At 35.2% G+C, this 66,852-nt stretch overlaps 3 protein-coding genes across 4 annotated transcripts; 2 read left to right on the plus strand and 1 right to left on the minus strand.

Moving 5' to 3' along the window:
• Positions 1–9,664: 9,664 nt before the first annotated feature.
• On the minus strand, positions 9,665–21,467 carry LOC111503764 (cytokine-like nuclear factor N-PAC). Its single transcript, XM_023158161.2, has 2 exons — positions 20,451–21,467; positions 9,665–10,125 (listed from the first exon to the last, which is right to left on the minus strand). The coding sequence occupies exons 1-2, from the start codon at positions 21,434–21,436 to the stop codon at positions 9,750–9,752; spliced, it is 1,362 nt and encodes a 453-aa protein (XP_023013929.1). The 5' UTR covers positions 21,437–21,467; the 3' UTR covers positions 9,665–9,749.
• A 3,037-nt stretch (positions 21,468–24,504) lies between these two features.
• On the plus strand, positions 24,505–28,420 carry Mettl3 (Methyltransferase like 3). The gene is made up of 4 exons (XM_023158154.2): positions 24,505–24,873; positions 24,927–25,417; positions 25,532–26,372; positions 28,130–28,420. The coding sequence occupies exons 1-4, from the start codon at positions 24,759–24,761 to the stop codon at positions 28,327–28,329; spliced, it is 1,647 nt and encodes a 548-aa protein (XP_023013922.2). The 5' UTR covers positions 24,505–24,758; the 3' UTR covers positions 28,330–28,420.
• A 4,390-nt stretch (positions 28,421–32,810) lies between these two features.
• LOC111503757 (protein disulfide-isomerase TMX3) lies at positions 32,811–56,743 on the plus strand. 2 transcript variants are annotated; one of them, XM_023158153.2, is made up of 7 exons: positions 32,811–32,856; positions 32,927–33,010; positions 46,871–47,135; positions 47,185–47,513; positions 47,578–48,020; positions 56,083–56,278; positions 56,456–56,743. In XM_023158153.2, the coding sequence occupies exons 2-7, from the start codon at positions 32,974–32,976 to the stop codon at positions 56,476–56,478; spliced, it is 1,293 nt and encodes a 430-aa protein (XP_023013921.2). In that variant the 5' UTR covers positions 32,811–32,856; positions 32,927–32,973; the 3' UTR covers positions 56,479–56,743. The 2 variants fall into 2 exon arrangements, with proteins under 2 accessions (XP_023013921.2, XP_074036813.1); XM_074180712.1 differs by having other exon boundaries at positions 32,811–33,010.
• Positions 56,744–66,852: the final 10,109 nt, after the last annotated feature.

Below are 66,852 nucleotides of genomic sequence, written 5' to 3' on the forward strand. Positions count from 1 at the left end.
TGGCACCAGCAATTTGGCAACGTTACATTACAAGAACCTTATCCGATATACCGGGGGTATGCGTATTTCTGGATGATATCAAAATACAAGGATCAAGTTTCCATGACCATCTTCAGACATTAAAAAAAGTTCTGAAACGTTTGCAAGATGTTGGCCTAAGAGTTAGAGAAGATAAATGTAAATTTTTCGAGTCCAAAATTACTTATCTGGGACATACTGTATCTGACAAAGGTCTAGAAAAGACTCCAGAGAAGGTCAAGGCAGTAGTCAATGCAAGAATTCCAACAAACACATCTGAGCTGAAGAGTTGGCTGGGACTAGTAAATTACTATAGTAGATTTCTCAAGAATCTAGCGACGAAACTATCTCCATTGTATAATTTACTCCAGAAAAACGTTACTTTTCAATGGACAGAACAATGTCAAAATGCTTTTGATCTTATGAAACGGGAAATTACATCAAGTGAAATTCTCTGTCCATATGATTCTAAGTTACCATTAGTACTGGCTACAGATGCAAGTCCCTATGCGCTTGGAGCAGTCCTCTCCCATATAATGCCGGATGGCACTGAAAGACCGATTGCTTACGCTTCCAGGTCTCTCAGTAAATCAGAGAAAAACTATAGCCAAATAGACAAGGAAGCTACTTCGATATTTTGGGCTTGCAATAAATTTTTCCGTTACTGTTATGGGAGAAAATTCCGACTGATCACAGACCACAAACCATTAGTGTCCATTTTTCATCCAGAGAAGCATCTTCCTAGTATGGTGGCTACTAGAATGCTTCATTATGCTCAATTCTTACAAGGCTTTGATTACGAAATTTCATACAGATCAACAGAAAAGCATGCGAATGCAGACGCCTTATCTAGATTACCAGAAACCGCAAACACAACACATACTTCCATTGATACAGTAGCACATTACCAATTACAACAGTTGTTAGTTCTACCAGTAACGCATACTGAAATTGCCAAAGAAACGCAAGCGGATTCTATTCTAATGAATGTCTACAAAAGTTTACTTGAAGGAAAGAGAATCACAGAAATTGGATACGTTGGTAATGATTTGGAATTTTCTCTTACACATGGAGTTATTTTAAAAGGTTCAAGGGTGGTTATTCCGACCACACTACGGAGAAAAATCCTGGAAGAACTACATGAAGCTCATACAGGTATAGTGAAAATGAAAGCGCTAGCCAGATCTTACGTCTGGTGGCCAAAAATTGACTCCGATATTGAGCAATTAGTCAAAAGTTGCATACCATGTCAAAGTGCTCAAAATAAACCGATGAAGGTACCACCTCACTGTTGGGAATACCCAAGCTCTCCCTGGCAACGAATACACATTGACTTCGCTGGTCCTTTCATGGGTAAATATTTCCTACTAGTAATAGATGCATTTTCTAAATGGCCAGAGATCATTTCCATGACTTCTATGGTAGCTTCAAGAACAATTTCCATTTTACGTAATTTTTTTGCCCGTTATGGTCTACCAGTCACTTTAGTTAGCGACAATGGTCCAACATTCAGATCTCAAGAGTTTGAACTGTTTTTGAAAAGTAATGGTATCTTGCACAAGTACTCAGCACCATATCATCCGGAAACAAATGGCCAGGTTGAAAGATACGTCCAAACAATGAAAAATGCACTGAGGAAATTGACATCTAACCGAGACAATTTGGATTGTAAATTGGCCAACTTTCTAATGCAATATAGAAAAATACCAAATTCAACTACGGGAATGTCACCTGCCATGCTTTTTTTACAAAGAGAAATTCGTACAAAAATTGATTTACTCAGATACATTGAAAATGAAGACAACAAAAATTTAATTCGACCTCAAATGAAGTATTTCATCCCTGGTCAACGAGTTCGAGTTCTGAATTATGATAAAAGCTCGAAATGGAAATTCGGAAAAATTGTTAAAAGAGAAGGTTCACTGCATTATTACATCGAGGTTGATGGTAAGTTGTGGCGACGACATTTGGATCAAATAGCGCCAACGGAGGTAGATTGGTCGGATAATTACAGAAATATCCGATGTTGCTCTAACGGAAATATATCACCCAATGAAGGCATTAACATATCTACCACTCAAAGCTCCAATCAGGAAACAATGGAAATGGACAATGAACAACAGGAAGGGATTTCTATTTCACTACCGGAGAATGAAGCATCAATTTCTGACTATTCATCTATAGAAAATTCGGATGGCAATAAAGATCAACAAACGAACACATCAAATACTGAGAAGAGCAATCAAGCAGTAAGGCGAGGTACGCGAGTGAGAAAACCTGTGCAAAGATTAAACCTCTAAATAAAGGGGAAGATATATGTTGTATATGTTCATTTATATTTCACACTGTATAGGTCATATTTTACCGATGTTTGTAGACAGTGAAGTCTGTCATTCTGTTATCACTTTTGTCATATGCATTTTTGTAATAAAGTATTACGTATTTCTTAACAAGAATTTACATATACAATATATGGATTTATCAAACGCATCGCAATTATTGAAAAACTGTTCTGAATTTGTGAAGCAGTACCGGACGTATTCGACTGCACAAATAACAGCTAAGGAAATAGCATCTGAGGCTGGGATAGATCCTACATTTAAACCAGTCCGACCCCGAAGAAAAAAGCGATTATTTGGGTATGAAGCTACAGATGAAATACCAACAAATCCCGAAGAACTATTTAAAATTAACGTCTTTTACCCTATGATAGATACTATCGAAAATGCACTGGTGACTCGGTTTGGACAATTATCCAAATTTAATGATACATGGTCTTTTTTGTACAATATCAAATTAATTTCTGATAAGTCATTATTAGAAAAAGCTTGTGCAGATTTGCAAATCATTTTAACCGATGGGGAAAAATGTGACATCACTAGTCGCGAATTGGTTGAAGAACTTTTGAGCCTAAACCCATTATTAAAAAACCTTGAAGCAGCAGAGCCACTAAAAGTTCTTCAACTTATTAAACAAAATGATTGGCAGGATATTTTTCCGAATGTGTGAACAGCGCTTCGGATTTTGCTGACCATCCCTGTAACTGTCGCTAAAGGAGAACGCAGCTTCAGTAAGTTAAAACTAATTAAAACGTACTTACGTTCCACTATGTCCCAGGAAAGACTATCAGATCTTGCAATATTATCAATTGAAAATGATATTGCTCAGGAGTTAAATTATTCTGATCTAATAAAAATATTCGCAAGCGCAAAAGCAAGAAAAGTATTAATCTAGTATTTTTATTAAATCAGAATAATTTAAATTTAACCCCGCCGCCGCCATTTTAATTAAATAAAACATTAACAAAAATACTTTTTTCTTTTATTATTTATTTCCCATCCAACAAAATAGACACTTAAAAAATTTAAATAAGTTATCAGAGGAGGGGCGCTACCATAAAATCTCGCACCACCTAAAAGTTATGCTAAGGCCGCCCCTGAGTAAAATACATTTGAAGTATCATAAAAACTATAATTAAAATACATCAAACAAACTAATAGTACAGACTTTAAAAACATTCCATTCAGTAACAACCCAGATCAATATTAAAAATGTAATCCATTGAGGAATAGCTTTCATGTATAAGTACATGTTTGATTTTACTTTTCAATTTATTCTAGGATACCTCTTCAGATGTAAAGGGAGCTTATTATAAAACCTGGGTGCATAATAATTTTTTGTATCATAATGGTGAATGTCACTATGCATTTCAAGTATGTATTGTCTATCATGGATCCATAATGAGCATCGAGAAATATATAAAGAGTGTGTGTCACTATTTTGTTTATCTTGAAGTAGACCTTGACATCTATTGAAAACTAAGGTCATTTTTGTTCTAATGGTCTTTCTTTGAGGGCCAAATAGTTTGGCACAGTATGGTAGATGTCTAGAAACAAAGATTCCATTAGTTAAATGGAATCTTTGTTTCTGTTGACCTGTTAAGGAACTTAAACGTTTTCATACACCGTTGTAAAGAGGCTTCCAATACCTTTCAAACAAAGTATCACTTAAATCATCTCCCCTATACAAGTTTGAGGGGTTGAAGAGCCCCCTATTAGGGGGTTGCTCGTTCAAGCCTAAAATATACGTCAAAAGACGTGTTTCAGGAAATTTTTCCACTCACTATGGGATAAGAAATATACGGGGTGGCTCGTCTGAGATGGAACACCTTGTATAGCCTCCTGTGCATGCTGGTTGTGCTTATATATCCCGATGGAAGTCTTCGGAAGCCGATAGGAAAATTCTCGAAGCGGCGCAACACCTAGAGGGATCAAGAATGCAAGTAAGGTTGAGCGCAACCTTGGCTAAGTCACAGTCCACCGGTAAAGACCAGCGGCGGCCGGCGCGTTATTTTTTTGGGGAACAATTTACAACAATAGTATTAAAAAAACGCTTGCCGAGGGCTCTAAATGTAGGAAATCACAATATTTTGAAACTTATATTGACGAAAATAAAGTTAATGCATAAAAAATGTTAAAGACCATAAAAATATTGTCAAAAGAAGAAATTATAAAATGAAATAAAAACGATACAATAAAAAGATAACACGATTCAAAGTATAAAATACTTTGCCAAGCCTTGAAAAAGTATTAGAATATTTCGAAGAGAATCAACTATTATTTTCAATATCTCAGTAATGGCTCATGCGAGACGTAACGTAGAGTATATTCAAATGAATTTAATAATGATATTTTGCCTCATGGCAGTGTTTTAGCACCTTTTTTATCTATTTTCTTTTTTTCTCAAAAGATATAATATTTAGCAGGGTTATGATTTTATTAATCTTCTGACGATAATACTAGTTATGTTATGGCAATGATTTTAAGGAAACTATAAATAAAATATAACCCTTTCAATTAAATAATGAAATCATTTGAGAAATTTTAAAGTAAAATCCTGAATTGCAACCAAAGAAAACAAAAGCAACAATTCTAGTTTACTTTTCATCCTTCGGTAATTAAAAAAACACACGTAGTCTGTATGATTCATATTAGTCGATGGTACAAATTTTAAAGCAAAAACTTATCTTTCTCACTACCTTATTTTCACAATCCATCGAATCACTTCTGAGTTTTATACCGGTCGGTGAAACAGCGTGCTGCCCACATTGATTTCAAGACAAAATTGTGAAAAATGCCAAAAAGACACCAGGAAGGAAAAAGAGGATCCGAGAAGGAATTGAAACAAATTACGGATAATATTAATCATAGGTCTTGGTCGGACACTGATACTGATTCGGAATCGTTCCATTCCACGGAATTCTCAAATTCAGAAGGTAAGTCTAATCAATTGAAAACAAGACTCAACCTCTAACGGAAGCAAGAAACTCTTTGGAAGGTTCGAAATAGATGAACATTTCAACCTAGCAGACCACTGTTATAATATTCATGCAGTCATTGTTCACTGTGGTTCTGGCGTTGAATGTGGTCATTATTACGCCTTGGTCAAAGAAGAAACGGACTGGTTTAAGTTTGACGATAGTCGTGTCACGAAGTGTTCTGGCGATGCATTGAATTTATTGGAGCCTCTGGAGACACCCTACATTTTGTTTTATGAGAGAGAGGACATTGTTGGATTAAGATCTTCAGATGATGTGGTGCTGCAGGTTTTTCCGGGTTTTCCTGCAGCTGAAAAAGCAAATGCGCCACTGGAATCGATGAAGTCGCCCCGGAGCGCCAATTAATTTTTATTGTTGTATTTATTTTATTTTTATCGTTGTCTTTCAGTTGAATATATGTAATTTACACAAACTCAATAATGAATATAATTGAAAACATAATGGAAAAATTGTAATGGTAATAGTTACATTACATTGAATTATAAAATTTACAAAACATTATGGTAGTCGTTTCACTAGCATCATTCAAATACTCTGGTTAATGTTATTTTGAATTCATCCATCATTATCTGGACATAGAAGAAGTGAACATAATCAGAATGTAGCAAAACCAATGAAAGAACAACAAAACTGGTAGAATTGAAAGATCCTCCGATTCAAGCTTGTGATGAATTTGAAATTTTGGGACAAAACCCAAGATCTCCAATATTGCTGAGAACCCTTTTCATACTGAGATGTAATTCTGGTGGCAGGCATATTTTAAGAGTAGGTTAACTGCATAAAAAATGGAAACTATTATGAAAAAATATCCGCTATATGAAAATTGTCCACTACTGAAAACATATATTTTTGGCCGCGAAGTGAAGACATGTCTGGACAAAAAATAATAACATCATGGCAATTTCATGAAAAAACTACAAGATCAGGCGAGGCATTCTAGTAGCACTGGGTTTTCAAATGAACACATTACAAGAAATGAATGATGATAAAAACTTAATTTTAGCAGTTTTGGTAGATGCTTCTCAACTCATTTGTAATATTATAATACATCATGCAATAAGTACAATTGAAATTACAGCATTATGCACTTTTTTAAACATTCGTTAATAAAGTTGATTGAAAAATGTAAGACAAACGAATTTCTTTCGGGAAAGAACTTGGTAAATGAATCAAAAACATTAGGTAATGCTATTAAAACTAACCTCGAATTGAAAACCCCTTTAAAAATGTGCCAACTTCAAGATGTCTACAATATCAACGTTTACCAATATAAAAAACAACCTTGTTCGTCTGGTTACCAACATGATCAATGTAATTTAAACTGCCGCCAGACTCACAAATATAAGAAGAAAGAACCACCAACTTTTTGATACAACAAGAAACAGCAGTCACCTTAGAAACATTGGTACTAACTGAGGTAAATAAAATAAAATTCACTCTAGTAGAATAAGTCACTTTATGTAGTGTCCGACCGAAAGTTCAGTTTCGGTTGAGTTTTGGGTTTCAGTTTAGTTTCGGTTTCGGCAGCAAACCTGCCGAAACTATGACCGAAACTGCATTCGGGAATTCTCGCGCTGTGATCGATCATGTTCGGCGCGTTGAATTTCATACAAGCGAAGAAGATATTTTGCCGCGTCAAACGTGCCTAATCATGTCGTGACTTACTTTGTTTATCACATAAATATTAAATACCTAGAGTGATATTAGGTAACAACTTAAATAAGTAATAAACACCTCACCTATTTTAAGTATTTTCAAGTGCAATTAATATTTTTTCTTAAATAAGGGTTTGTTATGTTGATTATCAATAAATAAAAATGTCGAAGACTGCATAACGTGGTGATTTGAAGATAAAAATTAAAGACTTACTGACTATAATAACGTTTTTTTGTTTTCCTCAAAACATAATCCTTCAAATCAAATCAAAATATGCTTTATTGTCCAAGAATAAATCTTATTGACAAAGCATGTTATACAGAATGGATAGTAAATATAAACATAAAACCTAAATATATTCCTTCCTTGTAAGGAAGTTTCGGTTTTGGCCGAAACTGAGACCGTTGTTGAAATTCGGCAACGGTCCACCCTAGGTATATTCATAGATATTGAGGGAGCGTTTGATAAAAACAACCTTTCCAACAATTACCCAGCAACTACACTCCAGGAATGTACCCCTGGTAGTAGGAGAATGGATACTCCAGATGCTCTCTAGCAGAGCAATAAGTATTAATGTAGAAGACATCACAGTAAAAGGACTGGTCATGAGGGGATGTCCACAGGGAGGGGTCTTATCACCTCTTCTCTGGAACATAGTTCTGGATACCCTAATTAATCACCTTAACAAAAATGGATTCTACACAATTGCATACGCAGATGACATAGTTATCTTGCAGACCGGCAAATTTGTAAACACACTGTGCGATAGAGCGCAAGATGGGCTCAAATTGATAGAAACATGGTGTAAGGAACACTCACTGTCGATCAATCCCAAGAAGACTGAGATGGTCCTTTTCACCAGGAAAAGAAGTTTAACGAGCCTAAAACCTCCCGAAATCTTCAAAAGCCAACTGAACTTCTCTGAAGAGGTGAAATACCTTGGTATTATCCTCGACAAGAAGCTAACATGGAACTCTCATCTACAGAGTAGAGCAAAAAGAGCATACGTGGCTTATGAGCAATGTCGAATGACAGTGGGACGCGCATGGGGTCTTTCACCCCGTGTAGTCGCCTGGATCTACACTGCAATAATAAGACCTATGTTAACGTATGGAGCCATTGCATGGGGACCGAAAGTTCTACAAGCAACGGCCATCCAAAAATTATACCAAATACAGCGACTGGCTTGTTTAAACATCACAGGAGCCATGAGAACAACACCAACCGCGGCAATGGAATTAATCACGGGTCTGACCCCTCTGGACCTGTACGTTAAGGAGGTTGCGTTAATGGTCATGGTACGATTGCACACGGCTGGTGTAAACCTAGAAGTAGGAATGGGTCGATTGAGGTTGGGCCTATGGCGGAAAGTGCTTACTGCGCAACCTCTGCTGCAGGCAACAAGTGATGCAATTGAACCCAGGTTTGTGTTTAATAAACCCTACAAAATACAAATCAAGCAGAACACAGAGTCAGATGTTACAAATGCAATACGGATTTATACAGATGGCTCAAAAACCAAAGAAGGTTCAGGATGTGGAGTGTACTCCAGATCACTAAGCCTAAGAATTAAGTGGGGAATGGGAAGAAATACCAGCGTGGTCCAAACAGAACTGGCTGGTATCTCAATCGCCACAAAAGAAATAACCAAGAAAAAAATTTCTGGCAAAAACATTACAATCTGCACTGATAGCAGACAAGCACTATTAGCCTTGAACAGACAGCGTGTTACTTCAGGGCTAGCACTAGAGTGCCACCAAGATTTAGCCAAAGCCTCGATAGATAATAACATTATCCTGAGGTGGGTTAAAGGGCACAACAGGAGTAAAGGTAATCGCATTGCCGACTCTTTAGCCAAGGAAGCGGCTGGACTAAGAATTTTAGGACCAAGTGGCACCCACGGCCTGATGACTTCGACAATTGCGGAACTAGTCAAAAGTTACACCCATGCTCAATCTCTAAAGAGATGGGATGAAATCAAAGGATGTAATCTTGCCAGGATCATCTTGGGCGACCCTGGGAAGCTGGCGCCGAAGAAATATCAGGCGATGACCAGGAAAAATCTACGCCTTACAGTAGGATTTCTGACTGGCCACTGTCAGCTAAGGAAACACCTACATAATATGGGGCTAGTGGACACACCTCTATGCAGGATGTGTGAACAGGAAGATGAGACTGTCAGGCATGTCCTGTGCGAGTGCCCGGAGTTATCGTCAATAAGAGAGTGTATGTTCGGCGAGTCTTGGCCTACACCTGCCGATATAAAGGAGATGTCTCCCAGCGACCTGTCCACCTTCCTGGAAAGGACAGGATGGACGACGACCTAGGAGGACAACTCCTCGGGAGGATGTACAATGGGTCACATGTGGCCTAAGTGCGTGGGCTTACACTCACCCTCCCTACTCTACAGATACAGATACAGAACCCAATCCGTTTCTAAAATGAATACTTTTCACCTTTGCTATTATTCGCCTATCATATATTTTAAACTTGAAATGCAGCTTTTCCTAGCTCTCTTGCCAACAACTCACTAAAACCACTAGACTTGTGTGTTATATGTTTAAAGACTTCAGAAAATCATTGTCGAATTTAGAAGTTGTTGAGTTAATTAAAGTGGGATCAGTACAAAGGAATTTTATTAACACATACAGGAAAGTTCTAAAAAATATATTTCTAAATGAACTGGCAAACAAACTTAAACAATAATTATTTAAAATAAACCAACCAAATAAAAAAATCAGTGCTTATTCCTCAAGTAAATTGCAGCAGCATCATGACTCCCATAATCCAGTTTACAACAGTGTTTGAAAATCTGATTTGCTATAGATGTCAGCAACATGGGGTGTTGAACTTTATTTGAGAGTTCAAGACCCATTTTCAGGTCTTTCTGCATATGCTTCAGTGATTGATCCCCATTGCAACAAAAATCTTTACTCACAATAATGTTTCCTTTTCCTTTTAGATAGGTGCTTGAGAGTCCGGTGAGATTGAAAATATCCAAAAATTTATCTTGAGGTAAGCCACACCTTTCGGCCAATGCTAAACCCTCTGTTAAGGCTCCAAGACATATACCCTTCATAATTTGAATAATAATGTTGATCCTGGCGGCATTCCTGAAACAAAAAATGAATTGAAAATGGACTATTCAAGGAAACAAAAAGAAAATTTAGGCTTTGAAGTTGAGAATCATTTGACAATGGTGGTAGCTCTGACTCTGAATTGAGAATTGGGTATGACACCCTTTACCTATCAACATCATTAACAAATGAATCAAACAATATTGGATTACGATGAGATTCGTGTGGTATACCATATGAAATCTACCTGATAAAAACTCCTTCAACCATTTCAGCTTTGTTCCATGAAAATACAAAAGCAATGAGCAAATCATGGTTGACTCTATCAAAGGATTTAGAAAAGTCAGTGTAGACAGAATCAACCAGTAATATATTTGAAGCAAATCCATGCTGTTGTGGTTTTATAAGTTATTTGCTTTCCCATGTCATTACTTTAGTCACAAAAAATCAAATAGTTTTGGTATTTCTGACTGATAACAAATAGCTCTATACTCGTAATTTTTGGTATTATATTTATCCCCAGCTTTAAAAATTGGCTCCAGAAAGCTTTGCTTCCAATATTCAGGAAATATTTCAGAATTTAATGACAAATTGAAAGTAGTGGTTATTGGATTCACCAATGTATTTATTAATTCTTCATAAAAATGAGTGGAACACCATCAGGTTCGAAAGAAAACTTATCTGGTAAGTTTATTATTTCAAATGACTGACGTTAACTGATCTTTCAGTTATATTATGGGATTTCTGTGTTACCATAACAAGTGAACAATGAAAAAAAATACATAGCAAAATCATCAATGATTCCCTCGTGTTGGTTATGAAAGTTCAAGCTTGGTAAATCGTAGTTTCTCTTATTACACAAATTAAAAACAAAATGTAAATCCCAAAGATTTGGGATTTACATTTATTCTACATTACATTCTATATCTCGAATGTATTGAGTATAACAGGAACTAATGGTTCTCTACATTCACAGTATAAATTTGAAAACATTTTGTAATCTCCAGATTGGTGCTGGAGAGGCAATAAAGCAAGTGTCTTATTCCGAAACATCGATGTCCGCCATTGAGGATAACAGTGTTCCATATAAGTGAAATTTTACCTCTTTCATGTACTATGTTGTGTAACAATCCTTTGAATGATATCTGATTCAGTTTCATAACGAATTTTTCGAGTACAAACTGAATAGCGAAAAGGGTTCATATAAAAGTAGTATTTGGAAAGTAATTTTTCTTTCATGTAACTCAATATTTATATAAGAGTAGTTGTTTCAAGAGGCACTTCCATTATAAAGTAGTAGCAACTTTTCAAATGGAACACCCTGTATATAATATTATTTTTGGAATCTACAACAATTAACCGAAAACTTTTCCACTATACCTATCTGTTACCTTTTCGAAACATGACTTATTTTCAATTTTTTCTTCGGAAATATTGACCTCTATAAATGCTGATATTTTCAAGAAATACTATGATACCGAAATTTGGTTTGGAGTTAGGTGATACTTGGAAGGTTTCCACATTTCAGCATAATCTACGTTAATTCAATACTGGGTGGTTAAAAAATACAGTTTTTTCGTTTGCTTGAAAAAGTGACTGAAAGTTGATTATTCCAAATGGAACACCCTGTGTAGTATTACACATGCAGAAATCTCCGTCTAGTTGGTACCAACATTTTCGATATTCTTCGAATGGCAGATTATCGAGAATTTGGAGATTTTGGATATTCAGATAACTGGTGGATGTTAATTATTCCCCATACATTGCGTACCTCAACTTGTTGTCCATTAACATGAAGAAGCCATTAAAGCTAATTTTTTTTGGAAATCCGGCTTCCTTTGTGACGTGAGGATTTTCACTGGACCATTTATGAACATTTTTTCTATTGAAAATGGCTTCTCTCGAAAATTTCGATTCATCTGTCTAAATAATTTTATTTAAAAAAAAATGGAGTTTCCTGAATGCATATCAACAACATTTCACAAAATTCAACTCACTGTTGAGGGTCTTGAGGCATCATTGCTTGAATTTTGGTGAATTTATAATCATGCATTTTATGTCATCGCAAGATTCTTTGAACCGATGAATATTTTATATCCAAATCTTCTTCAGCACTTCTTATCGATGACTCGGGAAATGCGTGAAAATATGCTAAGACATTAATCTGGTTGTCTTCAGAAGTTACGGGTCGAAGCAAGTTTCTTGATTCTTTTAAAGTTGGCCCAAATGCATTGAAATTGTTCTGAATTCGGATACATTTCTCGAGGTTCGACAGGTACCTATTTAATAGGTTGGCTACCTACTGAGGTTAACAATTTTGTTTTATATATATATATATATATATATATATATATATATATATATATTGATACATGTCTCCCACACAGGAGTGTGCAGAGTTCATTGTTCATTTAATATTCAAATTATATTAATCATATTCAAGAGTGAGTTCATAAATCTTTTTATAAATGATACTAGGCTGTCAGCAAGTGATCTCAGTTTATCCAATGGGATCAAAATAATCAATCACACATGGCAAAATATTTGAATTTCATTATGTAAAATTCGGGGAGTCATCCAAAGTTATATATACCAAGTACTTCTTCGATTGACGACTTGTTTATTTTGTGGAAATTCATGTTCACTGAGGATACACTACAAAAACACACTTTTGTCTATTTTCCACTATATTTCTTTATTGTTGACCGGTTTCGGCTATTACACCATTTTCAAAGTAGTACCAAGTACTTGGGCAGTATTGGAAGAGAATATGAGCCTCTGAACTTTTCCCATGTTAATTTTAGGAAGATTGGTGTTGAACCATTTTTTAGCTTGGCTTTCGGCAAGTTTTGAGATTTCCACTGAATTTTTGCAATTTTTGTCTGAACAACTTGGAAGAAAAGGTCGTTAATAAAAATTATGAATAGTAGAGATTCTAGCACAGATCCTTGCAGAACACCGTTAACTATAGGCTCCAAATTTGACATTCTGTGGCCTCCTTTCGATTTTGTAAATACCATGTGAGAATTGAGAGAACTAGCTACACCTCTAACCCCATATTCATTAATTTTATCAAGTAGTAAGTGGTGAGAAACACAGCGTTACAGCGCTATGCAGACAATTCTCAAAGCCGTCAACAATGTTTCTCATCATACGAACAACTGCGTCTACAGTAAAGACTTACGGAAACCATACTGATCAGGATTCAAAATTTTGTTTTTTAGAAATAGAAATATAACCTGTTTTTAATCATCATTTAGAAAAGTTAACCAAACATAGGGACAATAAAAATGGTTCAATGATTTTCAATTGTATTCCTATCAACTTGTTCAAAAACTGGAATGACCTTACCGATTTTAAATTTATCTGGAAATGATCCTTTACTTATGCAAGCATTGAACAAATAGGTGAGTGGTTCCACAATTAAATCACAAGTTGCCTTAATTGTTTTACTGCTGAGATGATAGACACCAACACAATTAAAATTTTTCAACAACAGATGTATACATAAACAAACCAGGTGAACAGAGCGAACAGGGTTTCAGTGTGTCAAGTGATATTAAGAAGATGTTGTCTTTATCAATGCAGAACTCTGCAATGATAGTATTAGCAATTGTAGTAAAATATATGTCAAACTCATCGCGAGTTATTTAGTCTGTAATTATGTGCCGGTTATACTTGGAGTTTTCATTATTAATGAACTTCCAACAGTCCCCCAGTTTGTTTTTAGAGTTTTAAATAGAGTTATCGAAGCCATCTTTTTTGGCTACACTGATAGCTTTGAGATATTCACTGTTGGCATTCCTGAAAACCTGTTTGTAAATGGGATCCTCAGTTGCATCAGATACAGCCTTCCAAGGCCGTAGCCAGGGGGGATCAAGGGGGATAGATCCCCGCCACCGAACAATGTGAGGATTTTGTGAGGAATACTAAAAAAGGGCGCGAAAATGTGAGTATTACGGCAGCTCAAAGTAAGTAATTTTGGCATCTTACATTGGCAACACTGCTTATGACGTTTCTGCGGAATATATAAGAGCCCTGTCGAGCACGCAGGCGCAGTTCTGTCTTACGCGATCCAATGCGAGTACGGAGATATAAGCGAAGTAATAGTGCAGTGTGTGGAGTTATAGTGTTGCGAATTAGTGAAGTGAAAGTGAGTAATGATATGATTTTTTAATTTGAATTAAAAGGATTTGATGCCTGATAGTTGACTACTCACTGGTATTAATTCTCTTTAAAATCTTTATTGAAGTGAATATTTTTGTACAAATGGAATTAATACTTGGCTCCTTTTTATAATTTTTAATTTGTTACAGGTCGATTAACAATTGAAATGGCAAAAAGGACGCAAGAAAATACATTATTCAAATATTTATTTAAAAAATCTAAACTTGATGCTGATAGTGAAGCCAGTGACGGTTCTACTGAAAATCAGTGTTCAAGTGATTTCGACATCGATATTGCTACAAGTAGTTCTAGTACTTGTGGTGCCGTTCCTGGGACTGTGGATAATGTTTCTTGGCATTTTTTAGATGTGGGATACTATATGGGATCAAACATAAAAATTGATGATGATTTGAAGATTGTTGAAATATCCTTGGATGCCAGAAAAGACATTCAAGTTTCCAGTAAGTGACGATAAAAGAAAGCTAAAATTTCAAATTCAATGGATTGAACGCTTCTCGTCGTTGGTTTACACTAGTACAGGGCAACAAGGTGCTTTATGCAAATACTGTGTATTATTTGCCAAAGATTGCGCAGGAAAAGGCTCTCATCAGCAATTGAAATCCTTAGTTACTAAGCCACTCACTAAATGGAAAGATGCTATACATGATTTCTAACATCACAATGAAAGCCAGTATCACAAATCTTCTGTATCATTGGCTGATAATTTTATGACGGTGTATAATAAATCTCAGGCAAATATAATGAGTCAGATGGATAGTGGATACTTAGCGCAAATAGACGAAAACCGGAAACGGCTCATTCCGATTATTGAAACAATTGAATTATGTGGACGTCAGGAATTGGCTTTGAGAGGTACGTGCGACTCAGGTCCTATAAAAATCAATGATCCTGAGCCAGAAACAAATGATGGAATTTTTCGTGCTATCGTACGGATGAGAAGCAGATGTGGAGACTCATATCTAATGAAGCACATGGAAAATACGACGTTGAACGCTACCTAACTAATCCCGAAAATACAAAATGAACTTATTGCAATTTGTAGTGAAATAGTCCAAAAAAAAATTGTGCAAGAATTGAATACTGCGAAATTTTTTTCAATCCTTGTTGACGAAACTACTGATGTTTCACAACAAGAACAAATGTCCATTTGTGTGAGATATGCCGAGCCAAAAGATAATGTGTTTATCTTGCGTGAAGATTTTTTAACTTTTGTAATAGTTGAAAATACAAAAGGAAAGTATTTAGCTGATGCAATTTTATCTGAATTGAAATCTTTGGGAGTAGATTGTGAATACTTAATCGGACAAGGATATGATGGAGCTTCTTCGATGAAAGGAAGTTTTAAAGGTGTGCAGGCAGTAATTCGTGAGTCACATCCAGAAGCTTTATACGTAAGATCTTGGCGACACTGCCTGTTTCCACATGTACCTCTGAGAGGACTTTCTCTTCCCTGAAACGATTCAAAACTTATTTAAGAAACTCCACAAGCCAGGAACGACTGAATTGTTTGGCGTTATTGTCAATCCATCGTAGAATTGACATTGACACCGAGGAGGTAATTGATTTGTTTGCTGCAAAGAAAGCTAGAAAACTAAATTTGATTTTGTAAAAAATGTTAATATTTCTGTAATGGTTTTCTAATAAATATATATGATCAGGTAACACCATTTTCTTTCTTTCATTTATTTTTATATTTAATGTTTTTCCACTGTTCCACCAAACCAAACCCCCGAAATTATTTTCTGGCTACAGCCTTGCAGCCTTCACTGCATGCATTTTGGATTTTTATCAAACTATTTGGGTGAGATTTTTTTACTACATTCGATACTTTTTTCAGAGAAAAATGTTTATGAACTAATTGATGAAAAACCTCTAGAAGGAATTGTGAATAGATTAGGAATTGTGATAGATTCGGTCGAGATGCAGTCCTAGAAATGCTGCCAATCAACATCCTGTAATGATGACTTTAATTCAAGTATGCTGTTGGAGTTTATGATCCTCCTGAAAATAGGAATGGTGTCAGTATCTACATTGTTTTTGTTTTTAATGAATTGGGCATAGTTATCTGAAAGGCACAAATCCATTACACCCTTTGTGTATTATTCTTCCCCAACACTGGTAAAATGATTATCGATACAGCTAAATGAACCATTTTCAACTCTAGTAACTTGTGTAATTCTGGCATGGAATCCAAATGAGTTTGTAAGAAAAACTAAATTCAAGAGATTCATAGAGGGTTTTTGAAAGGTAAAGTTAAAGTCATCCAACAGTATAAAATCCAAAAAATCACTTTCTTTCAGATACAAGAAAAGTTTGTCTGGCTTGTTAGAAAGTTCATGAATATTCTAATTCAAATAAAAATTGAATATATGGTAATAAATTTCTACTTCAAAAAATATTTTTCCATTAAAAGAATATTACTGGAGTTTCATTTCAATTCTTCTAGAACTACCTTGTCTCCACATTTTTCTGAAGAGAGAGGCTAGATGGACTGCATATAGACGCGTGCACTATATTGCTTTGTGCGATTTGCGATGTGCACAATTGCAGAGTGCACTAGACTGCTGGCTGACACTGGAAGTCACAGCATTCTGAAAATGATCTCTGACAATATGCCTCCAACTGTCAATTAAGAACTGCCTTATACAGTACTTTTCCCGAGTAGATAGGATTGAATCCTGCGGGAAAAGGAAATTTTAAGAACAGATAGTTGTTGGTTCACAGATGAATTAAAAACAACTTCGGGGCCTAGTACAGGTGTTTTTAGTTGCAGACCCACGACAGAGTTATCAACCTGCCTAGGGACCTATGCGACTGTATTTCAAGCGGAAATATATGCTACTGAATTGTGTGCGGAGAGATTGGTAAAATCCAACCTCACACACAAGTCAATAAAAGTTTTCTCGGAGAGTCAAGCAGCGTTGGAAGCTGCTTGACAGCAATGTCTAAGTTGCTAGCAAATGCCATAAACGACTCTCCTCAATAGTAAGACTTAACAAATTGTCTCTGGTCTGGGTTCCTGGCCACACTGGCCTGGAAGGCAGTGAGGCTGCTGACTCCCTGTCTTTGGCATTGCTTTAGGTTTTGCCAAACAAACATTGAACACCTGGATGGCAAGAAGATTTGAAGACTTCTGGCAAAATCTTCCAGGATTGGCTCACTCCAAGGCATTCATTCAACCTTCGTAGCTTGAAACCAAACAGTTGTTGGACTACAGTAGGGATGAACTATGATTTCTAACAGGCCTCCTTACAGGTCACTGTCGTCTGATTCATCATATGCAGAGACTCGGACTGTCGGAAGACAGTGTGTGTCGTCTCTGTTTGGAAAATGATGAAACAGCAGAGCATATACTATGTGCCTGCCCTGCTGCAGGCCGAATCAGGTTTTCGGAGTAGAACCACACTTCTACCATCTGACCTGAAATATCACTCACCATATAAACTAATCGGCTTCGTCAAGAAGCTGGGTTTATTTGGTCGAGTTTGAATAGGTGTGAGCCACAATGAACCCTTGCGGGTTGCAGTGGAGGTCGAATAGACCCACTCACTTTTGACCTAACCTAATATTTTACTATATGACTTGTTGTAATAAGTATTTTTAGTTATCAGATTTACCTGACTAGTAAATAAGGCAACATTGTTAAATTAATTTCAAGACAATTAAGACGCAGGTACTTAACAGTGGTGTCTATGGTATAAATAAGAACAACATTGTATGTAGATTTAGTTTAACCCTCCTCTTGAAGATGATCACTTGGTGATTGAAACATGTGTCGAGGTGTTGAAAATAACGGTTTGGTGTTGGGAAAAAACTCCAGTAATATTCATTACTACACCAAAGGTTCCAAACAGTGCATTACAAGTATCTTTCCATTATTTGAAAACTGTTACAAATATTATCATAAACTCTAAGTTGTATCAAAAAGCCAAAGAATTACTGAACAAAGAAAAATTAAAATTACTTACTGAAGTTATGAAATATTAAATTACAAAAAAGTCATACTCATTTTCCAAATGTACAGAGTTTAACTGAATAAGTGTAAAACATTTAAGGAGGTGATTCCTCATCGAAAAAAAGATAGGATCTTTCATATAAAGAAACTTCATTGGAGCATCCCTTGTTAAGATTCAGCCTCTTAAAAGGGGTACATAAAATTTGTATAACAATTTTTTTCACAAGCACTGAAAAAGTTACAATATTGAAATTAACCTGACGTTTTGTAGTACCAAAAAGACACTTAGCCAGTAATTTATTTGGTTTACCCCATGGTTGTGAGGGGTGGAAAACGCAACCCCTAAAATTTATTTCCAATGTAACTTTTTGTCTAATTATTTGTTAACCATTTGAAAATTTATTTCCGATAGCATGTTTCATTCTAAATAAAAAATGTCTTTTGGGTTTTTTGCCCAAAATAAACCAGTTCGCAGCAAAAAATTATTTTACGAACAACTACAGCGATACATCATCATAAATGCGAACTGGATTTATTGTTATTTTGTAGTTAGTACCTGCATTAAACGATTAAGGGGTAATAAACAAAACTAATTTATTAATAACAAAACACACAACATGTAGAAATCATAGTAAATGTTCAATATGTCTACCTTCAGACATTTCGCATCGCATCGCATTTCGCAGACGCATCGATGATGCGGTTTCTTAAGTCCTGTACATCGCGAACAGGAGTACGATAAATCAAATGCTGTAAATGGCCCCAAATAGAAAAATCGAGAGGATTGAGATCCTAGGATCGAGCGGGCCAGTTCTGTGGTCCTCCTCGACCTATCCACTGATTTGCATATGTTTCAGTTATATGCTGACGTGCTACTTGACTAAAATAGGCGGGAGACCCATCATGCATAAAAAACATATCCCTTCTGACTCCCAAAGGAACTTCCTCCAGCAGTACTGGATGCACTTCTCTTAAAAATTGAACGTATGCCTCACCATTTAATTGAGGAGGTAGAAAATGAGGCTCAATTAAATCATCCCCAATAACTCCGAGCCATTTTATTTCTCAACATTGTTAGGTTACAGTCATATGTATGACTCTAGTTATTAGTTATTATTATTGTTGTTTAAAGACATATTATTATTGTTTACTGATTTATTATTATTATTGTATATTATTATTATTATTGTATATTATTATTATTATTGTATATTATTATTATTATTGTATATTATTATTATTATTGTATATTATTATTATTATTGTATGTATATTAGGATTTCCTAAATAAACGTATTCATTCATTCATTCATTCATACGTTAAGAGAAAACTGTTCTTAATGGTTAGTTTCGACAATAGCGTGAGGTTTTTATCAGCCCATATGTGGTAATTATGAAAATTAATAATCTTGTCCCTGAGAAAAACTACATTCGTCTGTGAATTCTATCGTCGTCAGAAAGTCACAATTTCTTCTAATCATTTCCAGCATCCAATTGCAAAATTCAAAATGGTTCGGAAAGTATCGCGGTAACAGTGCCTGTACTCGTTGCAGATGGTAAGGGTATAAGAATTGTTCCTTTAAAATTCAAAATATCGTCATATGATCAACATTTAGTTGGAAAGCAATCTTTTTAGTACTGGTAGTAAGTTGTTCTTCAATCAAATTAAGTACTGCTTCCTCAAGCTGTGGTGTTCGTACTTCTCGATGGTGACCACAATCCTGCGTTCTTTTGTCGAATGAACCATATTCTCGTAATCATTGATGAAGCCGAGCAAATATTCTATGTGAAGGATGCTGCCGTTGAGGATACATTTCAGCATATCTTCTAGAAGCTTCTAACCCATTCCCCTGCGACAGACCGTAAACGTAATGCATATCAGCCATTTCCTCATTTGTGTATGCCATTTTAATAACAAGTGAATTATTAAAGTAACAAATTAAGAACAGAACAACAACACATAATTAATATTAATTCAATTTCGAAAATTTACAAACTGACAGCATCATACCAACTTTTTTAGTGCTTGTGAAAAAAATTGTTATACAAATTTTATGTACCCCCTTTAAGGGGCTGTATCTTAACAAGGGATGCTCCAATGAAATTTCTTTATATGAAAGATCCTATCTTTTTTTCGATGAGGAATCACCTCCTTAAATGTTTTACACTTATTTAGTTACACCCTGTATAGGGGTGGCATAAAAACTTATGAACTCACCCAACATCTCCGAAGAAGGAACTATTGGCGCCTCCTAGTGCATAAAAACAAGGGTGGCAAGCATCAAACAGATCTCGGCATCCAGCTGCTATAACGAAAAAGCTTTTTTCCACTGATTCCAATGTACTACGTTGAAGTTGAGCTTCAAGATAGCTGCCTCCTTTGTTTTCAACCATTTCACCAATGTTTCTAGATGACTCTGGATCGATATTAGTCATCACTACTACACCTTTATCTTTCGCTATATTATCAGAGGGGCTATTAATTCCAAAATTATTTTCTACAATTCTCTTAGCGTCCAGGTGATTTGAAACGCAAATGAATACTATATCAGAGTTTTTAAGGATGGCACGTGGGCTGAGATGGCTTTTCAGTTTTTTAAAATGCCCTAACTCTGAGAGTAATTCATCACTTTTTTTTGTACTTCTGTTCCATATATTTACAGTATGACCCGAGTTCACAAGGTGCCTTGTTAGTGCACTACCTATGATGCCTGTGCCTATTACACCAAAAATTTTGTCAGACGGTGATCTCATGATGTTTTCTTCAGATTTATATAGGGATTCATTGTTTATGTCGACAGTTTTGAATTTTGGCCTTTTTTTATTTCTAGCTAGATTTCTACCATCCCTCTTGACACCTCTTTGTTGAACTTTGAATTTTTTTTTTCTCTCAACTACATAGTTTGGATCGTTTTTCACCTTCTCAAGTTGTTCTTCCAATTCCTGAACAGCTCCCACAAACAAACTTTGCTTATACAGTGGTATATATTTATCTTTATATTGTTCATATGGTTTGATATGGCGCTCTTCTATCCAGGAATAGTCATGTGATCCAAAAAAATATACCCAACAGTATTCTTTCCCAGGGTCATTAAGTGGCTTTTCCGGTACTTCAAATTCAGGTTCAAGAACAATTGATGGCCAAGGAGGATAACCTATTAATTTAGCCCACACAAAACGATCTACACTTATTTTTCTATCCATGGTTAATTTATTTTGAAATTTGAGTTGATTAATGTTGAACTTTTGCGAAATATTCACGCTTTATTTTTTCCCTCTCTTCTAAAGGTGGCAGAAGGGGTCGTATTCCATTACGTATCCTGTCTTTTTTAACGGCGTACTAAAATAGAACAAAAAAAAGAATAAGTTACTAAAAACTACACAAAGATACCAATGACTTATATTTTGGTACAACCATTGAAAAATTTTACATACAATGCATTTAAAGAAACACACCATCTTTATCATATTTAAAAAAAGTTAATTTCTTGATGAATATTGAGTTATAAAAAATATAAAAAACAATTCATTTGTTACTCTCTGAATTGAGTTTTTTGCCATTTTTGTAATACTCATTTCGAAGCTTTTCTTACAACATTTTAAATGCTATTATAGGTTAATTAAGGTGGAATAACAATTAGAAATCCCAGAAAGTAAAATGATTCTTTACTATTTTACCAATAATGACATATTTCATATTTTTGGGAAGGCATATCCTACAAAAACTTGAAAATGTAAACATTACCATTTTCCATCCTTGCTATACTTGTTAGTGTCAATACTTATAGAAGACAAAATTTTCATAAAAGCCCTTATTCAGGTTGTAAAAATACAATGAAATTAAATAAATATCCCATGCTATCAATGGATTATGCATATCTGTGGGCAGTTAACTGAAACATTTCCATTGTTTACAGGGTTGCAAAAAATTAAATGAATTGGTTTCAATTAGTAATAACAGACAAAGTGTTTTCTCATCATGATAGAGAATCATAATATCAGTGCTAAATAAATCTCTAGAATAACAACTCTAATATTGGGAAAGAATCGTTTTGAATTCCTAAATTCGAACTTCAAACAAAAAATGCAGGAAACTTCTGAAGAAAGGAATTAACTTCAAAATAAACTCTTTCCTAAAATGTGTAGACTATACACAGTTTCTTTCAGATACAAACTTGAAGAAAAAGCCATTATGAAACATTTTTACATGAACCTTGAATTACACGTAAATCACTTTTTCCTATTCAGTTTATACTCCCACATTTTTTGTTTGGAGATGCAAAGGTAAAAAGCAAATATACACTTTTCTCAAAAACTGATATCTGATGAAATATGTTCCCTTTTCAATCAGAACTCTGATATATTGTAGCATATATAATATCTCATTAAATCAAACAGAATACTTTTGAGGGTAATTGCATACTAATAAGACAAAATATATGAGTTTTTTTATAGCTGCTCAAGTTATAACACAACTGGCAATAACTTTAATCCGAAACAAAATATAGTATGGAGAAATTATAACAGCACAGTCTGGCACTCATGTGGCTGTATTACCAAACTTGCATATTATAAAATAACTCTAATGTGACTTATATTGCAACTATTTAGGAACTAATTTTTTTCAACTTATTGCAGTACACAATGAAATTGTGTATGTAATAGTTCTTAATAAAGTAGTAATATTTTAATGGAGCAAATAATTTTACTTACCCAAAAACTTTTGCAGGCAGTATAATTCTGGATTTCTAATTGGCATGCCTCTTTATCGAAATTATTATCATTGAAGCATTTGAAAGTCAATTCATGTTCTTTGAGACAAGGATTTTTTTCCTCAGCATCTTTATTTTTCATTACAAGTCAAAAATGGTTGGCGGGCCTGTAAAATGAAAGTTTTTAAAAAAATTAATGAGACATATTCAACTATGACAAAATATTAAAAAAAAACTATGGTAATCTGAAACTTACCAAAATTTCTATAAAAAATTGTCTACCTTACTGTCACTACTCTACCACAGAACTACAAAGCTAAGAACCCTGACACAGAACCAATTATTCTGTGATTATGAGCGATGTGTTCTACCGTTCATGCAAACGGTTAGCAGAATGGCGGGTTCCTATATAGGATATACGAACCCTGATTCAGATATATATTCTAAGACCCATGAATTTTTCTCCTATGGAAAAAGAGAACATTGAAACCTTGAACAACATCAACAAATTTAAAACAAATGTTAAACCCTCTCATTGAAGTAGAACCATATAATGTAGAAGACTTTCTAAATTATTCTTATTAGATATTAGATTTAAGAATTATGAAAATTGACACAGTTTCATTTTTTTGTTTTTCGCTGATTTGTGTGAAACACTCTTTGAAATAAAGATTATTATTATTATTATTAATAGCACAGCGAACGTGTCACGAGAGGCAGCACAAGTAGTAGGGACAAACATAAACCTTTGTATATATTATTAGTTTATATACAATGCATAAACTATTCACATGTAAAACAGTGTTATTTACGTATTATTAATTTATTATTTAAAAATATATATCTGATATCAAAAATTATTTTGTGCTAGTATAATGCCAACAAAGAATTGCTGTTTTGCGAATTGTACGTCAGATAATCGATATCCAGAAGAAAACGTGTTTTTATTGCCATTTATTAAACCTCATATCAATGAGGTTAGATGTAAGAAATGCATACATACTTCGAGGAGAGTGGATTTAACAGTGCAAAAAATAAATAAATATTCATATGTATGCTCTAAATATGAAATGAATAGTAAATTTTTCATAGTTAATTACCATTGATTAGAATGAGATATAACCTCAATCGTTTACTAAATTATATTCACTTATTATATTTAATTAAATTCATTTCACTACCATCTATATTTGATTCATATTTCACTGGGAAATAAATCTGAAATTCATAATTATTTTAAATTTCTTTCATTACAGTTTGAATCAACCGCTACTCTTTTCCTAGAGTCTATATACTAACCTGTCTATTAATTCACTTTGTTTCCAGTTACTTTTAAATTACGGCATGCAAGCCAACGTTTTAATGTAATAACATTGTTATCCTTTACAGTTGCAAATTTTAGTTTTGCTCCAGGAACATCTTCTGTTAAAAACATTCTTTTTTAATTGTACTTTACCATATGTTTATACGACGATTAGGCAGTGTTTGTCCCTACCGAACTACTAGCGCTGCTAGTGAGTGATTTTTCGTACTTCAGGAACATGGTTCATTACGTTGGATTTCAAAGTAGTGGCAAGTGGCAACACCCGAGAATACCATTCTCGGGCAACAAAGGCTTATATATGTTAGTTTACTAAAATTACGTCACTGAAGTAAACACTATGTTCGGTGCCACTGTATTCTTCATACTGGAGACAATATCTGTGGCACAGTACTAAAAGGTTTTACATTATTACTCTGAGGGTTTTTCGAAATATTAATGAATGTTTGCTCACTGTTATTTTATTATGAAATTTGAGTTTTCATGAAACAAAATGCCCCAAGATGCCTGGGAAGAAATTCAAGCTATCAAAAGTAAACGTAAAAGTTTTCGGGAGAGATTGGAAAAGAGAAAAAAGGAAAGACAGGAGTTACTGGGCTCAAGTTTGGGTAATATATTGTTCTTCATTTATTATATTGTCATTCACTGATAAAATCCGTAGGTCCCGCATCTTCAGTAAACACATCAGATGTAACAACTTATACACCTCTCAGCTCTACAGTCAGCAAAGAACCAAAAAGCGAGAATCCTGATGATCTAATAAAGATCGATCCTGAATTGGAACAGTCATTACTGAGGGAATTAAGTGAAGTGACTCTCCAGTTACCGGTGTCCTCTTGTGATCTTTTAACTGCCCTTAAGCTGTTAGCAGATCATGACAGTTCTCATAGAAAGATATGTAACTTGCTTGAGAAATTTGCTTTGCAAAAACTTATAACAGTTAAGACTTCTTCAAAAGATGGAGTGAATTTATTAGAAGTGTCTCATATTGAGGTCTCTAAAGTGAATGCGATGATACTGGGTAGTACACTAGAAAAGCCAGAAATATCCAATGATGACCTAAAAAGAAGGCGAGAAGATACACCAGAAAAAAATGAATTAGATGAGGAAAGGAGAAAAAAAGACAAGAAAGAACCCAAAGCTGACATATTGGTAAGTATTTTCAATTAAATACTTGTTCTTTTCAAATCAGCAACAACTGACCTATAAGCAAAGTTTAGATGGTTTAAATTAAAGGATAAAATTGTAAGTATTTTTAATTTTCAGTCTCTACTATCTATGCCCTCAACAAAGGAAAAAGAGAGCAAAAAACTAGGTGAAGAAATTCTTGATTTGTTGAGCAAACCAACTGCCAAAGAGCGCTCTTTAACAGAACGTTTCAAGTCACAAGGTGGTAAACAGCTGATGGAATTTTGTCCTCACGGGACTAAATTAGATTGTGAAAGAAACGGCATATCTGAATGTAAGAAATTACATTTTAAAAAAATTTTGCAGAAGCATACTGATGAGTCTCTAGGGGACTGTTCATTTCTGAATACCTGTTTCCACATGGATAGTTGCAAATATGTGCACTATGAAGTAGATAAGAGTTCAAGCTCAGAAGATAAACCTACTATACCTAGCGAACCATTAGTCAGAATGGAAAGTACAACTTTATACCCTCCGCAGTGGGTTCAATGTGATTTGAGATATTTGGACATGACAGTGTTGGGCAAGTTTGCTGTGATTATGGCAGATCCACCATGGGATATACATATGGAGCTGCCGTATGGAACAATGTCTGATGATGAGATGAGGCAGTTGGGCATTCCCCAATTGCAAGATGATGGTCTTATATTTCTCTGGGTAACAGGCAGGGCAATGGAACTTGGTAGAGAATGCTTAAAGCTTTGGGGATATGAAAGAGTAGATGAGATAATATGGGTAAAAACTAATCAGTTGCAAAGAATTATCAGAACGGGTAGGACCGGACATTGGTTGAATCATGGAAAAGAGCATTGTCTTGTAGGTATGAAAGGAGATCCCCAAGATTTGAATAGAGGACTGGATTCCGATGTGATTGTGGCAGAGGTTCGCGCAACCAGTCATAAACCTGACGAAATATATGGTAAATAAAATTTATGAAACTGAAAATGTAATGAAATCACTTTTTAGTCAACTCTTGTTTTTCAAATGTCTCATGAAAATGAGTGAATATTGTTACTACATTTTTCACAAATTCTTTTGTAATACTCTAGGAATACTGCAATATTGTATGTCAATATAATTTGTTTTAAATGACAGTAACTACCTAAAATACAGATCAATTCAATTGTCACTCAATTCAAACAATAGTTTTAATGAATTATTTTCATCTTCCTATGAAGATGGTATAAAAGGTCAATATAATTTCTAGAAAGAAATGTTTGTTCTAACATTGCTTACTTTCCTGTTTTATGGCTCTATTTTTGGAACAATTCTGCCATCTTTGTTAATCTTGGTTGTCATTCAGGTACGTTTTCGTTTCTTCTAATAATAAGTTGTAGGTTACATAGAGCTAAATGTTTGAGGAATTTTCTGGAAAATAAAATATTTTACATGAGTAAATTGCAATATTAACAATTATACCAATAAATACATTGGCGGCATGGAGCTAAGTGTTTGATCCTACAATGTAGGATCTGCTAGATTCCTGACAGAAAACAACTATTTTCTCGGCTAATATCACTATGGACATTGAATTATATCCGACAGATATTTATGTAAGTTTACACACTGAGAAAATGTTTACAGATGCTTCCCATTTGTCTAGCAGCAGAACCTCACTGGTATCACTGGAGTAGATCACCTACAAACTGGTTTCAGGGTATTATCTCTCGTCAGTGGAGGAGAGATTCAACCCAACCAGCAGTGTGTCTGGGAATTGTGTCTGATTTCAACGCGGCCCGGTTGCTATACAAAGACTTCTTCCAAGAGAAAGATTCATTAAGTATTAACAACTCCATCTCGCGAACGAGCGGAAAGAAGCATCCCATGTAACAACACATCATCAGACTTATTTTTATTTCCGCTGGAGTGTTGACACATGGGGTGCTTCTTCCCACTTAGGGTTTTGTTATTAGATGAGAAATCTATTTCTCAGACGAAGGTCTCATATAACAGCCGGGCCGTGTAGAAGTCAGGTGAGTCCCGGGTACACTGCTGTTTAGGTCGGATCTTTACTGCACTGACGAAGGGTAGTACTCCGAAATCAGTCTTTTGGTGATCTCTTTCATTTATTTTAGCAAGGTTCTGTTGCTAGACGAACGAGAAGAACCTCAGTGAGAAAACTTGCAGATATTATTCAATGTATATTGTGATATTAGCCACAGAAGTAGTTATGTTCCGGTAGACATTTACCAGATACTACAGTACACGAATTTTGGGTGAGGTGAATGTTGTAAAATTCCATAATGTATTCATGTTAGGAATCACACGTTAAAAAGGTAAGACCTCGTTAATCCTTGGCTCGCACAAGTTTTGACTTCTGAGGGTTGTCGTTCGTAGGGGTGCGACAGCTGGTTAATGGAAAAACAGATTTTAAAACAGAAAAACAGACAGATTCAAGTCATACTTTATTGTGAGATATTCACTAAACAGTTTACAAAACCACAATACATGTTTCACTATACAGTAGCTTCCTCGGATGTGTCCATACTGTTTGAACAGGCCACAAAATGAATTTTCATGTAAAACTTTATATTTTCATGGAAAAGTTTACAAAACTGCAACACGTGTTTCACTATACAATAGCTTCCTTAAGCCAAGGAATTGTTCTGCAGTATAACACAAAATGATTTTATATTTTTGTTATATAAATGAAAATAACCCTTGTGGTTTTTTCAGGTATGATTGAACGCTTATCTCCAGGTACAAGAAAAATTGAATTGTTTGGTAGACCTCATAATATTCAACCAAACTGGATAACACTTGGAAATCAAGTAGATGGCATAAGGTTAATTGATCCCACTTTGATTGAAAATTTTAGAAACCGATATCCAACTGGAAATTGTATGGCTCCTCCACCTGAGAATACACATAATTAAAAATGAACATTGACGAATTCAGGAATATTTCTCATGATGGTTTTTATATTGTGACTAGAATTAGATTGTTAATAAATTGAATTTTTTCTAATTTGTTTATATTTTCAAAGAGTGCAACTTTTTTTGGTCGGAGATAACTTGTGTCTGGCGATCAAAGGCGATAAGGCAATAGATAAAGTGTTCGGGTTGTTCTCACAGCAGATACGTTGTTGGATTTTTTCTTCAAAAGTATTTGGTTATCGTGGCTTCTATTACTTGGATTAATCGACCTAATTCATGTGCAGTCCAAATCAGGTACCCAGTATTTATTTATGTTGATTCTTCTTTTCTTTTGAAAAATTTATATATGAATTTTTATTATATCACTATGGATAGTAATTCTGAATTTTGTCAAACATGTGTATTTCTTCAAATGTGATATAACCAGTGAGATGTTTTTTTTTTAACAAACGGGTGATACCGCAATGGATAGAACAACGGACCTTAGAGCAAGCGGCTATGCAATCATATTTTTGACTGTGTTACTTTTAATATGATATCGCAAGATGGTGAAAAGAAACTAAGTGAATTTCTATCTAAACTGTTACGTTTGATGAAAATAACTAGAATTGCAAAAAACTTATGACAAAAACCTACCATGTTTTGAAAAGTTTCAACAATCTGTATTTCGAAAACGAATTTGTTAAATATTTTATAGGAAAAAGTTGTTTATTTTGACGAGATCCACCACATACCTAGTTTTTGTAATGTTCTCAGCAACTTCACTTAGCGCCCCTAGGAGCTAAGTAATATGCATCGATATAGAAAATTGTAAATATCTCGAAAACGATCACCTCCAGCGTTGTTGAGAAGGTATACCTTTTTTACTTGAAATAGGTGTGGAAATTAGGTTTTTTTCATGAAAAGTACCAAAAGTTTACTGTCAATAAAGTTAGGGCAATTTGAAATAAATAATGACAGCGTACGCACCGCTCTCTAGATGTTACATGAAAATTGATACGAAATTATGATTTCCCACGTCAAAAAAACCCCGGGTACCGAATTTCGTACAAAAAACTTATTTTTTTCAAGAGTTATTTTCAAAAAGTGAATAAAAAAATTCAATTTCAACACCCCGTATCTCCGAAACAAAGCATTTTCGGACACAAGTTCATATAGACTTTTTTTCTTAAAATTGTCTCAGGAATACGTCACTTGAATATTTTGACGTATTTATGTTACACCCTGTATAGTCTATATACAAATGTTGTAGTTTCAATCACAAGAAATACTGAGAGGTGACATCTGGGAAATAAATGTGAAAGTTTGTAAGGATGGACGTATGTCGTGTGTAAGTTTGTGGCTCTTTCACGACTGAACGGATTTAGATGAAACTTCACATAAATACAGCTTATACATCAGAATAAAATTTAGGCTACAATTTACAACGGTTTTGTGTAATTTTGGTCATAATATAACGAAAAGTATTAAGTAAGCCGGAAAAATTCTTGCTCCCTGAGAACTATTTTGGCGTGCGCTACCTATACCGTTGGTATTATATGCAGATAATGTACCGTAAAACTGTTGATCTTGAATAGTTCTAAATAAAAGTAAGAGGTAGCCACTATGCAAAATACTGAGTCATAAATACAATTAAATTGGATGCTTTTTTAAAATGCACATTTTAGAATATCTGTCAAATTATTATAAAAATTGTCGTTTTAAGTAGTTAATATAGATAAGCTTTGGCTTTTACACTAAGTAATTTGGACGAATCATTTAACAGTTATCACGATACGATCAGCTTGACGCAACGCAGTGAGCCATTACGCGTCGCGTCTACTGTAAGACGACGGGGACCGATGCGCGGGGGTACAGAATGGTCTAAGCATTTAACCGTCATCGCCGAGAACGCGGGCGGATGCGTGAAGACAGACGTCGTTGACGGTTGTGTTAGTTTTGCCAATTTCTTTATAGGTAACATAATTCGATTCTAAAATATATTCATATTTAGTGCAGTTGGCATATTTTTTTAGTTACTGTATTTTTGAAGATATAGAAAAATATAAATTACTAGCTGTTGCCCGCTTTTATATTAACGTACAGCCGAAGCTACTGAATTTAGAAACTTGAAATATGTAGGTAGGTTTTTTGTATAGCGTAAATAAGAATCAAGAACGGGAATCAGGAATTTCCACCCCCAAGGAGGAAAAATAGGGGCTCAAAGTTTGTATTGAATTTTGTGAGTTTTGAAATTGGAAACCTGAAGTTTTGGGTTGATAAAGAAAATATTGTAGAGGTATGAAAAATAGACAAACCTATGTTTGAAGATGATTGACAATGTTTCATGATGAATTTCACTAGTTCGGACTTCCATTGTCTAATATATATAAAATGATTTGAAATCCCTGAAACAACTAAAAAAGAAGAATTAAAAATAAATAGCTGTAAATAACAATTATATTAAGCAAAAAACCTGAAATGAAATAATAGTGAAATAAAATACAAGTAAAAATGAAACAATTGAACAAAAATTAAAAATAAAGAAAAAATACAAACTGAAATTTTACATAACAGTACAAGGGAATATTTTGCAATATATTGTACCTATGTGATAGAATGTAAAATTTAATGATCTTTTGTTTGTTCACCTTTATTTCCTATTTCAGAGTAGATATTGAATAGATAAACTATGGGCATATAACAGATATATAAGTTGAAGCAGATATGACTTGAAATTTCATAATTTATTGAAATATAATGAAAATCAACACGTGTTTCGCCATACAATGGCTTCTTCGGGCGTGTCTTTACACGCCACAATAAAGTGTTTCTTTGAATACGTTTGTTATGGATTTTCATCAAGTATCGGCCAATTCCATCATATAAAATCAACAGAAATCTAGTAGGTAACTTTTAGGAAATCTAATGACAAATATGACGCTCTGTAGAAATCTAATAACAAAATCAACAGAAATATAGTAACTTTTCAATGAATCCAGTGACAAATCCGGTGGGAAAGCCTTGGAATCTAGTGATTTTTTGAGAAAATCTAGTGACAAATATCCCGATCTGTGGAAATCTAGTTACTAGATCAACCCAATTTTAACTAGAGAAATTCTCGCGAGAAAAATACCTGGTTAAAGTTTCAACCTATTTTGTCACAAAATTTATTTTTTAGTTTTTGATCTGGTAGAGAGGGAACCTAATATACGTTACCACGTCTTATTTTCCTCATGTTACTATTCAGAATCACACCAAGATGTTCTTCATTACTCTCCCTCCAAAGATGTAGGTACTTATCACCTATAAAAATATATTGGATACAATGTGCTACAGCTGCTCACTAGTTCTGAATACTATTTTAACTTGCATTCGGATGGGCCAGTTTGAAGTTTTATAGAAAAAAGCTTCACTTTTTTGAAAACTATATGATTCGACTGATTTTCTGCAGATAAAGCCGCTCAGGCGTGAAACCATCTAGGTACTGGGATTTTACAAGTATAAGTAGAAAATGATATAGAACTCCTAAAGTAACTAGTTGTGAATAATTAAATAACTCGTTGATTAAAGATTTTGTTTGTCCATAATGTTCAATTTTTTCATTTTTTTAAATCGAAAATTTCAACATGGTTTCAGTCAGAACAGTAGCTCCTAAAATCTGATTGATAACGATAGGTAGGTACTTGGCACAATTTTCTTCTAAAATATATAGGCAAAACAAACCAATATGTGCTCCTTCAACAGTAATATGTGGGAAAAAACTTTGGTAGGTATATTAGTAATACCATATCGATTCTGACTATTCTGAGTACAGGAATAGCAATACTATGAGTCTGGGGTTGTTTGTTTGTTTATTATTACTGGAATAATGCTCAGTAAGATACTTTTTAAGTAGAAATACCTACTTCTACGAGTGTGACAAATGTTGTTATAATTGATAAATTCACTTCATAGGTAAACTATTAGAAATAATAAAAATCCATCTGGCCATCTTTAATGGTAGTGCGTGAGGAAATTCGGTGTTTCTGTAGATATTCTGTGGCATTGGGGATTCGAAATATGGAACAATTTCAAAAGGATTTCATTGATTCGAAAACTGCGAAAACCGCGAGTGCAATGCATTGATTTCTATTAAACTGGAGATGAAAGAATTTCACATTAGGAATTATATTCGTCAATTTCATCAGAAGCATATGCCACTGGATATTTTTTTTACAATTAAGTATTTTAAATGTTTGAATTAAATAAAAAAAATACAAAGATCATGATAATGAAAAAAGTAGGTATATCAAATTCATTCAATTTTAATTTGCAATGTATCGTTCAATGAATAGGTACACCATAGAATCTCAAGTTTTTGATCACAAATTTAAAATAATCAAATCATATCCTTTGTTGGGATTAGGTAGGTTAATATTTCGAGAATGTTTTTAATAAACATTGGGGATTTTGTAGAACCTGGATTGGCAACCCTGGACACAAACACAAATCAGCCCCTTCCGACGGGAATGTGAAGAAAACACGGTTAGAAGGGATTCCGACGGGGTGGGTTAGTATAATCAAAAAAATCAATATTTGATGTTATTATGTACTCGAAGGATTGTTAATTTTTTAGATATCTGTTATCCGTAAAGTTGAAATCTTTCGTGGTTGTGGTGTATAATGCGTTTGCTGAATGTAATATTTATATTACAAGTAGGTGAGTTTAAAGTGCAGTAGGTAAAGTTCATGTCGCGTATGCTATGAAGTCCACATAATAAAAATTTGTGTAAAAGTGTATTTTAGAAATCCGGAATGATGAAGGAAATATTCAGTTTAATCCAAAATTGCAAATATACATGGCAAAATCAAACAATTTAAAAACCTTTTACTTCTGCCTGACTTGACATAACCACAAACCATATCGAAGAGGACTTCACATATATTTTCGAATTTATATAGGTATTATTTATTCATCATTTAAAAAACGCGTTTATATTTAATGACAGAAAATTTCAAATTGCAGATACCTATTCAATCATAAACCATCAAAAGCCTGCTATCTATCTATATCTATTAGGAAATATAAAACAGGTGAACACTGGTTACCTGGTTAATTCATCAACAAATAGCCCTTTATCTATTGGCAATAATTTCAATTTTGTCGAAAGAAATTTTTTAATAAATTAGTTCTTGTGACTTATTTCCCTTTCAAAATTTACCATATTTTTGTATAACTTTGTAAACATCCATGTTTATTCAAAATCTATTTCTCCGTTAACCAGCTGTCACCCCCTTAAAAAAACAAGCCTCGGAAGTCGAATCTTGTGCGAGATAAGGACTAACGAGCTCTTACTGTTTAACGTGCGATCTCTAGTACGTTCAAAATTCCAAAAGGAGTTTATTTACTTCGAAATAACTCAAATAGTTTTCAAAACATTACCATCAAGAAAATTATCTATTCTTATCATATAGTTAAAAAAAATCTGTTTTTCCATTAACCAACTGTCGTTCCCCTACGAACGACAACCCTCAAAAAGAGTCGAATCATGCGCGGGTAAAGGATTAACGAGGTCTTATCTTTTATCTTGCGATTCTTAGCACGGTGATGTTAGGCCTTTTATGATGAGTATTAATTGTCAGAAAGGTAGTTGTTTTTTTTTTTCGGCAAGAATTTACCAAACCTTCTATATAGGTACGTTGGGAGAAATGAATGTTTCCAGATTCCATTTTGATATATTTATTTTTCTATACTCCAAACATTTGTTAATAAATTGAAATGGATATCATTCATAGGAACGCTACACAACATTTCATATAAAAGAGTAATGATATACAGTGTGGTCCACTAAGTCTGCAACAAATGGGAAACTTTTTTATTATCGATTTCTCAGAAAATTTTATTCTTGACAAAAGTTGGTGCATGTTCCAAAACTATACCAAGTGTACCTGAAATGACTTTATGACAAACACCATATAGGATAGGCCAAAAAATATAAATTTCGTTCAAGAGTAAAGTACGCTTATTTCAAAAAATATAGAAATATGTTGAAGAGATAGGCTGCTTAGAATTAAAAGTTATGTTCAGATACGAAGTCATGGCCTGCTATTCGAATTTTTTTCTTTTGGAAAGTTTTGAATTACCCCCATATGATACATATTTTTACTATTTTGATATAATATGTATTTGAAGTAGCCACAATCAAATCAGTTTGGAGTATTTTTTATCAAATTGAAGTGTATTTGTAAAATTTACTTTGATTTGTATTTTTTTACGTGACCGTCAACTGCATGTTTGTTGCAACGATATTTAACAGAACTCTAGAACAAAACAAATATTCTTTTTAACGAGGCAAATACTTTACTAACTAAATGTTCATATGAATAAACTGTCAATAAAAGTATAACATTTCTTTTATTCTGACAGCAATGCCTCAACTAGAACAGATATTAAAAAACAATCCAAAATCTATCGCGGATAGCCATGAACAAAAAACACATACACCCAAAAACAATACTGTAGTTTGATAGTGTGGCTTCTTAAAACTTGCCTGTAAAACGTTTCCATATTTGTCCTTGATTAAAAATGCCTCGCCCAGTAATATGAACGTTAACTGAAAAGGCAGAATTAGTTTTAATCTGTGGTGATGGTTATAAAACAATGCGCGAAACTGCAAATATTTTCAACTAGCGGCATCCAGACAAACAAATTTGCTATTCAAGTGTAAGTAGAATTTTAAAGAATTTCAAACAGACCGGCTCACTAGAATATAAACATACTACGGAGCGTACAAAACCTGTATGCACAGAAGAAAACCAGCTTGACGTACTTCAAGCAGTAGTAGAAAATCCTAGAAGTTCCACCCAAGAAATTAGTGATTATACCGGCATAAAAAAAACCTCTGTGAAGTGTATTCTCAAGAAACATAAGTACCATGCTTACAAACCTACATTCGTTTGTACATTTCAAGAAAGAGACTTTGATTTGAGATATGATTTTTCCATTTGGATTCAGAGTGAAATAGAAGAACAACGAGATTTTCATCGATGTATTCTGTTCGGAGATGAATCTACTTTTACAACAAATGGGGTTCTATCATCCATATTTGCACTGTGAAGTTCGATGGAAGTAACACTCCACAGTCTTTATGCTCGGTCGTGGAAGATGGTTACCACACACCAAAATCTGGATGCCGCTGGATCTGAAGATCGTTTCCAACATGCTTCTCACAATTCTCCAGTCCAGCCTGTCGAGCCCAGAGGCTAATTTCGGGATCGCCAACTCCACGAGATTCTGGTCGAGCATCGTCTCCTTCAGTCTAGTAAGACTCCTCCAGACATCTTCATAGGACGGTTTGTCTCGAGAATGCCTTTTGGTCACCAAGTAGAAGATGTTTCTCTGACCCTTCCTCAACTGTAGCACTCCTCCGACTTCTGGTTTCTGTTCTCGTGATGTTTGAAGCTGGCCGAATTTCTTGTTGAATACCACAGCGATGCCCTTGGACATTTGGAGATCCTCTGCTACGCAGTGAGCTAGGGCGTAATCAACTGGAACCTTGAAAAGGTCTCGTGGCTCTTCTCGAGTTACCCCATGTACGACCTTCTGTCCGTTCGAGTATAAGGACATGAATTGCTGGAACGTCCTTTCATCCTCTGGTGGTCTGAGGGCGCGAACTTGGTCGTGATTTCCAGCATAAGGAGCCAGTCTATTAAAATGGACGACCCTGGGCTTTCCTCGAGGTGGCTTGTGGATTCGGTAGACGAGGTCATTAATCTTTTTCATGATTTTGTACGGACTTTCCCACGAGTTCCGCAACTTCGGTGATAAACCACGGCGGCGCTTAGGGTTGTACAGCCAAACTAGGTCGCCGATTTCGAATCCTCCAGCATTCGCCTTGATGTCATAGGCCTTTTTCATCCTATCGCTGGCACTCCGGATGTTCAGACGGACTCGTTCATGAATGTCGTCCATTCTCTGCCGAAGCTTGCTGACATAGTCTTCCCCCGCAGTGTCTTGTTCTGGAGGCATCCCAAATTTTAGGTCGCAAGGAAGCCGCAGCTCTCGTCCCATTATAATACTGGCAGGGGTTTGGCCGGTTGACTCGTGCACTGCCGAACGATAAGCCAGCAGGAACAGGTGGAGGTATTGGTCCCAGTCTCTTTGATGGTCAGAGACTACCTTGGACAAGTGGCGGTTTATAGTCCTATTCATTCATTCCACCATTCCATCGGACTGTGGATGTAAGGCTGTGGTTCTGGTCTTTCGAATGTCCAACAGTTTGCATATTTCTTGGAACAGGTTGGACTCAAAATTTCTGCCCTGGTCCGAATGCAGCTACAATGGGACACCGAATCGACATATCCATTCCTTTACCAGGACGTCAGCGACGGTAAAGGCTTCCTGGTTGGGCAGGGCATAGGCTTCTGCCCACTTGCTGAAGTAGTCCATGGCTACCAGGATGTATTTGTTCCCATGGTGGGACTCTGGGAACGGGCCGGCGATATTGATGGCGATTCTCTCGAAAGGACTACCCACGTTATACTGGCGCATTGGAGCTTTCGGTCGTATCCTAGGTCCGTTACTGGCAGCGCATACAGCACACTTTCTGCACCAGTCCTTGACGTCGGCTTGACAATTAACCCAGTAAAACCGTTGTCTTACTTTCTGGAGGGTCTTCGTTACTCCCAGATGTCCTCCAGTGACTCCATCATGGATTTCTTTGAGCACCTCCCGTCGTCTGCTCCTGGGTACCAATGTCTGGTGCCTTTCTTCTGCACCGTCTTCAGACTCCAACACCCGCTTCAGAACTCCGTTTTCCAAAGTAAGGGAGTTCCATTGTGCCCAGTAGGACTTAACCGCTGGCGAATAACCTGCTACCTCCTGCCACGTTGGTCTTTGATTACTTTTCTTCCATCCGATGACTAAACGAAGATCTGGGTCTTTCTCTTGGTCTTCCTTGATCTTATCATCCTTCCAGTCGTCGTCTAGAGCTGTGGTTCTACAAATAGCTGCCTCCTTCTCCTCTGCTCGTCGACAATGTGAGCAGTCATCGGGGCAAGGTCTCCGTGATAGGGCATCTGCGTTTTTATGGCTAGTCCCAGCTCGATGTTCTATTTCGAAGTCAAATTCTTGTAATCTCTCAATCCAGCGCGCTACTTGGCCCTCGGGATTTTTGAACTGCAAAAGCCATTTGAGAGCTGCATGGTCCGTTCTCAACATAAATCGTCTTCCATACACGTATTTGTAGAAATGCTCTACACCTTTGACTACGGCCAACAGCTCTCGCCTGTAGTAGCTGAAGTAGCCAATAACTTTCTCCTGTCCATCCTGGATTTGAGAAAGGACTGCTCCAAGTCCCACGTTGCTGGCGTCCGTATCCAAAATGAACTTTCCGTCAGGTAAGGGATAGCTCAAAACGGGAGCGTTGATCAAAGCTCTTTTCAGCTTCTTGAATGAGTCTTGGCATTCCTCAGACCACTGGAACTGGATCTGCCCTTCTGTGAGGCGAGTCAATGGTTTGGCGATGTTGGCAAACCCCAGCACATATCGGCGGTAGTAGGTGCATAAACCAAGGAAGCTCCGAAGCTGATGTATGTCTTTTGGAATGGGCCAATCCTTAACTGCTTTGATCTTTTGTTCGTCTACCGCCACTCCTTCCCCAGAGATAACGTGGCCAAGGTAACGGACTTCTTTCTGGAACAGATGGCATTTCTTGGGACTCAGTTTTAATCCAGAACTCCTCAGACGCATGAACACCTCCTCCAGGTTTTTCAAATGATCGTCGAACGATTTTCCGACCACGATTATATCGTCGAGATACACTAGACACGTCTTCCATGAGAGCCCTTTGAGAACCGTCTCCATCAATCTCTCGAAGGTCGCTGGAGCATTACAAAGCCCGAATGGCATAACCGTGAACTGCCACAATCCTGAGCCGATGATGAAAGCTGTCTTTTCTCGATCTTCTGGGGCCAATTCAACTTGCCAATATCCACTCTTCAAATCCAAGGTCGAGAAAATTGTGGAGCCGGCTAGCGTGTCTAGAGTGTCGTCGATTCTTGGTAGAGGGTAGCTGTCTTTCTTTGTCACGTGATTTAGTTGGCGATAATCCACGCAGAACCTTGTCGAGCTGTCCTTCTTCTTCACTAACACGACTGGGGAAGACCAGGGGCTGTCAGAAGGTTCGATGACTCCTTCTTTTTCCATATCGCTGACTATCTTGTCTGCCTCTTTTTTCTTCGCAAGAGGGAGTCTTCTAGCTGATTGCCGGATTGGTCGGGCATTCCCAGTGTCGATTCTATGCTGAACCACATTCGTTCTGCCGCCATTTCCTTCTCCAATGTCGAAGATTTCCTGGTACTTCTTGACTAACTCCCTCAGTTTTGATCGGTGAGTTGGTGGTATGTCCTTGGAGGAAATGTCAATCAGCTTCTCCAACTCTTTAGGCAAGTTGTTGCCTTGGCTAACAGAACTGCGTACACTCCGTATCACAGAGGAAATGGACGAACAGTGCCCCAGCATGGTTCCTTTCTTCAAGGTCACGGGAAAGTAGTTGACATTCATGACCCTGACTGGCACAACTTTATCAACACGCAACAGGGGCTTCCCCAGTGCGATTCCTCGTCCAATTTTCTCATCGTGTAGCTTGGGCTCGAACATTACCACCTTGCCGCTGCTCGCACTTCCGTCCAAGCGAGCCTCCAGGATGGTTTCAGCCCTTTCCGGTACGCACACGTCTTCAGCCAACAGGACCCTGATCGTCTCTTCGTTTCTTCCATGAAGCACCAACTCTTCTCCGCCGACACGTAGGACGCCGTCATGGAAATTCAGCTCGAACCCTCTGGAATTCATTATGTCCATTCCAATGATTGCGTCGTGCTCGATGTCCGCCACCAATGCACGATGTTTCAATTTAGTGCTGCCCAACACCAATTCAATTGGTAGTTCTCCAATTACAGTGGCTGGCTCCCCTGTTGCGGTGCGTAGCTTCCAGCTTGACGGTTCAACTTTTGCCGGTGCTTTGGCAAAGGTTGGCCCGAGAATGGTTCTCGTCGCACCTGTATCTAGCAGCATGGTGCAAGGCTCGTTGTTGATGAGGCCGTCTATGAAAACACCTTTGTCTTGTCGTTGGAGAACGGCAACTTATGCGTTTTTTACGGGGGCTTGCTGGGTACAGGTCGACGATTGCCCCTTCTCATCGACCCCCTCTAATTTTCCTGATTTGGTGTCGATTCTTTGAAAGCTGGACATTTGCTACGCACATGTCCAATTTTCCCACAGTTCCAGCATCTTATATTTTTCCTCTCAGGCAAAACTTCTTTCATTACTTTTCTGATAGTGGCCTCAATATCTGCAGGCACTTGTCCATCTTCCCCGATAGCTCGAACTTTGCTCTGACTCTTGCAGGATTGTTTTGCAGCTTCAAACTCCAGAGCGCTTGCCAGTGCATCCACGAGATGTTTGGGATGAGCTAGCGTCAAGGCCTGTCTCGTTTCTTGGTCGCGAAGTCCATCCAAGAATGCTTGAACTGCTAACCGCTCCATTACATTTTCGGGTGTAGCAGGATATGCCAGACGGACCAATCGAGCTATGTCGGCTTCAAACTCCTGTAGGGATTCTCCTGATTTCTGGCAGCGGTTCTTGAGCTGTGAATGGTAAACGTGCTCTAGATGGGCCTGTCCATACCGCAGTTCAGGATGCTTTACAAGTTGGTCATAGTCTTCCTGTTCCTGGGCCGTGAGGGTTTGCAGGATATTCGTTGCTTCTCCACGCAACGCCAATGTTAATGCTACCGCCTTTTCTCCTGCATTCCATCCATTTGCTCTGGCCGCAGCTTCAAATTGTCGGCGGTAATTTGCCCAAGGAGTTTTTCCGTCGAACTGGGGCGGCTTCATAGAGAGCTTTCCTGGTTCAGAACTGAGTTTGACATCTTTCAGTTCCAGAATTGAGTTTTCAGTAACCGTTTCTGTGGGGTGGGCGAATTAACAATTTGGTTTTGCAACTTGCCAATTGTTTTTTTCATATTGCTGATTTCTGCCTCGAATTCGCCTTTGATTTCATTGCCTAACTGTTTTCCCATTTTCTTCATTTCTGCTCCGATTTCATCTTTGATCTCCCCTTTGATTTCCTCTCTGATTTTGTGTATCTCTGTCTCGATGGTTCCTATCCTCTCTTCGAGTAGGCTTGCCACACTACAAAGCTCTTTCTTCAAGCCTTCTGCATTTTCTAGAAGTTCTTCCTTCAAGCACTTCGAATTTTCCAGAAATTTCTCCTCCAGACTCACCGAATTTTGTTGAAGTCCATCGAGTTTGCTCATTATTGAACTCCAATCACCCCCAGAAACTTCGAATAAATATGTTTCGGGATCTTCTCCTGATTCAATCAAGTTGTCCCATAGTCTCTTCTGGAGTACTGATTTTTTTCCGGAGGAATCTAGTTCTCTCTCCTCCAATTCTTGCTTCAATTCGGCGACTTTCAAGTCCACTAGGCGCACTTTTCTTGAACACATTTTATCTCTTACTGTCTATTTTACTCAAAACTGAATATGTCCACTTATTTAATGGAGTCCGAAACACTTATTTATTTTCACAAGTCTATTTTTCGCGAGAAAGGTCTATCAGTTTATATTTCCGTCGTCCGGTACGGTCCGCTTCGCGAAACACAATGAATCACCAATCTATCTGCGCGAAAGTGCGAAAGTTTTATAGTCAATTTCACTGTGATACAAAAATTGTCCACCAAGCGCTCACAAATTTATTTTGAAAATCCACTTCTGATCACCAATTGTAACGAATTAAAGAATTAACTGTCTTAAACAAATTTATTTTAACAATACTTCACTATCACAACTAATTTATTTACACTACTCAGTAACTAACGCTTAATTTATCTTCACCGTTTGTTAACCGCTCGATTCGCTTTCTTGGTACAGACTCCTCTTCGGGACGACGAGCGATGTTTTTATATCGTCAACGAACGTTCCGGATCCCTCTGCGGATTTCGGGACCCATCCGGAGTTTTCGCGGTATTTCGTGATGCGTCATGCGTCGGTCAGGGCCGGCTTCAGATTCATTACAATACATATGTCTGAAAGTTGATGGTCAATACCCCACGAGAGGCATCGATCATAACATATTGTTGACACGATTTGATATGACATCTTTGGAAAATAGGAGAGTTATCCTTGGTATAAAATTCCTGCATAAATTACTCAACAACAATATTGACAGTACGGTTCTTTTACCCTAGATCAATTTTTTAGTACCAAGAAGTGAATCTGAAATTCTATTGCGAAGCATCACACACAAATATTATGCTACGATCACCATTGAATTTTATGTGCAGTAGCTTCAATAAAATCTGTGAACACTGCGATATTCATTTCGACTCTCTGAACGCCTTGGTATCTTGTATCCATTATCACTTGTAATACTACTATAAATAACTTTTGTGTCAGTACTGTAACATTGCATGATTTGTAACTTTTTGTGTTATATACTCAATTTTTCATTCCTCTTTGAAATTATACTTATACGAATATTTTATGTATACTTTTTTTAGCATTTACTTTTATACATTTATATATTCCATTATTTTTAATATTTATTCCATATATACTCTGTAATAATAGCATTTTCTGTAACGAGGTACTCCTGTTGAAAATAAATCGCTTTTTTATTTTTTTTTATGACGAATGTCTTGCCCATTCTACTATAAATGTTTCTCAGTGGCTGAATAGGACATTTCGTAATAAATGGTTAGGACGAAATACCGATCCTCGATGGCCTCCTCGTTCTCCAGACCTTACACCTCTAGATTATTTCTTATGGGGATACTTAAAACAAAAAGTATACAGAGATCACCCTTTTAATAATGTTGATGAACTTGAAACTTCAAAACGAGTTCATTTCAGAAATATTCCCGCTAATGTGTTGCGATCTACATTAAACGAATTTTATGAGCGAACAATTAGATTCATCGAAAGAGAAAGTGGACATACAGAGAGGCTTTGATAATTTTTATTGTTAGCACCTGTTAAGTTGATAACACATTGAACGCCACGTACAAAAAAAATGTGTCCACTGGGGCCACTCATTTTAAATATCAATTTAATAAAAAATGGTACTAATTTCATCCACTACATATGAAAGTTTTCAAAAAAATCATTTTTTTTTTAGTTTTTAGATGCGCGAGTTACATACAACTCACGGAGCCTCAATACCAAAATCATGACTCAGGGCCACGTGCATTATAGATGACTCATGTCCAACATGTTGTGACCTATAAAATGTGGTGTTCAAATAATCTGTTCCTCAGTTGCCGTTGTTAGCTATTGAAGTAGGGTGTATGTGCGCGTCAACATACGTTGTTTCTGAATTATTTCAAAATTATGGCTCGAAAATTCATGTCTTACGAAGACCAACAAAAGCAGCTTCAGCAATTGCATGATACATATTTTGATATGAGCGACGAAGACATAATAGACCCATTCGAAGGCGAAAATTCTGATAGTGACTATTATGTTTCGTCAGAAAATGAATCCAGTGACAGTGATTTCGAAGAGCCTAACCGAAAAAAAATAAAACTCAACAAAGATACTGACAAAATGCGAAATTTAGCGATAGATATTCATATTGATGAAACCATTGAAAATGTAGTTTTTCAAAATAATACTGACTCTTCCAAAACTTATGACGATGATGAGCGCCCTGCAGAATTACAGTTCACTTGGATACTATAAACTGCGGAATCTCACCACTATAACTACTACTACTATAACAAATGCACATATCTTATACAAATCTATAACCAACGACAAAATAAACATGACACAGTTTAGAGAGGAGATAACTAGAGGTCTGCTCGAAAGAGAGGTGCAACTTCAAGAAAATATTCCAGTTGAAGAGGAAAGGCGATGTGCACTAAAAAAAAACTCAATAAGAAGGAGATGCTGTGTTTGTTATGAAAATATGTCAGTAGAACATGAAAAAATATGAAAAAATGTAAGCAAAGTCCCTATAAATGTGAAGGATGCCAAAATTTTTTTTGTGTTGAATGTTTTTTTTTAAACATAAATATGTAAAACAATAGAATTATTTTTTCATATTTCAATATTTTGTACTGTTTTTCCAGCATACAAACTATTTTTGTAAATGTGTCAAATAGTTTTAATAAAAAAATAAAGTGGTTCCTGTTTCACTGATACCTCAATTTCAACAAGTCCCATGTGACTAACTCTTACATAAAAATATGGGCTAAATTGAATGAGTTAGTCCTCAGGCCACGCTGAATGCATTTTCTTATGATTTATATAGTGACCGTGAAGTATATTTAACTCGCAGAACGTAAAGTCGATTGTGTATGTGGAGTTGTATTTACCTCACGAAACTTGGTGACTTAAACACACCATGAGTTATATATAACTCACATGGCGTTCAATGTGTTAGTTACCTACTGTATTTTTCTGTACTATCGCTTATTGGTTCTTTTTTGTTCATGGCTATCCGCGATAGATTTTGACAGTTTATTCATATGAACATTATTCTCGGTAAAGTATTTGCCTCGTTAAAAAGAGTATTTGTTTTATTCTAGAGTTCTGTTAAATATCGTTGCAACAAACATGAGGTTGACGGTCACCTAAAAAAATACAAATCCAAGTGAATTTTACAAATACACTTTAATTTGATAAAAAATACTCCAAACTGATTTGATTGTGGCTACTTCAAATACATATTAAATCAAAATAGTAATAATATGTATCATACGGGGGTAATTCAAAATTTTCCAAAAGAAAAAAAAGTCGAATAGCAGGCATAAAGCCATTTCAGGTACACTTGGTATAGTTTTGGAACAACTTTTGTCAAGAATAAAATTTTCTGAGAAATCGCTAATAAAAAAGTTTCCCATTTGTTGCACACTTAGTGGACCACACTGTATAATACTTCAATTACATGGAACACTATATCATCCTCAATGACCTACTTCAAAGTTTCGGAATAAGACATTCGTCTCATTACCTCATCAGCACATTTCAGCACTCATTTCATTCATAGCATTACGATTTTATGCCAGTGGAAGAGACAAATCTACTCATATCATGATGACAGTATGTAAAAACATTCATACACTTATTTGATTCAATCCAGCCAGGGTAGGATTTAGAGGAGAGCAGGCGGGGCTACTGCCCCGTGACCCCCACAGGAGAGGGGCCCCCACAATAATGTCCAAATTTTGACAGGTCAGCAACTTTTACGTTTTTTCTACCAAACATGTTTTTGCATTTTTACTAAGAATACTTGGTAGGAAACCAGATTAGGACATGGACCAATAAGAAGCACACAGAGTACTGGGCAAAAGTACACAGTAGAACCTTCATTAGGGAACCGTCCGAGAAAAAAACCGAAGGACTACTTCAATATAGTAGCGATCGGCTCAGAATAATTACTGGGTTACTAACCGCGGTCATTGTCCGCTTAGAGGACACCTGAATAAAATGGGGCTGTACAACGGAGACCTCAGCTGCAGATTATGCAACGAAGGGATCGAAACAGCTCTACACATGAGAATGTGAGGCACTGAATCGTAGGAGGCAGACAATATATGGAGGTACGAAATTACTTCCAGAAGAATATGACGAACATCCAACACGGAACCTTTACAAACTAGTATAGGGAACGAGACTGATGGAATGGGTGTCATGAGAAGATGGGAAAATAAACGCAATAAGCCCAAGAGACTGCAGTGTTTTTTGGAAACTTGGACTAAATGGACAAGTCATACAGCTCCCAAGGTACCAAAAAAAAGGATACTTGCACAAACAATAGTATTGCCCTGATTGCAATTTTCGATTTGATCGAGCATTTCAATGGCAATACTTTTTTCAATGTGTAATTTGTACCCATGAGTTAAAGAGAAATAAAATATTTGAAAAAATCCGAAAAATAATTAATAATTAGGGGCCTCCACTCCTTCAGACAGACGGCTCTGAATTCAGCCATAGGAATCTTTCCAAAATCAAGCAGGTTTCCCAATCACCAGAAATGCAATACTCTTCTCGACCTGCGTTTCACCAACCAAAAGTTGTCATTTTCAGGAGACGAAGTTTTCTTCAGTTTTTGGAAAAAAGTTTTTCGCTTTTCACTACTTTAACTTTATGTAAAATATATGTGAGAAACTGCCCAAGAAAGAAAGCAATCTTCTTTACAAAAATGTAATTTTGGAGGGTATAACTATTTTTCAGGTCAGCAAATTGTTCTCAGTAGACATTGTTCTCGTAATCTTGTAGGAGGGCAGGTCGGGTCGACCTACAAGAATTTCCGCCGACCTGTAAGGTTTATTTTCAATTTAATGAGAAATGTGGAATTATTTCATACTCAAACGGTGGGGTTTGGAATTTTTTTGTCGAAAATGATTGACCTGGTCATGATTCATGTCTGTGAGACCCGACATGCAAGAATTTCCGCCGACCTGCAAAATGTATTTTCAATTTTTTAAGAATTGTGGAACTATTGAATGGGGGTTGGAAATTTTTTTCTGTCAAAAATGAATAATCCGGTCGGGATCCATAACTGGCAGATCCGACCTGCAAGAATTTTTGCCGACCTGCAAGTTTTATTTTCAATTTCATGAGAAATTTGAATTTTTTTATACTTAAAGTGTGGGGTTTGGAAATTTTTTTGTCGAAAATGATTAACCTGGACATGATTCATGTCTGCGAGACCCGACATGCAAGAATTTCCGCCGATCTGCAAAATGTATTTTCAATTTATTAAGAATTGTGAAATTATTGAGTGAGGGTCGGATTTTTTTTCTGTCAAAAATGAATAATCCGGTCGGGATCCATAACTGGTAGACCTGACCTGCAAGAATTTCTGCCGACCTGCAAGGTTTATTTTCAATTTTATGAAAAATGTGAAATTTTTTCATACAAAAAGGATGTGGGTTTTATTTTTTTTTTGTCGAAAATGATCAACCTGGAAGAGATTTATGTCTGGGAGAGCTGACCTGCAAGAATTTCCGCCGACCTACAAAATGCATTTCGATTTTTTGAGAATTGTGAAATTATTGAGTGGGGGTTGGATAATTTTTCTGTCGAAAATGAATAATCCGGTCGAGGTCCATAAGTGGCAGACCCGACCTATAAGAATTTCTGCGGACCTGCAAAGTTTATTTTCAATTTTATGGGAAATTTAAAAATTTTCCATACTCAAACTCAAAGGGTTAGTTGGAGTTGATTTTTTCTGTCGAAAATGAATAATCTGGTCGAGATCCATAACTGGCAGACCCGACCTGCAAGAATTTCTGTCAACCTGCAAGTTTTATTTTCAATTTTATGAGAAATGTGAAATTTTTTCATGCTCGAAAGGGTGGGGGGTTTGATTTTTTTGTCGAAAATGAATAATCTGGTCGAGATTCATATCTGGGAGACACTACCTGCAGGAATGTCTGCCCTCCTACAAGATTATGAGAGCAATGTCTACTGAGAACAATTTGCTGACCTGGAGAGTTATACCCAATTTTGAAGTAATCCGAAGCTGAGTTGATCTTTAAGAATATATAAAAACACTTTCGTTATTCCAGGCTCTTTCATAGGAGTGTCACATTCATCTTCTAAATGGATATTGGAACTGGGTGATAATTTCATTGATGTTCGTCGAGACGGAGGATATTGGCTAGTAAAGTTCTACACTCCATGGTGTGGCCAGTGCAAACGTTTGGAACCAATATGGGCACATGTTGTCCAGGCTCTCAAGAACACACATATACGCGTGGGAAAAGTTGATTGCACCACTTTTCCAAATATTGCCAAGGCATTTGACATTGCAGTTTATCCAACAATTAAGTTGTAAGTAATTTTTTTTTTCACAAATCTAGATAACTATTGAAAATTGTAGAATAAAAATGGATGAAGAATTTGTTTTCAAAGGTGACAAAAATGTTGATGAGATTGTTAACTTTGCAATACGGCTATCAGGACCACCTGTACAACATGTTGCTAGATCTGAGAGTTTGGCAAATATCAAAAATATGAATCAGTTATTTTTTATGTATGTAGGAGATCAAAAAGGACTGTTATGGAACACATTTTATGATGTTGCGTCAAAGATGCAAGCACATGCTTTTTATTACGCAGCTAGTGAAGACTTAGCCAGGGATCATGTTGATATTCATACACTCCCTGCTGTATTTGTTCATAAGGAAAACTCACATTACTTCTATACAGGTGTAACGATTTGAGAATAAGTATCATTGAGGTTTATTTTAGTGAACATTGTGGTGCTTTTCAGTTGGAGAGGGCAACTTCAAAGATGAAGCTGAGCATCTGAATTTTTCAATGTACAATTGGATAAACGAGGAACGTTTTGAAACATTTCCTAAAATTACAGAAGGAAATATCGATGAAATACTCCTAACAAAGAAGTACATCGTACTGGTAGTTGTGGAAGAAAATAAACTTTTCCAGATTCCAAAGGAGATGCTTGAATTTCGAAATACGGTTGAATCTCTGGTTAGGAGGAAAAGAGATAAGTACCATAAACGTTTTCAATTTGGATGGACAAGTAACCTGGAACTGGTTAATAACATTGCAATGCAAATTGTATCATTACCGTATTTGTTGGTATTGAATTCAACTACTTTCCATCATCATATTCCAGAAGACGATCCCACTGAAATGACCCCAGATGCAATAGATATGTTTCTTGAAAGGGTCTACAATCAGACAGCTCCAGTAAGTTTATATATTTTACACAGAAATATTCTTACTTTATCGACTTCACATTATTGATAACTTCTTCACAAATACTTTTCCCTACTTCATATAAGTTTTCATTTCTTACTCATTCCTTTTCAGGAAGCGATAGAAAAAATGGGTTCACAAATATTTTCAACTTGATTTTTTTTAACCACCTTCAACAACAACCTTCAAACAAACGTTTATTTTTTGAATTATTCATTTAGGTGCAAAGTCTGTATTGAAAATGAAAATTTGCATGAGTACTATTTCGATATTGGGAATATTTTCGATAATAATAATCAATCAACACAGTGAATAAAAATATTTGGGTTTAATTATAAATAACAATCTAAATTGAAAGGGTTTACAGAAATCTTGAGACCATTATAAAGACATAAAGGGTGTTTCAAAATCGAGCCTCACCATTGGGATCTTGGAAACTATGAGAGAAACGAAGATGGTTATATTGGAGCAAAATTGCGCATAACAATATATCGTTGAGAAAGTTCTGAAATACCGAGTATATCCGGAGATATATGGAAAAAACAGGAATTTTGGAAAATGGTTTTTATTTTTTTCTGGCTCTATTTTTACAAGGATTCGAAAATGAATTGCACTTCTACATTGCCACTTTTTCCCTGCTACATAATGGTGTTTTCAGATTTGCTATCCGACGTTTCGTCTTCCGGCCACCATCATCAACTTTATTTTTCCTTATGGGCACTACATTGAAATCTTTCTGTTTTGAATAGAATCAGATTTTACCTTTTCAATGATGTATCATAAGTCATCATTCTTTTTCGAAAAATGGGAGATATTGAAAAAAATCAATTCTTATCATATTAGGCTTTGATTTTGATGTTACTAAATTTGACTTTCAATTTGTTACACTCAGTGACATTATGTTATTGTACAAGTCATTGAATTTTTGGTGAAAAATGGCTTTCACTGATGAAGAAAAAAGAGATATGATACAAATTTATTACAAATACGATAGAAACAGTGTATCCCGAAAGACGACAACCACATCGAACTATGTTCAAGTTATTGGATCAAAATCTCACCGAGTTTGGTTCATTTGAGAAGCTGAGAAAAAAATACGGAGACAGAATGGACCAGGAAACTTGAGAAAATTTGATAAAAGAGGTATGTATGAGGGAAGTTAGACATTGTGTCGTTTTCAATAAAAATTAATTTGCAGATAAACATGACCCGCGGAAATCTACACGTCAAATTTCCTTCAAAATGAATATTTGTCATACAAGTGCTTGGAGACATCTCAAAAAAAGCGGTTTAAAATGTTACAAAATACACATATCTCAAAAATTGCATCTAGGTGATCCCTAAAGGCGCTTAGAATTTCGTAATTGGCTAATAAGAAGACCCGATTTTCCTGTTTTCCTGGAAATTGTAATTTGGACAGATGAGAGCACTTTTACAAATTGTGGGATATAACAACCTCTGGCAGTTCCGAGAAATTTGACCTCAAGTGCGATTTAGAATCAACGTGTGGACAGGAATTTACAAAGATAGAATTTTGGGTTCTCATTCATTTGACGGAATTCTGAATGGAGAAACCTGTCACCAGTTTTTAATGTCGATTTTCGAAGACTATTTGGATAATCTACCTTTGGCTCACTATAACAACATCTGGTTTCAACGTGATGGTGCTCCACCGCGCACTACCAGACGAGTATCTAATTACCTGACTGAAAGGTTTGGTGATAAATGGATAGGAAATAATGGCTGGTGAGGTAGCCAGCAAGGTCTCCAGACTTAAGTGTTATGGATACATTCTATGGGGTACACTGAAAAATAGAGTTTATGGTCAGAGGGAATATCAAAATATTGAGGACCTTCAACACAGCATTGTTCGGAAGATTAAGGAGGAGGCAAGTTAATCATGCAGTGAATAATATTCGAAGAAGGGGACAGTTGTGTTATCATGAACAAGGCCAGAATTTTGAGTATTTGCTGTGATTTACTTTTGTCTTCAACATTTTAGTTAATTATTGTTTTTTTGTTTGAAGTTCTATTTTCATTGAAAAGGACACAATGTCTAATTTATCTCCTACACACCTCATTTATCAAATTTTGATTGTTGATTTTGTCTCCGTATTTTTTCATTGGCTTTTCAAACGAACCAAACTCTGTGAGATTTTGATCCAATAACTTGAACATAGTTCGATGTAGTTGTCGTCTTTCAGGATACAAGTTTAAATACATTTCCGATGTCCTAACACTGTTTCTATCGTATTTGTAATAAATTTGTATCATATCTCTTTTTTCTTCATTCGTAAAATCCATATTTCGCAAAAAAAAACAATGACTTGTACAATAAGAAAATGTCATTGAGTGTAACAAATAAGTCAAGACTAGAAACATCAAAGTCAAAGCCCATTATGATAAGAATTAATTTTTTTCAATATCTCCAATTTTTCAAAATCGAATGATAACTCTCAATATTTCGCTTCATAACAGATAGATAGATAGATATCTTTATTTACTTTACAGAGTATTTGTAGTCCTATATGAACACAGTGGCAGAATACGTTGTCTGCAAAAGTACGTCAACAAAATACAAAATCTTAAATCTACATACACTTCAGGAAATATGGACTGTCAAAAATCACACAAGGAGCTTAAAAAAATAAATATATAGTAGTAAATGCTGAAAAAACTAAAATACATCACACTTTTTTTAGATACATCATACACTGACTAAAATTTTTTGACTAAAGAAATTTGATTCAAATGGAACTTTTGCATTTTTACACGTTTTGAAAAAATTCCTGAATACTGTAGGGCTCCTACAACCTCAATGTTGCGTATATTTTGGAGGATTCAGTTATAGAATTTCATCGCTTGATAGATGGTGCTACGCTCATACAATGCCTTAATGTGAATGGGATATGCAAAATCATTTTTATATCTTGTTTCATAAAAGTGGGTTTTACGGTATTTCTCGAAAAGATTTGGGTGAGCAATTAGAAATTTCATTGTTTCAAAGATATATACTGCTGGTGCAGTGAACAACTTATTTGACCTAAAAATTCCCCTACAGGAATCTCTAGAATTGTTATAAAAGTACTCATACCGCTCTTTTTTGACACAGACAAACTCTACATAATTCATTACTTGAACCCCAAACTGTTATTCCTAGCCTCATGATTGAGTAAAAATTTGCATAATATACTGTTAATAGTAATCGATGATACAACATTAGTAACCCATTTTTTGGAAAGAAAGGTTTTGGCTTTCTAATTCTCCATATTTATAAAAAAAAATGTGGGAATGTTCCTAAGAAAGAAAGAAAGCAATTGATGTCATGAGTAGATTCAACCATTTCGAACTTACGTATTCGATACGAAAAACATAATAAATGAACACCAACACCACTATGAATGTATTGCCTTATCAACATTTTCTTTTGAATAACCTAGAGGAAAAACACCAGGTTGACTCTATTTCTCTGAAGCAGGGGTCGGCAACCCTTCAACTAAGAGGTGCCCATGTGTAATTTTGAACAAAGCCAAAGTGCCACTATAAAAAACTGTATAATTTTTATACAAAAATGTTGAAAGTAATGAGGAAGGTAACTAATAAAATGAAAAAATGATCAACAATATTTCAAAAATTTCAATCAGAAAGGAAACATATCTCATGAGATGTTTTAAGTTTGATCCTTGTCCTTGAGTTTTTCGCAGAAGCTTTTGTATTTCTGGTTCATGTCCAGTTACTTTTTGAATTACACACGCCTCTGAATTTTCTGTTGCTAGCCGGCTTTGATATTGATTCAAAACTTGCTCACACATAAAGAATGATCCGAATGCTGAAAACCTTGCAAATATCACTTTTTTGAGGCAAATAAATTCATCTGGCAAACTAGCCCAGCAATTCAGTATTTTGTTCGATTTATCCTGAGGATCACCTTTTAAAACTCTTCTTATTTGCACAAATTTTGTCTTCCATAACTCGGAATTCCTAAATTCAATATGCTGAAGCTCAAAATCTTGAATTTACATCCATGTGAAAGAAGAACCATTAAAAGGAATGCTGGTAAAATCCTTTAAGTTGGGTTTTATCGAGAAGGAGACGATGTGACAATGACCATTTCAGCAAATTCTTATTTCATGAAGTCATGTAATTTTACATTTCCTCATTAAATGCAGCATTATCACAATTATAAAGGTTGAGTAGGTATTTCTTTAGATTTGGAAAGTATTTATATATATATATATATATATATATATATATATATATATATAAAATACTTTCCAAATACCTACTCAACCTTTATGTATGTATATATTATGTATATATATATATATATATATATATATATATATATATATATATATATATATATATATATATATATATATATATATATATTATTAAAGGGGAACTGTCGGAAGGTAGGTTGCACTATATCGTTTACTTGAACTATACTTAATATTTATATATATAAATATATCCTTATAACTTAAGGTTTAGTTCACCGAGATGCTTTGTAGTATCAGTTAGGAACATTAACTTACAAATTCATTCTTTATTATCTAGTTCAGGAAAGAGCTTGATTTTTTGCAACAAAAATGACCCAATTTCTCCCAAACATTCCACAAATCTGTGTATTGCAATGTAGTTGACAACTTAAACCAACGGTATCCATCACGGATTTTAAGCTACCGCTCGAGATCTGCGCGCATAAACATATTTGATGAATGATGCAATGAAATTTCAAAATTGGTCGACCAAGGCGAGCAGCAAGAAGATATACGAATCCTTTATGCGGAATAACTATAAAAACAGTTGAATGGTACTGAAACATATATATCAAAAACAAAAAATGAATTACAGCCATAATGGCTGTAAGCCTAACTTGTCTTGTATTTAATATAATAATCTTCATCAATCTCAAGAAACAACAAATAATCAGTAATATTAATTTCATCAAGTTCATGAATACTGAACCTAACTAAATGCCGACATCCAGTATGTAAATGCTCTTAGAGAATTTCTGCATACTTTGCATTTTAAAATTTATTGTAGTACAAGAAATTTTTGGCTTAATTAAAATATACAGTGTGACCCATTTTTAATGGAAATACCCCCCTAAAATTTGAAGTTGTAAACCGATTTTAATAATTTTTTTTTTAAATGTCAAATACTAAAAGGTTCACGTTGGGACAAAATTTGAAATGTTTATTAAAGTTTCAGGGCATACTACGATATTTTTTCTTAGTCGAAAATCGGGATTTTTTATTAGCGATTTTTTTATTAAAAAAATCACTACGCCACTGGATTCAGAGTGCCTCTATACAGGTGTGACCAAAATTTCATGAAAAAATATTCGTTATTAACAAACTCACACAGCTAACATGAGAATATTTTTTTATGATTTCAACAATAAAGTGCCGCCAGATGAAAAAAAAAACCAAATAGCGTAAATATTTTTAATGAAAATAACGGAATTACATTGAGTTTTCACGCAAATTAACTAAAACTAAGACCTAATATTTCAATTTAAATCTTAGTTGCCATGGAAATGATAATACAGTGTGACACTTGTAAAAGATTTAAGTGTACTATTGTCAACAATATTCACCATACAGTTTTTCGAATTATTTTGTGTCATGGCTGCAAGATTGAGCGTAAGAGAGAAATTTGAAATTGTACGCCTTTCGGGAGCTGACGTTAGAAGTGCTAGAGAGGTTTGTAGAGTATTTGATGAGAGACATCCAGATCGTCCTCGTATTAGCTGCGGTACGGTAAATAAAATAAATAAAATATTCAATGAAACTGGTGCAGTATCAAAAAAGATGTTGAAAATTAATCCTGTACAAAGACGAAACAGGAATGACAGGAATGATCAAATCATTTTAGATTATTTCGGAAATAATCCTAATGCCAGTGTAAGGAATGCCACTTTAGATTTGAATATTCCACAAGAAACTATTCGGAGATGTCTCAAGGCGAAGAATATTAAACCTTTCAAGCCAAAATTTTTACACACACTTCAAGAAGGCGACTAAGCAAGACGCCTGAAATATTGTTTATGGGCCCAAGGGGAATATTTAAACAATAGAAATTTCCTAAAAAATATTTTATATACCGACGAAGCCACTTTCACTACAAATGGAGTAGTGTCATCACAGAATTGTCGCTATTGGGCAGCGGATAATCCTAACTGGGTAATAAACTGTGAAAGCCAGTATTCCCAAAAAATCAATGTCTGGTGTGGGATATTGAACGAACGAATTATTGGTCTATTCTTTTTTGAGGAAAACATTAATGCGCAGAGGTTTCTAGAATTTTTAAACACACAGTTTTGGGATGCTATTCACGAGCTGCCAATCAATGAACGATCAAATTTAATTGTCCAGTTAGATGGGTGTTCAGTTCATTATGCCAGAGCTGTGAGGCAATGGCTTAACGAACATTTTCCTAATCGATGAATAGGCCGTGGTAGTCCGTTTATAGAATGGCTACCCAGGGGACTTCTCACACAAAAGGTTTACAAAAACCGCTCAAGAGATAGAAATGAACTTTGTGCAAGAATTCGACAGGTATGTACAGATATAAGTCCTCAGGAACTAAGGAACGTAATCAGAACATTCGTAAGCGCTACGACACATGTATGGAAATACGTGGTGGATTAGTAGAGGCTACTGGAATATGAGTTAGAATTAATTGTTGCACTCATTCGAAACATTTCAATAATTAGTTATTAGTTACGTTTATTAAAATGTTTTGCTTCATTGTTAGTTGAATTGTGTGAATGTAATTCCATTATTTTTCATTAAAAATATTTACGCTATTTGTTTTTTTTTTTCATCTGGCGGCACTTTATTATTGAAATCATAAAAAAATGATATATTGAGACTGTTAGCTGTGTGGGTTTTCGAATTTTTGAGTTGTCATAACTTTGTTAATAATGAATATAATGAATAATGAATTCGCTAATAAAAAATCCCGATTTTCGACTAAGAAAAAATATCGTAGTATGCCCTGAAACTTTAATAAACATTTCAAATTTTGTCCCAAGGTAGACCTTTTAGTACTTGACATTTAAAAAAAAATTATTAAAATCGATTTACAACTTCAAATTTTAGGGGGGTGTTTCCATTAAAAATGGGTCACACTGTATGTTGTTGATTTCAATTTTCTGACACTACAATAATAAATACTTACAAAAGTATTTTCTGAATGATTATGTACAACATTAAAAAAATGTGTGAAAAATGCACATAAAAACACCCCTGTCAAAAATGTATAGAAATACAAAAATATAGAAGATCGGGGGGGGGATCCATTTCCAACTGTGGAAGTGATATTTTTCAAATTATAAAGTCGCAAAGGACCACATTGGTTTATTCAGAAACTATAACAAGCTTAAAACGACTCAACTTATATCTGATGAACGCTCACCTAAATCATGTTGACTTCGCTGTCAAAAACCAACAATGTCGAACAAGGTGTCACACATTGACAGTTTCTAATAACTATACTTGAAATTATCAATCTGAATATATTATCAATTTTAAGATACAAACAGAACAATTCTATATAATTGTATCCCTATTTAACTATATAATCTTAAAAACTAACATTCTTTATGGCTATTTCATACAACAAATTTATACTTTATGTTTTACTAATGTTATTAATACACTGGCCTGTTACTTGTTGAAATTTGATAACAATATCCATGATAATAATAATAGAATTTTCTCAATAAATTTTATTCATGATAAGTTTTGCTACACGGTAGCTTCATTAGTTGGACTGGCATGTACCCGTTTAGGCAATGAAGCTACTGGATAGTAAATGGAATGTTCATACACAACACTTTCACTTTAATCCTTTGGACCACATTTTTTTTTACCAAGCAAAAAATAGAAACTCTGCATAGTATTTTTATGATTTTTGGTACCGATGCTGATGCCCTATCTATTGTCAATTATGAGTTTTGACATAAGCACTAGAGCGCGCCATAGGCCTCAACTTATATTTCAATTAAATCATAATTACACCATAATCATTATTGTTATAGCTATATGGAGGGAATGACTTGGCTGTGAGACTTTATAGATCCTATTTCAAAGCAAGAACAACTTTGGGTGATAGATGGCGCGGAAATCCGGTATTAACAACTGTTTTATTGGCATTGCCTTTGGGATTTTTATCATTCATTTTGTATTCCTGTTGTTGTGCAAATATATTGGATGCAGAGGAAGATGATGAAGAAGGTAAATTTACTAAGTATTAGCTGGAAAAATTCAACCAAAATATTCATATATATAGTTGAGGGTGTTTTCGGTTTCTTTTTCTTGTTGATCCGAAATATTTTTGAGCATAAAGAACCAACAAAGCCAGAAAACAAGAAATAATATTACTCTTTTAATACTAATGATTTTTGTTTTCAGAATGTCACGAGAAGAAAGATTGAATGAAATATAAATTATTTGAATTTCATTCCAGCTTGGATTATTTGAAAATCTATTTACTAAACTGCAAAGTACTTCAAGGAAGATTCAAATTTGCAGCAGTTTTGATTTGATTCAATGTGACATCGTTATGCTAGTTGAGATTGATTAATCACCAAGATGATTCTGAATTCAGATGTACACATGATAATTACAATGATGAGCCAGTATTGATGTACCTTTATTTTGAATTTGTATTTTATGAATAAAACTGTTTATTCATATTGACTATGACTTTTAACATATTTCGACAGACGAATTTTTGAAAAAGTTTTCTCACAACGGTAAAATTAAACTGAAGAGTATATTTTCAGGAGAGATTAATTTTTAGGAAAGAAAGGTTTTGGCTTTCTACTTCTCCATAATTTTTTTGGAAGATTCCCAAATTTTTTTGTTTAAAGATCGAGAAATAGAAATCCGAAACCTTTCTTTCCTGATAAATTTCCATTAAAATTTTGTAATTTTTCATACTCAATTCTCTATCCTTATCTAGTTATTTCACATAGCTTGGTAGTTAGAATTGGAAACTCTGGCATAAAATGAATCTATTGAAGATACTTTTCCCATACTAAAACAAAAATACTGTCTTTTAACGCTGCTGTGAGAAAAGTGTTTTCAATAGATTTCACAAAGGTTAAAAAAAAATCATAAAGGGGTTTGATGATTGACGTAAGTACTCCTTTTTTCATAGAACTATATTTTTATAATCTATAATAAATATCACGTATTACAGCTCATCATACTTTGTCTGTGAGATTCTTCCAGTTAACATACCGCGCAGAAAGCTGAAGTAAAACCATCAGGCACCTGTGCAACGTCTTCCATTTGGAATATTCGTAGCAAGTAACTTTTCACATATGAAAAGCTGAAATTACTTTCATTTGGTCGAGATGACCACCGACAGATTGGTTTCGTAGTATTAGTTCTTCGTTACTGCCAAATTAATTCCAACTGGTCGTAAGCTCTGCGTGCAGTTGTACCACTGCGCCACCTGCGGACCAAGTCAGGAAGTAACTCCACAAACACGTACACTGGGGTGGGAGTCAGAATAGTATATAGGAAGTTACTTGTGACGAATATTCCAAATGGAAGATGTTTCACGGGTGACTGATGGTTTTACTTCAGCTTTCTGCGCGGTATTAGTTGTTATTTTTCCGTCGGGTATAATAATAATAATACGTCTTTATTATTTTCCACATACAGTACATATATATTGAAAAATGTTGTAAAATAAAGAGCAAAGTTCATTTTCTCCAATGACGCAATCACTTACTTCATCAGGAATATGTTCTTCCAAACTCTATATAGCATATTTTTCTTCAATAATAATAAGCTAGTGAATATAGACAATATATATGGTATACATAAATTACATTAATAGCTATATTTTGCAAGGATTTAGGAACGGAGTTGCGCAACTTATAAATTTGATATGTAAAGGAACGTCTGAATGTTTCCGTTTTAAATGCCGGTGGAGATAACAAACCTCCGAAATGAATTTCCGTGGAAGTTCTATATCCAACCACTCAATTTCAAGAAATTTGTGAGATATTATTTGATACTTTTCTATGCCGCATATCAATCTTTAACAAGTTTTGTACTTTCTGGATTTTTTTACTGTAAACATTAGTCAGATTTGGACCATATAACGAATCCGCATAATTAAAATTTGACAAAACTAATGTTTCACATAATTTTATTTCAACACTTCTTGGAAAAAATTGTCGGTTCCCATAAATCAATTTTAATGAGCTATATGCACGTCGAATTAACTTATTGATATGTTTTTCGAATCTTAGATCCGATTCTAATAGGACTCCTAAATTGTTGGCTTCATTTACTACAGTTAACAAATTATCTATGATTTTAACGTTCATTTGCTGCGTTTTAGCACGATTATATATATGCAGAACCAAACAACAATAATTTTGATTTAGTTGAGTTGATCAATAAGCAGTAATCAGAAGCTGAATCAATGAATGTCGCTAATTCCTGATTTATAGTTTCACAAGCATTATCCACTAGTGGGGGAGGAACTGTAATAGATTTGGGTGTCATCTGCATAGACGTGAATCTTACATAATTTCAGAGATTTGATCAAATTGAGAGTGTATATAGAAAAAAGCAATGGGCCCAGGATAGAGCCCAGAGGTGCCCCTGATTTCAGTGTCAAATATTCAGATTGGATCATTTCAATTTCTACACACTGCTCCCTCTTACTTAAATAATTTCGTAAAAGAAAGAAACCTATATAGCCCAAAATGATAAGTAGCAAGTCTGTATTTATAGTGTCAAATGAAGTCTAAAAAAAATAAAATTGTACATTGACCTTTGTCGATAGAATATCATCTACAATATCAAGTAAGGCAGTAGGCTATGACCTTTTCAGAAGCCAGATTGAACAGTGGGCAGTTATGAGAAATTAGTCAATTGCTCATCCCCCTAAGAACTTTGTATTCTGCAGGTTGATCATTTTTGGGTAGAACCTTTACTAAAGCCTTCTTCCAAACTAACGGGACGACACCATGCATCCAGGCAATAATTTATAGTATATGTGATATACGGAACAATAAGAGGGCAACATAGCTTGATTAGCGTAAGAATCAACCCATTGCATTTGATTTAACTTTACATATATTGTCATATACGAATGTGTCATATATTTCTTTGAACTCAAAACTAGGTGGTACAATGTTGTTAAGCCTGTAATAATCCGGACGATGATCAGAAGGAGCAACATTTGGAATATAATTCACTAGAAAATCATTAATCCCACTAGGATTCTTTAAGTTTTCCCGAATTTCACCCCTTCTCTCATTAACAAAATTATATGATCTAAGTGTCTGCCACATATTCTTTAACGCAGAGTTATTAAATTGATGAAGAAAATAAGCCTTTTTTTCTCTTATTATAGCTTGATTTGTATACTTTTTCAAATCCTTATAAAATTGTAGATGAGCTGGTTACTGTGTATGCTTAAATTTTCTCAATACTTTATTCCTCTCGCGTAGCGTTTGTTTTATTGTAAATGTTAGCCATATGGGGCTTCATTTTTCGTTATTCTAGATGTGACTATTGGAGGATGCCTATTGAGTAAATTTATTAAATAATTTACCAAGTATGAAACTTTTTCATCTACACTATTTCTCAAATCATTAATGAACAACGCCTGGTCAAAATTTTTGTTATATCGATGAGTGCACATCTTTGGGACTGTAACCCTTTTCAATTTAAGTTTACAATAGATTATGAAATGGTCAGAAACCCCATGTTCAACTACTCCCTTTTCAATCAAATGCTCTTTCCTAATGTAATCAAGAAGAGTCTCTGAAGTGTCTGTTTCCTTTGTTGGCTCATCCATAATCTGTGTTAAATCAAAGACATCTAAAATATTATTAAGTTTCCTAAAAATGGCGTTTTCATCAAGAAAATTTATATTGAAATCACCCATACAAGTTAGTTTATCAACAGTTGGGAATATAGATCCCAGGGAATCTTCAAACTCATCAAGAAAATAATTCTCAGCTTGATCATGAGGTTTATAAATTACTCCGATACCTACCATAACTCTTCATTTATAGTCAATTTTATCCACAATTGCTCCAAAGCATTACCTTCATTTTTAACAAATCGCAAACATATTTATTATTAATATAAATGCATAAACCCCTTCCTCGTGCATTTATATCTCCCCTGTATAGTCTATACTTCAATACCTCATCAGTGACGTACCCAGATAACCATGTTTCATATATCAAAAAAACATATTCATATCGTTGTAATGTGTCTTTTATTTCACAAAGCGACGGAAGTAAAAGGATCGTGCATTTATGCAGGCCAAACTAAAATAGTCCATAGATTCATATTTACAGCGGACAACGAATACCTATAATATCAATATACTCACAAAACCAATAATAATAATAATAACCAATTTTGTAATAATAGCCAATCCCACGAAAAACGGTATCCTACCTATTGAGGGAACAGACGAACTGCACATGGCTCGCTTATTTAAGATTACAGATTATTTAATTTTGTGCAAATAAAAATATAAATGCTTAGTTTGCTGCATGAAGAGTAGAAAGGCTGGAAAGTAAATTGAAATAACAAAATATAGAAACCCATATATAAAGAAAGAAGAAATGAAAAGCATGGTGAGCTAGAATGGATGAACCAAATGCATAAAAAGAAAATAATAATTTACAGTTTATTCACATTCACATTATTTTCATCCTGATAACCGCTTCTTATTCATTGTTTGGAGTTTGTCCATATTCTTCCATCAGCACCTACCTACTGGTATCAAACTTCGAAGGGTGAATAAACGCCTTGGAGTGAGCCAATCCTGGAAGATTCTGCCAGAAGTCCATAAATCTTCTTGCCATCCAGATGTTCAATCTTTGTTTGCCAAATGCTTGCAGCACCGTCCTTTGCAAGGGAGTCAGCACATTGCCTTCCAAGCCATGAATCCAGACCAGATACAATTTGTTGAGTCTTCCTATCGAGGAGAGTTGTTTTTGTCAATTTTCTACCAATTTAAACGTTGCTCGGTAGGAACCAAGAGCTTCCAATGTCCCTTGACTGTCCGATAATATTTTTATTGACTTGTGTATGAGGTTGGATTCTTCCAATCTCTCCGCACACAATTCAATAGCGTAAATTTCCGCTTGAAATATAGTCGCACAGGTTCCTAGGCAGGTTGATATCTCTGTCCTGGGTCTGCGACTGAAAACAGCTGCACCAGAACCGGAAGGTGTTTTTGATCCATATTTCAATCAACAACTATTTGCTCTTAATATTTCCTTCTCCCGGAGGATCCAGTCCTCTCTACTCGGGAACAGTACTTTATTAGGCAGTTCGTAGTTGACAGTTGGAGGCATAAAATCAGAGGTCATTTCGAGAATGCTGTGACTTCCAGTGTCAATCAACAGTCTGTTGCATTTGTTTGAAGGTGATTGACAATGTTTCATGATGAATTTCACTAGTTCGGACTTCCATTGTCTACTATATAAAATGATTTGAAATCCCTCAAACAACTAAAAAAGAAGAATTGAAAATGAATAGCTGAAAATAACAATTATATTAACCAAAATAAACCTGAAATGAAATAGTAGTGAAATAAAATACAAGTAAAAATAGAACAATTGACTGGTGATGACCAGTCCGATTGTAGATATTAACAATCGGAACGTCGTGAACTAACGTGACTTGGAATCTCTCCACTTTTTATTTTTATTTTCTTTTTTCATTTCTTTATTTTTATTTTTTTTATTTATTCAATTGTTCTATTTTTACTTGTATTTTATTTCACTACTATTTCATTTCAGGTTTATTTTGGTTAATATAATTGTTATTTTCAGCTATTCATTTTCAATTCTTCTTTTTCAGTTGTTTCAAATCATTTTATATATATTAGACAATGGAAGTCCGAACTAGTGAAATTCAGTCTGTTGCACTCTGCATTTAATTCATTTTTGCAATTGGCAATGTGCACAAGTCTATATGCACTCCATCTAGCCTCTCTCTCCATAAAAATTTGGAGAGAATGTAGTTCTGGAAGGATCTCCATGGCCACTGAGGGTGTGGTACCCGGAAATTACACAGGTTGCTAAAGCTGCATCTATGGAAGTTGTCTTTCTAATCGCAAGGTCTTCCACGATGCCACGAATCCGCACTTGGCTCCTGATGATGAATCTGCTTGGTTTCTTTATCCTCTTTCACAACCAAGTGTTGCCTTTCTTTTACACTTGGCTCTACCGTACTGATGAAAGTTAAGTGGTCAAAAAACTTGTCCGCAGTTTGCCCACTATCTTATGAGTGCTATTCCAATAGTTCCTTTACATTTTTATACTATATCGCTCAATATCCACCATTCATTTTTTCATCTTGGACCCTATTCCTACGTCTCAACCACTTCACAAATCGTACTCTCCTTCCGTAATCCTTTCCATTAATGTGATGAGAACTACTTTTCTTGAAGCATCAGTATTTTTTATTTTTAAAATATTCATTTATTGATTTATGACATTGCCTATTTTTACAAATCAATTAACAAATTCACACATTTGTACTATTAAGATCAGCTATATGTAAGCAAAGACTACAGAATACTATAAGACGTGTTACTCGCTCATTTTTCGACATCTGAGAAATCTCGCCGCCCGCTAGCGACAGCGGGTAATTACCAGCCGAGGTAGTACAGTGTGTCGCTTGAAGTTACCAGTTCTCGTCGGCACACGAGATATAAAGGTTGTCCGTATTGTTTGGTATTGTCAAAGACTACAGAATCGGTAAACTTTGGTATTATGATTGTGTTGTGTTCGTTCGGAGTTCGAAATATTTATTTTGTGAAAATGTCGACGTATTGCTCAGTGGATGGTTGTCTGAGTACGGTGGGAAGCCCAGGTATTTCGTTTTTCCGCTGCCCAAAGTACAGTGAAAGGTATGCATTCAATATATTCACCATTAATTTTTATTTTACCTATCTATACCTTTTATGGTTTTGTTGTATAAAATTATTCATAACGAAATATACCGCCGGCATTTGCCAATCCAAACTCATTTCAATCTTTTTTCAAAATGTTCAGTTTATCGATTGATATACTTGAATTTTTTTTTAGGTGTCAACGTTGGAAAAATGTATTAGGCTTCATTGGGAATCATAGATATGCTACTCTTACCCCAGAGCAGAGTCACAATAGAATTAAAATTTGCAGCTTATATTTTAGAGCCGATGATATTGTGAATTCTCGTATTCACAGCTATGATGTTCCTTCATTGCGTCTGCCTCAAGATGGTTCTCAGAAAGGTTGGTTCAGTGAAGTTTATAGATTCAAATGATGAAAAAATCTTATTCCACTTTTTAACATATGAAATTTACAATATCAATTTTGTTGTTTAAACCTTCCAGATGATGATGCCATTGCCGGTACTAGCAAGGATTTTATTTACATTGATGCTCAGGTTCAAACGGATCAATTAGGATCACGAGGTGAAATATCTTTTCGTTATATTATATACTTACCTGATCTATTTTTATATGCTTCGGAAAAAAAAACGATGACAAGAAAACAATTATTGAAAGTACGTACTTCTTTCTTTTAGATGAATGCAGCCAAACATCTGCTAAACTCTCTTCGGGAACTCCAAGAAAAGTGGCATTACGAAAAAAAATTGTATCACTAGAGAAAACAGTAGCTTCAACATCAAAAAGAGCACTGGACGAAACCGGAATTACTCTGGATGATGTTTTCAAGTTTCTGGATCGAAAATATCCTGAGCAATATTGTAAGCTCTTGAAAGCACAGCTTTCTTTGATAAATAAAGCACCAAAAGGGTCCAGGTATAGTGACGAATTCAAACAGTTTGCATTGACTCTTCATTTTCTTGGTCCGAAAGCATACAAAAAATTTTCAACAATTTGTAGATTACCGTCAAAAAGTACACTTCATCGTTTCACGAAAAATTGGATTGTTGAACCAGGCTTCAACGATTTTATTTTTCGTGTTATTGAATTCAGGATTGGGCTCATGAAGGAGAAAGAAAGATATTGTATTTTATGCCTAGACGAAATATCTTTGAAATCTCATCTTTATTATGATATTTCCAGAGACAAAATAGTAGGTTTCCAAACAAGTTTGAATGGGACCTCTACTGACATAGCAAGTAGTGCTCTAACAGTAATGGTCAGAGGTTTGGCAAGCAATTGGAAAATACCACTTGCATACTTTTTCTATAAGACATCAGCAACTTCTGATGATTTGAAAGATATTTTGTTCAAAACGGTACGAAGATGCAAAAGTATAGGCCTAAATGTCATGGGGGTGGTTTCCGATCAGGGTTCAAATTTTCAGAAGTTGGTGAAAACTTTGAATGTTACAGACGAAAATCCCATATTTCTGATAGACGATCATAAACTTGTATATTTGTTTGATATCCCGCACTTGCTGAAGTCGACACGAAACAATTTGTTTTCCTATCAGTTTTTACTTCAGGGTGGAGAAACAAGAAAACATTACATAGAAACAATGTATAATTATGATAGAACTAAACAATATAAATTGGCTCTTAAACTTAATAATGACCACATTTATCGAAATAATTTTCAAAAAATGAAAGTCACGTTGGCTTCCCAAGTTCCCATCAAGAGATATTGTTGACCATGTAATAGAGATGGAAAACATATTCATTGAAAATTTTGATAAAATCGGCAGTGAGAAGGGAATTGGACAGTATTTGAAAACAAAATAGTCGAAAATTCTTTTCTCACATCCATGTCAAGAATTCCTCTTCGATTATTATATATCTTTATATACAAGAGTTCGGATATACTTTACTTTAAAATTCATGAACCAGGACATGAAGATTGTTAGGAAACATAAATCATGCAATGTAAAATTGAATATTTTAAATCATTTATAAACATATAACATTATATAATTGTATTATTTTTGTTAATAAAACATGTTTTTCTGAATGTATGTTTATCATTTCATCAGTAAATCACTCTGATCTGTTTCTTAGATCATTTATTCATGAGTTTATCTATCATGTTTCTAGAAGTTGATCGACAAACAACTACTTTCGTATCTTTGTTTATCTGTCTGATACAACCGAGCAAGCGAAGTTTCAACTTCGGAACGTCCCCTGTAGATATCGCGAATAGGAACTGCCCTCGTATAACTGTCATGCGGCCGGCGGCTTCCAGACATCGTCTGTCGGCGATATGATTTGTGGAAATCGCAAAAAATGCAATCCTGAGCTGTACCGACAAACGAATTCCTTGGAGTGAACCAACTTATAGTATTCGGTAAACTTTGATGTAAGGAAGAAATATAAAAAAAAGGAGAGGCAAAAATGACCCAATCTTTTCACAGTCTTTTTAAATGATCCCAAACAGGAATTAAAAAGTTCTAAATCCAAATTGTGCGTGTTTGCAAGTCTCAAAATTCTACCTATAGACTCATTCTGGCCATAGTTGGTATAATGAAAGGGTACTTTGAAGATTTCTGTATTTCTTGGTCTCTTTGGATTCACATTTAAAGTTATAAGTTCAACATGTTCTTTGGAATTAATGCTACCATTGATTATTTTGTGAATTATTGTAATAATAGGGGAGCCCAAGCGGGGATTTCGGGATTTACTAAAGCGCGGCAGATTAATATACAGGGGGATACCTTGTACCCGATTAAGTACCTCCACCTAATATGAGCCCCATATATAAGGCCGCCCGTGAAGGATAAAGGATCAGATTAGTAAAAAAATAAATTGATCATCAGAAATTCTCGAGCGCGTCAGATTAAGGTAGGGTGAGTTAAATAAATGCTAAAAAGTAATCCTTTCCCTCATCATACGAACGATCAGATTAACATAAGAACATTATTAAAAATACGTAGTACATTGATGCTATCAAAATCTGACGCGCTCGAGTATGTCCATGCAACAGTAATTTTTACATATTTAAAAATCCATAGCTGTTTCCCCCATCGATGAAAATGTATATATTATAACATTTTTTTTCTTATCATCTAATCTTTGCAACCTAGTATGTCTCTACGACGCTCGAGTAAATCCCCATTTTGCATCGTGGGCTCCCCTACTGTAAGATTTGATTATAATCTTATATGGGTTAGAGTATTCAAGTTAAGAAATGTTCAATATAATGTTATAGTTATATTCACCAATATGATATCCCAGTTTGTATGCAGAGTACCTTAAAAACTTGTTTTGAACACTTTCAAGCATATCAATGTTCACATAATATGAAGGGCACCAAATTGTGGAGTTGTATTCGATTATTGATCTAAATTATTGATCTAACAATTGAATAATATATGATTTTTAAAGAAAAGAGAGAGATAATTCCTCAGCAGATCTCAGAGTGAAAACTATTTTTTTAATCTTTAGAAGTAACATTTACAATATGGGGTGTGAATGACATTTTTGGGTCAAGAGTGATTCCTAAGTCTATGATTATATTTGTTGTTTCCAGTTCCGATCGCTTGATTTTATATTTTTTTCAAGGATAAAACACAATCACCACAATAAAATTCTCGAGGCGCTTTTAGAGTGGTGCCTGTGCGAAAGTAGTGATTCACATTGGATTGTAATTGCTGCAGATTAAAATCATTTGGAAAAACGTTCTCAAGATGTTTATTCCATATAAACGCCGGTCTCCAAATGAAAGAGTTTAAACAGTGAAGTTCGAGGTGTACTGAGTTGAACCTCAAAACGATGAGCAGCCACAGCCCGTCGCGTATTTCTGATATGTACCGGTCTTGGTGGAATCAAATGTGCCAAGTCACTTGAACACTTCTCGTTAAAGTATATATAGA

This window comes from Leptinotarsa decemlineata, unplaced genomic scaffold, assembly GCF_025532065.1.
Source record: "Leptinotarsa decemlineata unplaced genomic scaffold, Ldec_3_MD MMD2_tig00026299_RagTag_RagTag, whole genome shotgun sequence".
NCBI classification, from domain to species: Eukaryota; Metazoa; Arthropoda; class Insecta; order Coleoptera; family Chrysomelidae; genus Leptinotarsa; species Leptinotarsa decemlineata.

Bases quoted from the DNA above. Each gene is read 5' to 3' on its own strand.
- Mettl3 (XM_023158154.2), top strand. From the start codon at position 24,759: ATGCCCCAAGATGCCTGGGAAGAAATTCAAGCTATCAAAAGTAAACGT. The intron at 25,418-25,531 runs GTAAGTATTTTC...TTTAATTTTCAG, and splicing joins AACCCAAAGCTGACATATTG to TCTCTACTATCTATGCCCTC. The intron at 26,373-28,129 runs GTAAATAAAATT...TGGTTTTTTCAG, and splicing joins TAAACCTGACGAAATATATG to GTATGATTGAACGCTTATCT.
- LOC111503757 (XM_074180712.1), top strand. From the start codon at position 32,974: ATGCGTTTGCTGAATGTAATATTTATATTACAAGTAG. The intron at 47,514-47,577 runs GTGTAACGATTT...GGTGCTTTTCAG, and splicing joins CTCACATTACTTCTATACAG to TTGGAGAGGGCAACTTCAAA. The intron at 56,279-56,455 runs GTAAATTTACTA...TTTTGTTTTCAG, and splicing joins AGAGGAAGATGATGAAGAAG to AATGTCACGAGAAGAAAGAT.
- LOC111503764 (XM_023158161.2), bottom strand. From the start codon at position 21,436: ATGGATAGAAAAATAAGTGTAGATCGTTTTGTGTGGGCTAAATTAATA. The intron at 10,126-20,450 runs GTGAGTTCATAA...TTTTTGTTTCAG, and splicing joins TCCTTCTTCGGAGATGTTGG to GAATGCCGCCAGGATCAACA.